This window comes from Amphiprion ocellaris, chromosome 7, assembly GCF_022539595.1.
Source record: "Amphiprion ocellaris isolate individual 3 ecotype Okinawa chromosome 7, ASM2253959v1, whole genome shotgun sequence".
In the NCBI taxonomy this organism is placed as follows: Eukaryota; Metazoa; Chordata; class Actinopteri; family Pomacentridae; genus Amphiprion; species Amphiprion ocellaris.
This window is the reverse complement of record NC_072772.1, coordinates 621,696-693,784: the sequence shown is the minus strand read 5'-3', so window position 1 is coordinate 693,784 and position 72,089 is coordinate 621,696. Positions and strand designations below refer to the sequence as shown.

At 39.4% G+C, this 72,089-nt stretch overlaps 2 protein-coding genes across 16 annotated transcripts in view; both read left to right on the top strand.

The window, feature by feature from the left end:
- Positions 1-11,628, top strand: part of hnf1ba (HNF1 homeobox Ba) — an 18,100-nt gene extending 6,472 nt beyond the window's left edge. For all 3 annotated transcript variants that reach the window (XM_035949295.2, XM_035949294.2, XM_023272688.3), the window contains exons 5-10: positions 2,972-3,126; positions 4,180-4,306; positions 4,392-4,574; positions 5,507-5,625; positions 5,965-6,009; positions 10,148-11,628. In XM_035949295.2, the coding sequence (XP_035805188.1) occupies positions 2,972-3,126; positions 4,180-4,306; positions 4,392-4,574; positions 5,507-5,625; positions 5,965-6,009; positions 10,148-10,168 (650 nt within the window). In that variant the 3' untranslated portion in view covers positions 10,169-11,628. The remainder of the gene's footprint in view (positions 1-2,971; positions 3,127-4,179; positions 4,307-4,391; positions 4,575-5,506; positions 5,626-5,964; positions 6,010-10,147) is intronic.
- Positions 11,629-24,228: 12,600 nt separating this feature from the next.
- Positions 24,229-67,040, top strand: synrg (synergin, gamma). 13 transcript variants are annotated; one of them, XM_055011903.1, is made up of 24 exons: positions 24,229-24,343; positions 29,202-29,242; positions 30,284-30,426; positions 30,871-30,998; positions 32,448-32,553; positions 32,664-32,775; positions 33,690-34,100; positions 35,977-36,060; positions 37,287-37,364; positions 37,514-37,710; positions 39,409-39,654; positions 39,737-39,876; positions 41,832-41,950; positions 43,189-43,251; positions 45,589-46,551; positions 51,047-51,598; positions 52,996-53,159; positions 53,303-53,356; positions 53,904-54,000; positions 55,437-55,585; positions 56,406-56,516; positions 56,631-56,669; positions 61,509-61,541; positions 65,964-67,040. In XM_055011903.1, exons 1-24 carry the CDS (start codon positions 24,309-24,311, stop codon positions 66,093-66,095), a joined length of 4,197 nt encoding a protein of 1,398 aa, XP_054867878.1. In that variant the 5' UTR covers positions 24,229-24,308; the 3' UTR covers positions 66,096-67,040. The 13 variants fall into 13 exon arrangements, with proteins under 13 accessions (XP_054867878.1, XP_035805181.1, XP_035805180.1 ...); XM_035949288.2 differs by having other exon boundaries at positions 37,284-37,364; XM_035949287.2 differs by having other exon boundaries at positions 35,782-36,060.
- Positions 67,041-72,089: the final 5,049 nt, after the last annotated feature.

The window sequence follows — 72,089 nt, the reverse complement described above, 5'->3', positions numbered from 1 at the left end:
TCCTTGCTACCACTCCCCTTCTGAGGTTCTCGCCCTCCCCCTGCTCTCAAAGAGATATTGTACCAACTTCCAAAACCAAATTCTGCTTTTACATAAACTCCAAGACAGGATTGGACAATACATGGAGGTCAACATGATTAGAAAGTCTGCTCTCAGTAACTTTCTAGAAACCTGGTGTCACTGATATTTACTCATGGAAGTCCTCCTGACGTTCCCTGCAGCTAGAATTACTGCTGATCCCAAAGAAACAAAACCGGCCTGAATAGCATCCTTTTCTCCCTCCGACACTTTAAGAGGTTGCCCAGCTCCGAGATAACTGACTTTTTATGAGTCCTCTTCTATTGTGTGGCAATGGGGGTCATGAGTCCAATGGAGTGCTTTATTGTTCTGTGGCAGTGTTTACAAGGCATGGCCGGGTGTTGTGGGGTTGATAGTATGCTGCAGGAGACAATATGAAGTCTGTTGGCTGTACAAAATGGAGGACAGGTACTTTAGAGGAAGAAATATGGCGCTGTGACTTTGTACTATCTGCATTTTAAGTATCTGTATTCAAAGCAATAGCTCAACATTATCAGAAATACGGTTGCTTGAATTATATTTGTCCTCTTGCTGATAGTTAAATGAAAGGATTGGTATCACTTTTATTCTGTCTATTAACCCCCTGAACACCAAGCGAGTTCTGGGTGTTTTTTTTCCTACTTTGTTACATTTTTGCTCACCGTGGGCTCATTTTTCACTGCAATATAAAGTCCTGCACATCTATGGAAACAGCACAACAATGGCTAGAATCTGAGACTCAGAACTTAGAAATGTCTTCTGTGCAGTAATACAAGGCTGTAGTAACATAAGTTAGAAAAAAGACAACAAAAGTCACATTTTTTTGGTTATGTATTTTACAACAATTTTAAAAAGTGCGGAATTGAGACGTCCAACATTTTTTCCAAGTGTCCACAGGTGTTAACATCGGGAATAAAACTGTACAGGCTATAGATATTTTACTATTCACATTTTTAGTTTGTTTCTATACTTGTCTGCAGTTCAACCGAAAAAGTTGAATCACTACAGTTGTGAGAGGAAGCATTGAATTTTTAGTTTTTTACAGAATCCAGTTACTGCAAATGGATAATTTTCAATTGAAATATATAGATTAAAGAAAGGGATTTTGATGAAATGTCGTGATATTGAGGTCAGATTTTGTTTAATTTCCTGATGGAACCATATGGAGAATATGAATAGTACAACAACTGTTGAAAGTTAGAAAATCTGCTGATTCTTTTTGTATTTACAATTTCTACCTCTGCTGAATGGTGCCATTATGGTGATTTTTTAGCAGGTCTTGGTGTTCAGAGGGTTGTATGGGAAGCAAGAGCCTAAAGAAAGCTAAGCTTTGTCTTAACAATACAACAAACAATAGCTTAGAGTGTAAAGACTGTGCAAAATCCATCTACTATCTGACAAATTATTGTTTGATCTGCACAAAAACAAATTAGTCAGTTCTGAAGGTGCCAGACAGAGCCAGACGAACTACTTCCCAGCAATTTGTCAAAATGTCAAACTTTATCTCGATGTGCAACCTATTATTCAGGCTATTATGATTATAAGTAGGATGTTTTTTTCTGGATTTCCCCAATGACACCTCTTTATTGAAAGCAAACTTATCATTCAGACCCTGCTCCAGTTTACAGCAGCATCAAGAGCTCAGTGTTTCCCCCTCCTCTCCTCATTTGTCACCTTCAGTATCAGCGCCTCTCCCTCTTTTATCTCAACACGGCTGTATATCAATACTTCCTCTCATGTCAGAGCGACTTGTGCAGACCGTTCAGGCTTTCACACTCAGGTCAGGGACGGAGGGAAGATGGGAGATCTGAGTGCAAACAGAGTCTGTCTCAACGCCGTCACTGCGGGAGGGACGCTCTCAGTGTCCGAGCGAGGCTGAGACCACAGGATAAGAATGTGTTTGACATTGCTTGTAGTTGTGTAATGTTTACTCTGGTGATATCAGAGGAGGCCTGCATCAGCAAACAGGCATTTGATTGTCGGTTGTGTGTGTGGGGGGTGAAGCATTCCTTTGGGCCTCCGGTGAAACACAAGAAGTTGTCTAGACATGGGATTTTAGTGATGGCACTACCTGTCGATTCATTGCTGCACTTAATCATTGAAAATATGGTGAAATGTGGCTCCAGTGTGACTTTAGGTGGGATTTTGAGGAAATATCGACACATTTTACCTCCACTCTGACCGCTTGAGTTACTAGTCCTAGTTCTCAAAAAGACTCGTTCCTCTCCCAATCATCATCTCACAATAATTCAACATTATCCACTGCTTTGGGAGCTGCAAGACTAAACAACTGAACTATATGAAGTTGAAAAAAAAAACTATTAAAGGGAACATTCTTGTGCAGAATAACAAATGTTATTGTCCAAAAGTTACACATTTTGCTGATGACGCTGTGCTTTCACTTAAACTACCTAATATATAAACTACCTGACTCTGTATAAAATTTTGAAAAATCAGGAAAAGGGAACTTTTTTGTGCATAATGGCTACTGTTACTGTCCACATTCTGCTGATGACACTGTGCTTTCACTTTGGTTTATATTTGAAGGACTTTTACTAACTGTAACTGTAACTGATTATTTTTACATTGTTGTTAGGGATCTGAGTGACCCTTCAAAGTGACGTAATTAGGAACATCATCAGTAGCGTTTGTGTGCTGATCAGAGAGTCTGATGGGAGTTTTGCCGTTGTGAGTGCGTGTACACAGTGAATGGCCTTGGCTGAGCTTTGGCAGATAGCAGCGGTGGACGGGTCAGTGTGTTTGTTTGCTTTGTCCTCTGCTGTCTGAGTCAAAGAGCAGGTGAGTGTTGTTGGTTGGTTGGTTGGTGGCGCTGCTCAGCTCAGAGTGAGGCCTGGGCTGCTATCTCTCTGCCCTATATACCTCAGTAACCTCTCTGGTTCTCTTTCTCCCTCAGTGCGTTACAGCCAAGGCCCCAGCGAGGTCACTTCCTCCTCCACCATCAGCCACCACAGCAGCAACGCGATGGCGACCAGCCAGTCGGTGCTGCAACAGGTGTCTCCAGGTGGATTGGACCACAGCCACAGTCTGCTGTCACCCGACACCAAGATGGTGAGTGGACACACCTGGGCCCTCATGGCCTCAGATTAGATAAGACGAGGTTTAGCATAAACGTACAAAGCAGGTTCCTGAACCTCCTCTCCCATGAACCCACTGGCAGGAGCCAACAATTAGCACATTGTGCTGCTGTGTTTGGAAGGTGGAGCCGCGGTGGCAGGCCACGGCTGGACCTACAGGCAGCCTTCACCAAAGTGCACTGGGCATGTTCACTGCTCAGCCAATAAACCCGACAAAGAAACATTCTGTTCTTATTGATTAAATGACTCGCAAAGAGGAGCCGAAGGTGGAGCCCTGCTTGTTCAGCCAGAGAAATGACGCCAACATTTGATTATGCCCGATTCTTTTTTTTTTCTCTGCTTCTACTTCTCCCCTCTGCCCTAGTCCAATATTTGATTAGTGACCAGGAAACTTGTGCATAGCATCTGAGTTGTGGTGTAAGAGTACTTTGATATATGATGTATAAACTACTGTCAAAATACAGCTTTCTTTAAGCATTCAGCATAATGTTAAACAGTTTATGCTGTTTGGAAACTCCAAAACCAACCCTGTCGGTTCACTTCTGCCTTTTGGAGCAGCATTATGAGTGCACTGTGCAGCCAGTCATAGCAGCTAGTTTTTTATCTGCAGATGTGAGTCTGGTGAGGCAGCTGGCCTAAGTCAAATAGCCACAGCCCCACTGAGGGGGAGGATCCGGGTTCACGTTACTGTATAATCACTGTCACAAACCAAAATGCAGGTACAGACATCCATAAATGTACAACCCAACTCAAGCCCAACTTTTTCTGTGACATCTTGGTGCTTTCTTTTTTCTTTGCATTTCTTTTCTTATCAGTGTTTGCTTGTGTGCTCGGTATGAGTGCAGTTACACAAGAGTGGTGTTGTACAAAAGAATATGAACTGAGTCAACATTTATGTCTGTCGTTTGTTTAGCAGCCAACATCTGTTTCACTTTGAACGTGAATTCACCAAGCTCTCATAACTCTGAGTGTTGTAGTCGGCTGAAAACAAATAAGTCAGCAATAAAACTGTAACTTTATTTCCCAGATTTCAGGTTCAGGCGGAGGACTTCCTCCAGTTAGCACGCTGACAAACATCCACAGTTCCCATCACAGCCACCAGCAGACACAGAACCTCATCATGCCTCTTTCCGGAGTCATGGCCATCGCACAGAGTGAGTCCAGCGTCCCTCCACACCACCAAATATCTCCTTTTGCTCCACCGTGACGTGACACTGATGTCTGACTGCGTCCCTCCAGGTTTAAACACATCACAGTCTCAGACGGTGCCGGTGATCAACAGCGTGGCTGGCAGCCTCGCAGCGCTGCAGCCGGTGCAGTTTTCCCAGCAGCTCCACAGTCCTCACCAGCAGAGCCTGATGCAGCAGTCGCCGAGCCACATGAGCCAGCAGCCGTTCATGGCGACGGTCACACACTCGCACAGTCAGTAACACTTTTCTACTGTCTGTATCTTCTGTTGAAACAAAAAACAGCCCATTTTTCTTCTATGACCTATCTTTGCCACCATGTAACACGTTTGCGTGAAGCCTGACTAGCAGCTAGTTTTGCCACACTTTCAAACAAACAACAAGCAGCTTCCTTGCATTGTTTCCCCCCTAAAACTGCTTGTACTTGGGGTGCATCCCTATACTTTAGAATTGTGGTAGTACCCAATGTTGCCTCGTTTTTGTCAGGTGAACTGACCAATAAGAGCCGACTGGACTTTTCAAGAGACCTTAAAGAGACTAAAACAGACAGAGAAAGTGTGAAAAATCCTGCAATAATAGACAAAATATGAAAATATGTGTGTTTTTTAACATGAAATCATGTAAACATATTCTGGTAGAACCCAAAGATAAACAGTAAACCTGTAAATGTGCACAATATGGGCACTTCAAATTGCTTAATTTGAATTATTTTTAGAGGCCAAATAGGTAAAGATTGTCGGCTATGTCACAGGAACAAGTTAAGGAATAGAAAACCAAGCTTTGTGTAGAAGAAACAGTATTTTATTCTCTTTGAAACCCCTAGCATGGAGCTGACCCATCAATGTCAGTGCAAGGGTAAACTCTAATATGTTACATAAAAAAAACAAAAAGCTGCTTGAACAACAACATGTCTACCCTAGTGTTATCTTTTAATTACGATTTTCTTTCCCAGAATTCGGGTTGAGAGGTTCCCGCACTTTCTACAAATATTAGAAGCAGAAAGTGAAAGCTGCACTTGCCAATATTAACTTTTCTTCCTCAGTATTTTTAGAAGAAGATTCTTGAGATCACATTCTGCTGTAGGCAGTGAAATTCAATATTCGACACTGTTATTTTCATTCAGTGAAGTTGCAGAAATGTAATAATCTGTCGTTTTCCGTTTTGCAGTGTATTCTCACAAGCAAGAGCCTCCACAATATTCCCACCCGTCACGTTTCCCCTCAGCCATGGTGGTCACGGATGCCAACAGCATCAGCACACTCAGCTCCATGTCCTCCAGCAAGACAGTGAGTTTTAAACCAACCTCAGTGCACATCTCAGCCACACCTTCTGACCTCTGTCTGCCAGCTGTTTTAGATTTTAGCTCATAAAATTGGGTATTTGCATGAGAATCAGCATTAAATTTGTGATGTTATTGCAGTCTTTGTGCTGTAATGCTGCTGCGGTTGCTTGTTTCAGTAGCATTTCCCACTGATACACAAAAATCATCCTCACACCTTCACCTTATTCTGAGAATAGCAGCACAATCAAAGCACACACTTACAGCAGGAAGTAGATCACGGCAGGGAGAAGTGTGTGTGTGTGTTATGATTGTGTCCTGACTTGTGTAATTCCTGTCACATTAGGACGCTCCTGTAAACAAGATGGTGCAACTTGGGGGTCTCTCCTGGGTAAATACAACTTTATCAGTTCAGTCACGTAGCTTGAATGAGTGAAATCACTAAAAGTCACACACAAATCTAATCTTTAACTCATTTTAGTCGTGCATGCTGATCTTTTTGCTCTGTTTTTGGGGGCTGCTGCTGATGGTTTAATTCGCCCAGACGGATGTATGGATAGGACACTCCTCCGAATTCCTATTTCCTCTTAAAGTAATCAATCACATGCTCCCTCATCCTGAACGCCTCTTGATTAATCTCTTCACTTTCCTCTCCCTGGTGAGAGTTAGCTCTACGATCAGGAAATGAGACTTGTTAATCAAAGTTCTTCGACCATCGTGTGCCACTGCGTTTCCTCCAGTGAGGCTGCAGATGAGATGAGCTGGATGGACGGGGGGTGGAGTTTTGTGGTTTTTTTTTTTTTTTTTTTTTTTTTTTTAGTAATTACAACTCTTCCTCTTTCCTACTTCTCCCTGCTCTCAGTGATCGCTCTAGCCTGAAATGTTGTCCACGGTGCTTTCACACGCTCAATTTCCCACGCTGAGGCAGAGTGCTCGTACCGTGAGCTGCTACTGCTGGACTCATGGTCTGCTGGATGATAGCTGAGAGTGTTGTGTATCTTATATGAAGAAAAATAACACAAAACTCTCAATTTCAGTGTTTATCTGCCACCTAAAGCCCCTTAAAACAACTAAATTATTTGTTTAAAATCTGTACCCAGTAGTGGAAATACTCACATCCTTTTCTTTGCTAAAAACACCAAAATGGCATTGTAAAAATATTTAATTACAAGTGATCTTCTATGTAAAAATCTATTAAATTTAGTTAGAAAATTGAACCTTCACATATTTAGATTTTTAATTGGATGCATCTGCCTCATAATAGTTTGTGTTGGGTCATTTTTATTGAACTAAAATCACATAAATTCGCTTTAATAAATATTTAAGAATCTTTGAGCGATTTTTATTTTCATGTTTTGAATCGCAGAATACACTCTTATTTCCATTTGTCTCTGAAATACTCCAGATAGTAAATTTAAATAAAAAATAATACCAAGGAAAACTCTAACAAATGGATACAGATATACTTTCAATTTACAGATTTAAAAAAGTAGACTTTATTTATGGTGACAAATCATTAGTCAAAAAAGCTAAGAATCACAGATTTCACTTAATTTGTAAAAATGCACTCTAAGGCGGCAAACTAGGATTGTTTTCAATTAGTTACTGTAATATGTGACTACATCAAATCTCTTGTCTGAAACACTAACATATTACACTTAATTTATAAAAAGGCACTGAATTTTTGTATTTGAGAGCTTGGAATTTTATTATTTCTATGATTTTGTGTCAGAAAAATGACTGATCATGAAAATAATTGCAGAGTAATGTTGCATGAGTCTATTAATTGACTAATAGTTGCAGCTCTATAAGCATATCTTTTGTTTTCTCGTAAAATGTTAACTGCTGTCAAATAAATGAAAGCAACACTTGGACATTTCTAAACTATATTGAAGTACAGTACTTGAGTAAATGCACTAGATAACGTTCCACTGCTGGACACAACATCAGCCTTTAGCATTTCACAAACGCTTTTATTTAGAGAGCAATTAGCTCAAAAGCTCTCCCAGGTATTTTCTTATCAGGATGTTATTTGGACGGTGCAGCCTCGTTCTAATGACGCGACCAGCGTGCTCAGGCTTTATAACACTCGCTGTTTACCCAGAACCGTCCATTATACCCGAGTCTGTTTAAGACTCACCTCTGCTCAGAGCCGCCGTCTAATGGCTCAGGTCTCTGCTGTGGGTCACCTTTATCAGGTGAGGCTGTTTGCTGGCCGCAGGGTCACGCCGGGGTCGGCTGACTCCACCCCTGGACAGGCAGGGGAAAAATAAATTCCACAAACAATCTAAAAAGAGGAGAGCATTTCAATGGGAAACAGGTCTTTTCAGCGTCAGGAGAAGAGGGATGAGGAATGTATTTGGTCAGGTGTGGCACATGAAGGTGGAAGGAGGGCTGGGAGAAGTATTCAGATCAGTTACTGAAGTCAAAGGAGAGAAACTGCACTCTTCAGGTTCACAGTTTTACTGGAGAATAGAAATATTAACAGTAAAATGGATTTTTCAAAGTTAGTATTGACATTTTTGGAAGAACATTATATTAAAGGAGCTGGTTATATTGAATAAGCTACAAAAGCCCACTACCTGTCCAGCACCAAATAAATGCAGGGAGTCAATGCCCAGACCCTCACTACATGTCATCCACCTTTCCCCACATTTCCTGCCTCTGTCTGCTGTAACTGTCTAGGAAAAGTGAAAATACAAAAGAATAAGCTCCTGAACATAGCAGCAGAGCCAAATATTTCCTTTAGCGGCTGGTGGACGCTAAAAACTGAGCTAACAGCTGGATTTATAAATAGTCTAGTTAGTTTGCTAACATATAAAAAGGTCCTGATATGTCAGTGTTGTTGTACAACTTGTTTCCTCATGTGGCCAAAAAAAAAACCACATTTTAAAACATCAGCTATTGCGTGTTTAAGACATCAGATAGACTCCTGCACACTGTTCGAAATGTAAAAATACATTTATTAATTAAGTTTTCATGGTTTGGTCCAAAGAGAAGCCATCTTAAATAGGAAATGGCTGCAATTAATCAACATTCTCCATGTACTAAAGAAAGCTGCTGTGAATTACAAAACGTCATTCAACAACATAAAGAATTGGAATCCTGAATATATCCCATAATTGTTTACAAAAAATAGGTAATGCACTAGGATCTAAATGCTTGAAGTTCTCAAAATGTCTAATGTCTCAAAAAGAAACATGGATTTCCAGGTTGCATATGTAGATAAACCTGCATTTGCAATGAAGAAATGACACTTAAATGCACAAATTAAGGAGATAACATTTAACATAGCAAAGGGGATGCCAATACTAAATCACCTCAGTAATAAATCTGCTCAAGAACAATATATATGAAGCCTCCAGAATCCATACTGCTGTAATGTTTAAATATATAAATTAACACAATCTCAGACTTTCTAACTGGAGAAGTAACACCAGCAGCTAAATGTTTAGTAAAAAGATCAGCATGCAGATAAAAATATACCAAATTCATATATGCTGCCTCACCCTGCCTCATATAGCATAAGGTTTGCTGCAGTTCTACTCTTCAAACATTGCCTCTGAATGATTTCTTCTTATTTCTCACACTGAATATTTCCTGTATATAAAAACATATGGAAATTTCCAACATACCTGTTTCATAAAGCAGATGTGCAAAGAGTTGCTTTGTCTTAACTTCAGGCTTACGGTATTGTAAGTAGTCATTCATTTAAATAGATTCATGTATTTTTACCACATATATAATAGCTGTGTAAAATTTCCACATTCAGAGGAATCTGTGCAATATCTAGTTTTTCTGTCTATATAAAAATCTGCAATGTGAACAGCACTTACGTATATTTATGGTTTCTTTTTATTGATTTTTTACTAATATCTTTACGTTTTTGCGCTATCCCCTTTGCTGCTGTAGCAAATATCCCCACTGTGGGATTAATGAGGGATTATCTTAACTTTTCCTTATTAATTGCACTCTAACGTTGTAGTTGGTCACAGTGGAGCTAATTGTGCTTGAAAACTCTGCTTGTAATGATTCATATTTCAGAAATTAACACATTTTGCTCTTGCATCTGTAAAATAACAAGTGGAGAACAGTATTTTGCACTGAAAACACAGTTGAATAGTTGTATGAGAGAGTATAAAGTTTCATGTTTTTATCCTATTAACATACCAAAATATTCTGAACACTTTTAAATATGATGCAGTCCAGTGCACCACTATCACCTTTTATAAACTCAATAATATATATAAAATAATCCTGTCATGTTTCTGACAACAAGAAGAAAAACTGATAATGTAGAAGCTTCGTAAAAGTATAATTTATGGCAGAGCTGTTACATCAGGTAGCCCAGGTGTCCCTGTTAAAGCTCTGTATATTATATATATTGTATATATTTATATATGTGTGTGTGTGTGTGTGTGTGTGTGTGTGTGTGTGTGTGTGTGTGTGTGTCACAGGACAGATTGTTTTTATTGTTTTGTGCAACGCAGACCTACTTTGTCTGACTTTTCCTTCTTTCTCCTCCTCAGTGTCCTCTTCAAGCTTGGTGAGAGCATCCACCTGACTTCCTCGGTGCCCGGCAACCCGAGCACATTTTTCCACCCTCTCACCGCGGTAACCATGACAACTCTTAATAACTCGCAACGGCGTGCTGGATGATGAGTCAGTCAACAAACACAGAGGAGTGACGACAGTCGGTGAGCAAGGCGGGGAAAAGAGAAAATGGGGACAGACCTGAAAGTGAGGAGCCTGGATCGGACCCCCCTCTGTGGCACACAAATGATCAACAAGGATGTATGATTTTAACACAATCTTTGAGGACAGTATTCAGTCTTTCACGCCCCCTTTTTTCGGTACAGTCATCCTCTGTTGTGACATTACAAAGGAACAAAAACCAAGCACCAAAACCTGCTCATGTGGACCTGAACTGAAGGCTCAGGGACGATTTAAACTGTGGCGGAAACATGAAACAGTGGCCTGCAGCTGTGGAGGCTGAAGGGACGCCTGGGCTGAAAGTGTCGCGTTTGCACGTGAGCAGACCGTGTGACAATCACAATAACCTTTATTGATCTTGTGCATGCATTTTGACATTCTTACTGGGCTTTAAAAGGAGTCTTCCATGTTATGTTCTTTCACTCTCAGTTTACTGTACTAGCAGAAGAGCGAATGATGAATGCCCGCTGGTTTGTGAGTTGTTCAATGTGTATACTGTGATTGAAAAGACTTTTGACAATCTTGAAAGGACTATGCAATGTTTCGTATAACTGGATTCTGCACAAAACTCCACACACATGAGGCTGAAAATGAATTTGCGCTATCAGTGCTATTATATTCTGTTGATAGAGCTGCCTGTAAATGTAAGTTTTGACTGCAGCTGCGTGTCTCACAAGCTGCCATATCTTAAAAACCTGATGTCACCTTATTCATCAGTTGTTTGCACACAGCTTCAGGTGAAATTTCAGGAATGGGACGCTCCCACGTCCTGCCACAATGTGAAATAAAGCAAATATTATTCATAAAAACTCCTCATCGTCACAAAATCAAGGCACAGGATTCCCCTCTGCTGGGTAGAATGAAAATATTCAGAGTATTCAGAGACAAAACAGACATGAAAGAGGCCGATGTTGTGACAGCAGGACTCTAATCATACAGGAATCCAGAAAAGGCTGAGAAACGTCGAGGAGAGAAGCAGCTGCTGTGGACGCCCACGCTGACAGTATTAAGGTGTGACCAAAGTTTAGCATCAACTCTAAGGTTTTTCCTTCTCGATAACCACCAAAAAGGCAACAGAAAGGCCCGTAGTGAGTAAGTATGGCAGATCCAGTCTCCTGTTCAATATTAGGTCATTACATTGTTATTATTATGTCTTTGGTTTGTGACTGTTATAGGCATATCTACTGCCATCTGATCAGAGGGCACTCATACTTGTGTGAAAGGACATGATTTTTTTTCTCCTCCTAATGTATTATTTTTGTATAAAATTGAAATCAATCATAAATCATTATTTATACTTTCTGAAGAAATATTGGTATTTGAAGTAAAATGCTTTTTTTTTTCCCAAAATGAAAATGTGTTTGTCATTATTTTGTATGTGATTTGTCTAGTAGATAGAGCTCATCTGAATCATTTACCTTACAGTTGGGATGCTTAATGACAAATTTATCATTTTTACTCATGTTTTAAATCCTCTTTTATATATTTGTAATAATAATAATAACAACAACAACAACAACAACAACAACAACAACAACAACAACAATAATAATAATTTATATAGCACCTTTGAAAAACAGAGTTTACAAAGTGCAAAAGAAGAACAGAAGGACACTCAGGAAGAAGACCGAATAACAAAAGGGCATGAATAATGAAAACAAATTCAAATAATTATGATCCTAATATGACGAGATGAAACGTTAAGTCAAGATGTTTTTTAATCATTTATGTAAAAAGCAAAACCTCTAAGATATATGTAGAGTAGTAAACACTACAGTATTTACACCTGAGTGCATTAAGAGTTTAAAGTACTACAAAACATAAACCTAACAGATGTTCTGTAGAACTTAAAGGAGGTTCAATGTCTGTTTATAACCTCGACTAAGATGTTTCGATACTGCACTGCGATAAAAAACCAGCAGCTTTCAAGTTCATAGAGCTAAAGTGCACCTTTCAGTTCGTGTAACAAGTTCACTGAACCCAGCATGTTGACATCACTGTTCGTTTGAGCTTTTATCTGCTACTAACACTGAGGACACTGTAAAGAAATGTTTGTAATGACACGAAACACAGCTAATTGGTATTTTCGGTCATGACAAGGTTCATTTTTAAGTTAGTGTAGCTTTTGTATGCATTTAGCTTATTGCATACACCACTGTATATACAAACAGGTGACAAATTAAAGGAAAACCCAGTAATAAAAAGTCTTAGTAAGATTTTGGACCACAGCAGCTTCAACAAGCGTTCTCCAAGTCTCTGCAGAATAAAGGAGGTCACTAAAACAACTTTTTACTGATGTGCAGTTACTTTTCCCTCTAAGAGAACAAATGGAGCCAAACCATGCCAGCAAAATGCCCCCTATAGCATAAGAAAGCCACCAGATCCCTTCAGGGTTTTTCAATTTACTCTGCAAATGCAGATTTTGTGAGCCACTTGGCGGCAACAAAATCCAACACAAGATTCCCATATTATTTCCATTTAAGCTAACAAAAAGTTCATTTTTACACATCTTACTGCACAGAGCAACATTCAATTGGAGTCATGTTTCTAACCCATTGTAACGCCATGCTAGCTCTCCTTTTAGCTCTGTTTTTGGTCTTCACCAGCTGCTTAGGAACATGTCGCGTCCACTATGTTCCAGTGCTATTTGCTCGCTGTGTCTGTTGTGTGCCTGGCAGTTTGTGTACAGCAAGTGTTTCAGCAATATTAAGAACAACAAATATGAACCAGAAATGTACATTTGCAGCCACAAAACCGAAACAATGAGCTGAAAGGTGATAAAGCTCCATAAAACTGCAAAATCAGAAGATAATTCTCCATGGCTTCATCAGATTTCACATACAACAAGTCAAATAATCCCTCACAACATGACAAAGTTTCAGTTTAATAAGAATTTTAGCCACTTTTTTTCTTTTTAATGATGACAAGAAACTCAAAAAATCTCAAAACATTGACAGCAAAACATTCCAACTTTCAAATTACAGTTTGCATCATATGTAAAAATCACCACAAGTGAGCCACTTACTAAAAACTTACCAGAGTTGTGATTGATCTGACTAACCTTCTTTCTATCCCTGTGTTGACCTGCTGCCTCCATGGAGTCCTGCTGGGAAAAGCCTTGTAATCCACCGATGTTGCTCTATTTGGTTTTCAGTAAGGCCTTTGATTCTGAGACCCAGGAAGCCCCTAAAGATCTGACCAAGTCTCTTTTAGTGTTTTCTCCTAAAGAAACTGAAATACTAGGAGGCTCATTTGCATCTGTTAGAGTTTGAAATACAACACTAAAATCTCTAAACATCACATTTAATTCAACATTAGTGTCTGAATACAAACTCAATTCATTTGCAGGAACTCGAATAATTGTTTGAAATGCATCAAAGAATTTTCTGGCAACATTCACAGTTTATATTTGCTCACCGATTAGAGGCAATAATATACATATGTTATTGTATTTATCCTCCCAAGTAGTTTATTATGTATTTTGCTATTTTAGATATATAGATTTTTTTCTGATTTTGCCCATCACTGATGAGTTTCTCTGAAATAATCAACAGTTTATTTGGTCATTTCAGCCTTCTGTTTTCATTGCATGCAGTACACATTACACATTACATACACATAATCATTTTAGAGAGTGATGTGTTAGGAAACTGTAATGTCATTCAGAAAACCGGTGTTCGATTAGTAATGTTTTCACCACACTGTGGGGAAAAAAGTAATATTCTAGCACTAAGGGCATCAGAAATTACAGTAAAACAATGAAAAGTAAGCATCTCATAATAAATACAGTCATTTTCCATAATTAAAATACATTGCATAGCCCCAGTTTTACATTAAATCATGTATTATTTGGGGCTTTTTAATGTTTAGAGATAGAGAGGCAATTTTTAAAAATTATTTTAAAAGGAAATATTTCTGACAATATGACAAGTGTTTTTAGCTATCTTTGTATGGCAAAATATATAAAAAAATCAAATAAATTATTTCAGATTTTGTAATTTTATAGTTATCAATATCAGCAATGCAAATCCACAGTCTACTTCTTATTTAATTGATATTATTATTTTTTTTGATTGTTAAATAAATAAAAATTACAGTGTATTATAAACTACCTACAGAGTAATGGGCTGTATGTATTTCAATATGAGGCCCCATGTCACAGTTAAGAAGTCCCAATAACAGTAATTATTGTACATATTTAAATGCTAAAAGTTGGCAAATCAAAGTCCTGAGAGTAACAGCAGTAGTTAGAAAGCTGGTGACAGCGACACTTGCACTGGTAGCAGCAGTATCAGTAATAGTGGCTGTATTTATGGTTTTATTGCAGCAAGTATTCCAGTTCACGTTCCAATGGTCTTAATGCAGATTAGGAGGAAACATAAAAAGATGACAAACTAGCTGGAACTGTGTTAACACTCTGTTGAGACCTACGTGTCCAAACTCTCCTCAGTTATGACTGTTTTTTCGTTCCTCAGAGGAGGTGAAGGGACAGTCTGTGAAGGACGTTTTGTGCCAATAGATTCAACACTGAACAAACAAAGTCCTGCCAGGAAAACTGGTTCAAGTTCTACTGCAGTTACAAGAAGTTGCGCTGCTACTTCCTGAAGGATGATAGAAGACTTTAACACTAAAGCGGCTCCTTACAGCCGAACATGTTGGTCAAATATCCGCTAGTTTTTTAGAAAACATTTAGAATTGTGTGAAGAGACAGAAGGGCTGAAGATTTTGTTTTAATTCGAACAAGAGAATAGTTTTAGCTTCAGTTTAATTGTCAAAATATTTCATACCTCAAATCTACAACCATCTTAGACATATTGAACATATAAATAATGAAATCATGCTGAGCAAAATTGTAAAATTATTGAACAAATGTGTACAATATGTAAAGCAAAGTTACAGTGATCCAAAAAATAACATGATGCCTTTATATTTGTATACAACACTCAATATATCAATCTGTTTTACATTGTTTCCTGATGTTGTGCCTTTTAATTTACATATTAACAAAAATATTGAGTAATATGAAAGTGATAGTCATTTAAAACTAATAAGTCCGATACATTTAAAAATATTTGGCTTAACATACTTTCTTTTTTAAGGAAACTGTTTCATATAAAAGAAGAAACACAGTAATGGAAACAGAGAAAGTCTGGAAATTATTAAAACAATAAGGAAGGTACAACCTCGGGGATAGAAATTACATTTTTTGAAGAGACCAGTTGAAAGTATGAAAGATACAAGACGAACAAAACTGTTTTTAGTTCAGTTCAATTCAGTTTATTGTCATTCAGGCATGAGGCAACACAATTTGTACCCAAAATAAATAATATTTTGAAGTAAAATGTAAGATAAACCTATGATATTAAATAAATAACCTAAAAACACATAGTTAAGGAGCTCCTTTAGTGAGTATAGCTATTTATCTGCTCTGTGACAGAAGTTTAGCAGCAGATTCGGTGGCCGAGGACTCCAGAGGTCAACACAAGCATCGAGCTGCACATGAGGAACAGAAGATGGGGACAAAGAGACAGAAAGTGGAAGCTGCAGGGTGAATGTGGCCGTGTGTTTAGCAGCGCCACAAGAAAGGACACTACATCAACTCCAGCTGAGGCCCAAAGGCTTAATGGATAAGACTTCCCAGCAGGGGTGAAGGGTCAGGAGGCCACTCTCTGTCCAGGCTAATTGGTCACTGTGACCAGAGTTTACGCCAACCTTTCTGCAGAGAAATACATACACATGCATGGAGCTGATGAAGCTGCCACGGGAGTCTTCCATCAAAAGCCCGGATCAAGAAGAAGGCCTCTGTTGTGCTGCTGCACAGTCATGGAGATCAGTGGGCAACAATCAGCAGCCTTTAGCGTACATTGACACCACGCCACCTACAGAGACAGCAGAGCCGGACCCAGGAAAGATAGGTGGCTTTAGCTCATTTCATTTATCAGCTCAACATTCACTGATGGGTTCATTGTTTTATTTCATGTCCATCAAGTATTAGGAAATCAATGCCTCAGTATAATATGTACATCAGACTGTTAAACTGTAACTTTCCAAAAGAGAATAATGCAGAAATAAACACGAAGACGTAAAAACACAATTAAAAACAAGAAGGCAGAGAACAACCTTACTTTAAAGTAAATTAGAGGAATTAGTGATTTTCTGCTGACATTATTTCATGCATAATAAGCATTATGAATGTGAATAATGGAATAAAGTGCATGATTCTGTAACTATGGTGCATATGGATACCACAAATGGATACCACAAATATACTTTATCCAGATTCAGAATGCAAACAGTAGCCGTAAAATAAAAAAGATTTCAATATATTTCACAATAAAATTTCCAGATGCTCGTGTTTACAAGAGCTTTCAGGAATCATTGACAGAAACATGTACATTATAAAACTGGAGAATTCAGAACAAATAAATTTAACTGCCTTTACACTTTTTTTTATTACCTGCCACCTTCAATAATGAGAGGAGAAATAAACTGTGCAGCTAAAGATTTTTTACTTTCGCTTTTGTTTACTGTGCAGGTATGTCCTCAGTTACGTATTTAGGAAGAAAAAGATCAAGTGAGGAAATGAAAACACACAAATATATCAAATTAGTGGCAGAAAAAATGTTCAAATCCTCTACTTAAATCCCAGTATAAATACTGGAGCGCAGAAATGGTCTAAGCTTAACTGTATTAACAGCAAAATGTACTTAAAGTATTTAAAAGTAAAGTGTGTAAAAGTATTCACTCTATAGAAACACCCAGTAATGTATTCATATTACACAACACAATAGCACATCACTGCAGTGGATCCCAGTATGTGATGTATCTCCACAGAGCTACTCATTTTAAACAGATTTCACTGAACATTGAATTACATAAAAGTGGATATTGTTCAAATATATCATTGTCTAGTTAAAATGTGAGTCTAGTCTAAGTTAAAGCCTCTAATTGAACATTTTTAACAGCTTTCGTGTGTTTTATCCATTTATCTGCACTTTTAGCTGCAAGTTTCACCTGCTGGTCATATTTTCAGCTATTAGTTTCCTCCTGTTTATTCCAAATTTTCACCTGTTTGTCTGTAGTGTTTAGATTTTCTTTGCTTTTTCTACTGTTAGCCGGTAATTTCAGCTATTTTTCCATATATTTATTTCTACCATTTATTCACTTTTTAAGCACTATTTAACTATTTTAGTGATATATGCATCCCTTGTTTGCTGCTTATGCATCACTTTTAGTGAACTGTTAGGTTTTCTGTTCAGCCTGTTTGGGTCAGTTTTTTAATTAAATAGTAATTAGTTGACAAAATCTTGCCACATCAACCCTGGTGGGTAATCACTGCTTTACTGGATATTACTAATATTTATGCTGCAATTTGTTAAAGCATAATCACCTTTAAGTACTTAATATACTGCTAGTTTACCAGTTCCAGTACACACAGTATCATATTATCAGATCCTCATACGCTGAAAAAAGAGTTGTTGGTTCAACTTAAATGGATTGCTTCAACTGGTAGCACACAACTGAATTAAGTTCATCCAAATTAAGTTAAGAAGTAAATTTGATTTAAGTTAGATTCTCTTAAATCAGTTCCTCTTAAACAAACATAATTTTTAAGCACTGTCAACTCAAAGTTTCTAGTTTCCACCCTACGTATTTGCTTTACACAAACATAAAATGTGATTTCATTACTTGACCTACTGTTCTTTTATTGTCTATACTCTGTAATCCTACCCAAAGAAAATGATTTTTAAGTTGCAGCAAAAAATTACGAAGAAATATAGCCAACTGATGCACGAGCAGCAACTGTAATTTTTTTTAACTTTAATTGAAATTAGAATAGTAGTTTAAAGGGACACAGCAAAAATTCTAATTAATAGAATACACCAAAGTAAGCTGCAGTTACCGAAGCAGAAAGACAACAGTACTTTACTTCTACTACAGCTCAAATAGAGAATGTTGGCTGTTAAATATCCTTATTTGAACAATTACCAGAAACCAAAGCTGTCAAATTATGTCACAACGTAAAAAGTGTGATTCTCAGGTATCTCAAAATTGTATTTAAGTGCAAAACTAAATGTATTTACTGATACTTCACCGTGGAACACTGGAAAAAATACATGAAGAAGAGAATATTAGTTAAACTTTATTTTTTCAGGACAAATTAAAGAGACTTCAATAACTAACAAAAAAACATGCTTGATGTCTAATCCAACTATCCATTAAAGACCCTGTTTAATATTTAAATGTTTAGAGGAACCTTAGTCGCTGTGCAAGACAAAGTGACAGAAGGAAGCATCTGAAAACAGAATATTAAAGCCACGTGCTGGAAAATCCAAATTTTTACTTTCCAGAGTCTCATGCATTGACTGTATTTGCATCTGAAGCTGAGAATCTGTAAAAGTCTCTGGTTCAGAGGAATCCTGACAGATTGATGTTGTCATGCTGATGCTTTCACCGGCCCGATGCTGGACGGTTAATGATTTATGGGGAGTAGTAGGATGCCCAGAATGGAACGTGGGTTAATGTTCACCTCTTCCCGCTGGACCACCTCTCTGGGGGGCTGCCCACATCCACATCCAGGGGACTGACTGACTGACTGACTGACTGACTGACTGACTGACTGACTGACTGACTGGGCTGGCCTCCAGCTAAACCCAGACAACCCAGCAGGGAGGAGGCCAGAGAAGAGGAGGAGACAAGAGACTGACGAGGCCTAATCGTCTTTTTAATGGGTCTCAATAGATGCAATAAAAGCAGCAGAAAATAATTAAAACCGTTATAATGAGCTTACATAAACCAAAATCTTAATTATTATTGCTAATTCTCTTGGATGTTTGAGCAACACTGTGCAGAATGATGTACATGTGTGCAGATTTGCTCATTTTAAGTAACTGTGTGCTTGAATCTCAATTTAAAACAAGCACATATGAGTAGAAAAGTTTTAATTTTAATCACTTTTTCCAAGCTAGTTATTACTATTTATTGCAGAAGGCACAAACTAATTTTTAATTGAGCTGAGTATGTCCTAAACATGTCTGGAGGGCATCTACAACTAAATTTAAAGCTCCAACAGGGACATGAACAGAAGTTAGAAGAAATAAAGGATTTTGCAAATGTTTCATTTATGAGTCAAAGTCATTGAATGCATTTATTGTTATGTTGATGTTTTATGTTTTATTCACTCAGACAATGGTTAAGTTGTATTTTCTATAAATACTATAAAACAACATAAATGTCCAAACTTTGTTTCAAAATCTTCACTTTCAGGAATAAAATCCCGTTGGAGCCATTTTGAGTATTCAAAGCAGGTATTTAATGTTTATTAATATTCTTGCTGACTGAGTATGATGTTTTCTTTAAGCCATTTTAAGTTTTAGATAAGCTTTAGATGACATTTTATCAAGACAAAACCTTTTTTTTCTTAGATTATTAAAGCTCATGTCATTGTATGCACTCATTGTTTCAGGTTTTGACATTTTCTGGTTTAACTTTTGTCTAAGTTCACTTTTTTCTTTTAGTGGACAGTTTTATTTCCTGTAAGGTTTACATTGCTGGCTAAACAGCTCATGAGCAAAAAGTGATTTTATTGCTGTTAAATTTTAAAACAGTCAATTCTAGAAATGAGAGAGTCTTGAATATAACAATATATATATTGTGTAGAGCTTTTTAAACTGCTCTATAAAACTCTCAAATTTAAAAGCAAATACAGGAAATAACCTTATTTATTTATGCACTTTTTGTTGGCCTAAGAGCAGAAAAAAAAGGAGCCATAGTGAGTCTGAACTAGTTGAAAAAGCCTGTAAAATATCTTTATGTGTACGTTTTGTAATTGCAGAATATAAACATCAAACAGGATAGATAGATAGATAGATAGATAGATAGATAGATAGATAGATAGATAGATAGATAGATAGATAGATAGATAGATAGATAGATAGATGATAGATAGATAGATAGATGATAGATAGATAGATAGATAGATAGATAGATAGATAGATAGATAGATAGATAGATAGATAGATAGATAGATAGATAGATAGATAGATGATAGATAGATAGATAGATGATAGATAGATAGATAGATAGATAGATAGATAGATAGATAGATAGATAGATAGATAGATAGATAGATAGATAGATAGATAGATGATAGATAGATAGATGATAGATAGATAGATAGATAGATAGATAGATAGATAGATAGATAGATAGATAGATAGATAGATAGATAGATAGATAGATAGATAGATAGATAGATAGATAGATAGATAGATAGATAGATAGATAGATAGATAATGTACAATACATACTACAGCAAAGGGTGCCTACAATGTTGCGTTTTACAGAAATGTGCGAAAAAATGTTCAAAAAACTAAAAAGATGAATGAATGCATTTGCCTCACTGATAGTGTATAACATAACTGAAAAACTAGTTTCCTTCTGTGTTTCTTAAACAGATTTCTCTCAGTTGTTTGTCGCTCTGAGGCCTAAACGGCTCCTCTGTCATGTATATGGACTCTGAATCATTGGCGCTGAATAGAGCTGAGGTAGGAAAGGTTGAGGGCAGCCCAGGTGATGGATAGCAGCGGGGCTTGTCATCCACTGCCTTACACTATGCTCATTAAGCTGTAAATCTTTCACAACAACACCCACCAGGACAATGCCGCAGAGGCTTTTCCTTCTTGCTCCACCTTGTCATTGGTGCAACAATGAAACTGAATCACTTTGTCAGGTCACACAATGGCCTCGGTACTTCAAGCAGCCAGTAAAAATGTTGGACAAGACATTAGTGGATGGATGCAGGTGTTGAGGTGAAATATAGTGAACGATATCGATTCCAAAACAGACTTTTAATGATGCAAATCAGAGATAGATGTCTAATGACGCACTTGAAAAATAGCGAAGAGGATAAAAATGCATTCAAGAAATTAATGAGCTTAAATTTGGGGTCCTACACTACATGAATAACAGTTATGATAACAAATGTATTACTGTCTTGTTTTTACCAAAGAATATTTAGAATATTTATCATTATAAAGCATATAAGTAATGCCAGTTTGTAAAAGTTTGGGCGACTGACACAAAAATACTGAATGTATCAAAGTAAATGAAAGAGAAATATGTTTAAAAACACATTTGATACAGTGCACAACAATACATTTTTGGTATATTGGGGTTTAAAATGAGCACATAAGCCTCATATTTTCAATAATACACACACAACTGTAATTTTTTAAAAAAGTTAGACATTTAGTTAAAAAAAACATACATTACTTGGTGATTGTCTTCTTATATAAGATGATCTGTCCATCAGCTCCTATTATGGTTCCTCTAGGAGTCATTCATGTATTAGCAGTAAAACTCTGAAGAACACTCAAGATAAAGAATAAGATGTAGGTGGACGCCTGGTTAATTCCTCCACAAAGCTCATATTTCTCCTTATTGTTAATGAGATAAGTTTGGATGGGACACCTCAGCGCAAAATGCAAAATAAAGCCTGGTATCCTTAATCGCTGTTGGTGGTCTGGCCACAAAATTACAAATTTTACTTGAAGATATAACATTAATATGAAAAAAAAAATTGGATTCTGTGCTCAGAGTGAGCCCGTATCTAAGAAAACCAGACACATTTATCAGTTGTGAAGACTAACACCTTCTTAACTGTTAAGCACAGAGAGAAACTCTTTCATATTCTGTCCTTCTGTGCAAGAAAATGTGTCCTACTGACTGGACCACAGATACAGAAGCATGTCTAGCTAAGAAGCACAGGAGACATGTCCGTCCACTGCTTTATCCTCCTACTACACTCATAAAACATGTCACCTGTTTTTAATCTCTGGAGGAATAGATATTGTTTAAATCTGGTTGGAACCTGATGTAATCGGAGACTATTTATTTTATTTTACCTTCTGCTTTTTTCTTTATATTGTTGAGTCTACTTGTTCATTTGTGTACAATCTGCTGCTTTCAAGTCTTTAAGCTTTCATTATTTTCACACTGCGTCCAGCTAACCGCTTATGATATATCAATAATGCGGCCTTTTGTTTCTTACATTACTATTTTGTGTTCACGTTTATTGCAAAACGCTGTAATTTTCCATTTAATGTATTGTAGGAAAATCTGCAAAAATAAAACTACTTCAAATGAACCAGCTGGATATGATATTTTAAGGAGGGAATCTGTGACATTTTCCTTTAACATTTAACTTACTGACTTATTGAATAACAAATCTCTCAAATACTCATGTAGTTCCTATAAGACAAACTACATGATCCCTGTCTAAATGCATAAAAGTTTTGTTGAAGTCCCCAGGCAGTGTTTAAGTTTCTGAATGAACAAAACCTCAACAAAGACAAACACTCACATCTGCTGGTAGAAACGTTTACTGCAGCAAGCAGGAAGCTGGTGCTTGGAATTTGCTGCCCTCTCAGGTTGACCTTTCTTTTGTTCTTATTCTTCTTGTTTTTCTCCTGGTTTATCTTGTCCTTCTTGTTCTTGTCTTGTTCTTTTTCTTGTTCTTGTCTTGTTCTTCTTCTTGTTCTTCTTCTTCTAATTGTGCTTAGGACTAAAACTGCAAAAGCACGGGCTGAAGAATTTTTACCAGCAACTAATCTCTGGTCTAAATAATTCAGGGGGGTTTTCAACACAGACAAAGCAGTCAGTCCATGTGAACATTTAATAGTAATCAATACAATCTTATATTGCATTCTGTGGCCCCTGAGGAGTGTAATTCAGCCATTACTGGAATCATGTGTTTCCCGTGTTGAGTGTTTGATTTGTGCGTAATCTTGTGAGTAAATTGGCAGTTGCTGCATTGTTTAGTCAAGGGAATAATGAGTTGCAGATGTCCAGGTGGGATAATAAAAGGCTGTGGATAATTCAACTATTTTTTGAGGTGCACATTAGTTGACAAGGATTCAGAGTTCTTTATTGTCATGCCAATGCACATATTCATGTGAGGTGGCAGAAAATTAGTACTCCGGTCCCAGTTGTAAGTGAAATAAATAAATAAATAAACTAAGGGAAATCACAAGCAATACTGTCGAAACAATGCATGTGTACTAAAACTGTGCTATGAGATAGATATCTGTTTGGCCAAATGGCCTGTGTTGAACATGTTTTTAAAAAGTGGTAACACCAGCAACACTTCTGATTCTCAGGTAAGAGGGTTGAGCAGAAATCTTAACTGAAATTAAGTTTTGATCAAAAACGGCTCCCAGGTTTTGTCCTGAATACTTTGGATTGATTGTCAGCGATCCGAGGTCGGATGTCACACTGCTAGAAATATGATCAGAACCAGTACCTTCAGTCTTACCTGTGTTCAGTCAGTAAGACTGTAGTGCACAAAATCCAGATTGTGGTGATTTGCAGGACTGAATGAGATACACAACCAGGAGATAGTGGAAGGTAATATGCACCATAGAAAGAGATGGGAATAAATGGGGCTACATATATGTGTATATATATATATATATATATATATATATATATATATATATATATATATATATATATATATATATATATATGAAAAGAATATATAAACACGGCTGTGCAAAAATGATAATTGCTACAGTGATAATGCAGTGCAAAAAGCAGAGATTGAGGATTAAATGGTATATAGATAATGGATTGCTGGACATACCACGTGGTGTAAACAATTTTCTGGTATGAAAACAGTTAATGAAAAAATATTTTATTTTATTTATTATTTTATTCTGGACATTCCTGGAAAATCTCCCAATATGTTTCTACTGCTGCAACTAGATGAGCCATTGTACATGAGGATTTCATATGAATTAGTAAGATACAAATTGAAGAGGAAGGAACGAGAGAAACTCCTTACTTTAACCCAAATAAAGTCCTCTGTCCAGAGGTGCACAGCTGTCTGCTCCTGACAGTCTGAACCCAGGGCTCCACCCCTCCTCCACCGTCACTGCTGACGTCATCCTCCTACTAGTGACTGCTGTTATCAAGATGGCGCTGCGGCCGGGATCTGGGGGAGGTAGCAGGTATTTCAGCCTTTTAAAATTCACTCTGTCGGCACACAGTGATTTGTTCCTGAAACATTCGCCTCTGACAGCCGCTCTGCCTCGCATTTAGCCGCCGGCAGCACCTCGAACATCGCGGTAGAGGCTGGTTTTGTTGTGGAGGCAGGCTGATGAGATGGCTGTCAGGCTAACGTTAGTTACTGGGGAAGATAAGGCTTGCTAGCCACTTCTGCTCTGTCTTCCCAGGCTCAGAGACAAGCAAAAATTACAACACAGTGGTCACATTTGAACTAATATCACATGGCATGTCTTTTGTAGCCGTTATTGTGCCTGGTGTTTACAATATAAAGCGATACAACGCGCTATTTATTGAAGAAATGGTCATTACTTTCTTGTAGCATCGGTAGCTAAATAGCTAGCCCCTGTGTAGACAGGCCTGGCTGATTGTGTATGTGGCCTTATCAGCTGTGTTTTTCTCGACATTATGCTATCTACCATTCATTGCGTTAAAATTCTGTCGAATATTTATAAAGAGAAAGCAGACTTGATATTCATTTATGCCAAAGAGCTGCTAAATTAGTTCAAATCTTCTCCTCTAATACACCAGCTGCAAAAACTTGGGTATGTTTCAGCCCCTCTTCAGGAGTCAGATTGCTCTGCCTTATATTTAATACATAATTCTTTCCTGAGTCACATAATCAGGTCTGTCACACATGCATACTCCAGTAAGTAGTTGTAACTGTTCAAGAGATGTCCAGGTATCTTATTTTGGCAGTATAATGATCTGCAGGTCTGCAGAGGAGATGAAAAGGCCAGCCTCATGATTTTTTCATTAGACGAGCTGGAGCAGCTTGAATAATAAATATGATCCTGGCTACAAGTATCTCGACTAGCCAGGTGATACTGATCTGACAGGTGAAACCAAAACCCTCAAGACTGTAAATGAGTGTGGGCAGTAGGAAAAAACACTGCCAGTACTACTTTGTCACTGCACTTAATACGGCATCACTGTTATTCATTGGTATACATTTGCAATGTAAATTAATTAGTGCTATTGGATTGCATTGCATTTGGTATTATCATTCAAAGATTTTCAAGAAAACGTATTACTTGTAACAGAATAAGCTTTACTTTAACTTTGGGTGTGATCTCTGTTAAAATTTGGTTGCGTATTTGTATCTGTTTGCTGTCCCATTTCTCCCACAGCAGTCCCACTCGGAAAAGTGTTAGATAGTCTCAGTGCGTGTTTGTGTGTGTTGTGTGTGTGTGTGTGTGTGTGTGTGTGTGTGTGTGTGTGTGTGTGTGTGTGTGTGTGTGTGTGTGTGTGTGTGTGTGTGTGGCTGGCTGGCTGCCAAACATAATAATTCAGCAATAGTAAAGGAAACTGCACCTGTACACCAGAGTGCAAAACCAGGAGGTGGAGCAGTAGTACAGCATACACAACCTACTTGAGAGTCACAGTAAACTCTGCAGTTGTTTTAGTTCTTACAGAAATCGTATGAGATAGTGAATACATGGTCAACGTGTCGGTGATTGGATTTTTGAATGGAGATGTGACAGAGATGCATGAAATTTAGGCGATGATGGCTCCGTGCAGATTCTTTGTCCTCAACAGGTCATGTGATTACAACTTTGGTCAGACTTTTGACCTCATCAGTGGTCAAAAGTACTTGCCGCGAGCGCAGTTATAAGTGTGGGTGTGTTTTATCAGAGGTGTGTTTGCTAGTTGAAACTATAAGTGCAAATATAATCTGCTTTGTCAACCTTTTTCAAGACTTGGGGACTGTCTGGGAAAGCTTTGTTGATTTTTATATCCACAGTCATGTTCACTGATGAACATGCTGATATTTGCTGGCAGAACAGGAGTGTTTTGGTTCACTGGCTGTGGGTTTCTTTTACAGTAAATGCCCAAATTGATAAATAGGTTAAAATAACTCTGCTGGTTACTGGATAGACTTTGATGCATCAGAAGCCAAATAAGTTATTGTATGGTGTTTAAAACTCCATGTTAATTTTGTTCCTAATAAATTTGAACCTCACAGGTATTCTTTGGTTGTTTGTTCAATCATGTGTGTTTAAATTGCTTGTTTCGTTCAACAAACAGTCCAAAACCCAAAGACACACACTGTTGTCAATGATAAACCAGCAAATGTTCTGACATTCTGCTTGAAAAAAAGAGCTTGAAAATGACTTTCTTGTGATCGACTAATCAATTAAGTTGCTCATTAGGTGCAAAAATAGTAATGACAGCTTCCCCCTACATGTTTTTTTTTTCTGGCTCGATAAAGATGTTCAGTTTAGAGTTAATTAAAACTGAGAAAAGTAAATAATTCCTGAATTAATTTAAATAATTGTATTTAGAAAGCTTGAATCAGAGAATCTTTGGCTTGTTTTGCTTGATAAATGCCTCAAACAAGAAATAAGTAATCAATCTGGATATCCATTGTGTCTTAAATCAGTTGTAAACTTGTCATTTAATCACCTGATCGTTTCAGCTCTAAATGTAATGCCCTGTTAAACTGTACTGCACAGAAATAGCAGCTTTACTGAAAGTATTTCCTCTTAGTGTCAATGGTGATGACACTGACTGAATCCCTGCCTTCAGTCTCCCAGCGGTTCAAAACAGTTTGACGATAGCTGCTGGATGATTACAGGCTTTTTACAAGGCACTCGCCTGTCTGGTGTCTGCAGCTGCTATTGCTGCTTATCTCCAGTGTTAATCTGCTTGGCCATGACCTGTTATTTGCTGCAGGACGGTGGGCAGCAGTCCCGTGGCACTCCTATAAAAGCCTTTTAAGCTGCAAATCTTGCAGAGAGCAGATGCAAGAGTCAGCCCCCCCCCCCCCCCCCCCCCCCAAGTCAATCTTCATCACTGACGCTTATGCCAGTCGTATTATATCAGCACTGTGTGAGGGGTAACCTTGGCTTCTTGCTTGTAGGTTGAATGATTTTAGATTATGACGTGCCCCGACAATTTCATCAATATTTCCCTCTATTACTCTCCAGGCATCTTTTATTAGAAATCTTAATCTATTCTCCACCAGCAGTGCTCATAAGTTATTGTCAGTATGATGTACACATGCCACATTTTGCTAAATGGCTAGTTTTTATCAGCAAACCCAAGGCAAGTGACATGACAATGAAGGACAGGGCAATAGTGCATCAAAGCCTTATTTTGTGATGGAATTGCTGCACTGTCTTTTGAAGTGTACCCCTCTTCTTACTGTATTTATCCCTGCACTGGCTTGTTTTTGGCCATTTGGGGACAGGGGAAACAATCTATAAACAAAAAATTGCCACTTATCAACTTGTAAAATTAAACTTTTGAAAAAAAATAGTTGCTTAATTGCACGTCCTGCAAGCATGCAGGAACAAATTTTGAATTTTGTGTGCATGTGATGAAACGTATGTTTGCCTGTCTTTTAGTTTTGTTTCCTCTCAGCCTGCTCCTGAGGAAAAAATGTTCTTCATTTAGGGGCTGACTGTGTCAAATATAATGTAATGTGTGGACTTGCTGCTTTTTGGTTTTGTACTGTTTGTTAGACAGAAAGAGCAAATGGAGATATTGGAAATTGTAACGTTCACTTTTGGTGACATTGACTGAACAATTAGTTGATATTGAATGGTTGTCATTTGCAGTCATCTTATATTCAATACAAGCCAAAAAACTTCCTTTTTTGTCGCAGGGACTGGATCATTGTATTAGCAAATGCCTGGGCTGTCTGACATTGAGCTCCCTGAAGCCATTCTGTTAGAGCAGTCAGATTTGGTTCTGAAGTTATCATAGTGTAGCTCACCTGTTGCATTTATGATGATCACATTCAACCAGGAGACTGGCTCTGCCTTCTGTTTGTCTCTGTGTCATCACTGCCAGCCTGAAGAACTGAGTTGTAATAACTTATTTGACAAATAGCTGTAGGCCTGTGTGGGTTGGCTCAGGCGAGGGAGAGACTTGGCCGACTTGCAGAGACTTTTTCTGATTATTTCTTAAAGGCCTGTTTCTCCGTGCAGACCCAGTGACAGAGTCCAAGTCGCCTGCGGGAACTGAACTACAGCATGGCCGACTACAGTGTTTTCTCACCCTCCTGTTCATCCGTTGCAAATGTTGCTTCAGTGTTTGTTAATTTCAGAGGATCAGTATCCAAAAATTCACCTTGAGCCTGGTGTTACAAATAAACCTCAACTTCTGCGAGTTTGTAGAACAAAGCTTGTCTTGTTTGTTGATCTCACCAACAACAAACTTATATTGAATCTGTTTTTGCTTTTACTTGACAGCTTTCAGTAAAATCTTGTATTAAGTCTTTGAAATCAGCACATGACAGCGTGCGATGCAGATACAATGTAGTCAGACTCAGCTACTCAAGAGAAGACTAGCAAGTCATTTTCAAGTGGTTGAAAAGGCATAATTATGAATAGCAAGCAAGACTTTTATTTTTAATTCAGCTGTGTCATCTCAGATTAATGCACTTAATACAAGATGTAATAAAATCTAACTGAAGAACCATTTGAAGTTGTAAAAGCTGGGCTGATTTTCTATCAAGGGAACCTCTAAAAATCATTTGTAGGCAGACAAACTCAGATTCACATCTAATTTTTACTTTTTCACTTTGTACATTTGTGTTTTACTGATGGATGTTAAAAGCCTTGCTTTTCGAGGCATGATTACAGCTAAATAACAACAAGAGCAACAATCATCTGACACTATTTCATGTGCAGTAGCAGTACAAAAAGCAAAATTATTAAAGTAGTGATGACTCCATTGATGTGTGCTGGAGCAGACATGATGGTATTTCTCTACTGTATTTCACACCGTGAGTTTCTTTGCTTTAGCCATAGTTTGAATCTCATTATCTGTGGTTTTCTTCTTTTTCTCTTTTAGTTTTATGTATCCTGTTGGAGGGGGTTTGGGACCGCCACAAGGTGAGTAACTCTGTAGTCAATACTACCAGTTTATTCTTCAACACAGTTTCTTTCTAAATATATTTAACTGGGTTTGCTTTCAGAAGATAACAAAAAAACATTTTTTTTCTGAATTTCAGTGTGATCTGTGATATAGAATATTGTATTTTGGAGCATGCTGTCAGAATATTGAGAATAAAAACTGTTTTTGTTAGAGAAATGTCGCTGAAAATCTGAAAAACTTTCAATTTAAATGAAACTACATTTTCTAAATTGGGTTTCCTATTAAAATGTTTGGGTGCACAACATGCACTTTAACTGCAGATAATGTGTCAATGTCTGTGTTTCTGCTGTGCTCCTTGTTAGTCCTTCCTCTTGCTGTTTAAGATCACCACAAGCCATTAGACATGTCAGGTAGCAATGAGGATTCAGTTCATACCTTTGTTACTCGTGCCCAGCACTGTGCACTGCAGGCCTCACATGTACAATCATTTAGCTGTGCATGCTCTTCACATTAAAGCTGTTGACTTTGCAGTAACACTACTGATAAACCATTCACGCACCACTGGGACAGTCATCTCTTAGGGGTCATTACATGCTCCCGTTAGCAGTGTCATCTTAGTCAGACAAATTAGAATGTGAGCAGCCTCCTAAACAAGCTATTTATTCAGCCCAGTTGAGCCCTAACATGGTGAATCATCTGGAGGCTCCAGTAGGAGCTGGCTGCTCAGCTCTGGTTGTCAGCTTACACAGCATCTGTGAAAATAAACACACTTTTCCAGTTTTTTTTCCCCTCACTCCTCTTGCTTTGCTCCAAGCTGTCACAGTTGTCACCAGGAAAACAGATTTGGTTGTTGCTGAGCTTGTGTCTTTTTGCGGCTGTCCAGGAAATTGATTTGCAGTACTGAATCATGTCCAGACTCTGGAGCCTTTTTTCCTCAACTCTAGACTTTTATTAACTTTGCTTCAGTGACCTACTGTTATGCTTCAGATAATAATTGTATACACTATTCTTTGCCATGTCTGCTGCATATCATATCATGTTGGTGTGTGTTTCTGCAGGCATGGTCCCCATGCAGCAGCAGCAGCAGCAACAACAACAGCAGCAGGGCTTCCCTATGGTTCCAGTCATGCAGCCCAATATGCAGGGCATGATGGGAATGAACTTTGGAGGGCAGATGCCCCCGGGTGCCATTCCTATGCAGGTGAACATGTTTATCTATATTGAGTTTGATGCTCTGCCTAATTCTGGATTTGCATGTGTTTTGTGAAGTGAAATTAATAGTTCCCTCAGGGGGGGTTTGTCATCTGCATTTGTAGTGTTTTTAACAAAATTGCTAATGTGGCTTCCACTGAACACTGCTGTATTGATTTAACCGATTTCATTCACGTGGAAACCTGGATTTAGAGCTCCTCTTTACCCTATTTGCTTCCACATTAATCTCTTCACAAACAGTTTTAAACATTAGCACATTGCCGGAAGTTTATTGCAGCTCGGTGATCTTTAACAATACTTCAATCCATTAATGTCATTGTGCCTTCCTTCGGTGATGGCATTTAATATCAAGCAACAGGAGTGTGACAGTTGGAATGTGGATAAGATTTCTGAGCTTCTCGTCTTTTTGTGTTTTATTTGGGGGGGGTTTCAGGGCGGCTTGGCGATTGGCATGCAGACCCCTGGGATGCAGTTCCTGGGTCAGCCACAGTTCATGGGTATGAGACCTGCTGGACCCCAGTACACTGCTGACATACAGAAACAAATGGCCGAGGAGCACCAGTAAGACATTTTTACACGAATGCCATAGTTTGTATTTGTGTGTGTGGATTGTGTTTGTGTAAGCATGAATGCTCATATCTTCGTATGTCTGGACTGAAAACAACACAATTCTAGAACCAAAAGGCTGTGCTTTGTTCATGCTGGCATCATGGCTCTAGGGGCGGCAGCATTGGCCGGCTGGCTCGCTGCTTTGGTCCAAACTGAAATTTCTCAGCAGTTACTGGATGGGTTGATGTTTACATACAGTACTCTGCAAAAATTGTAGGCACAATCTGATTCTTATCCATGACATTGTCCCGTCAGGTGGTGTCTGATTATACCAAGATTTATTCTGCAGTATTTGGAACCCAAACCCAAACTTCATCAACAAGAGTATATAGTCCTGTAACAGATAATTTGGTCTCCATGGGAAGAATTTGTGCCTGATTCTCATAGATGAAAGCACTGAGGTAGTGTAAATCCACAGAGCAATGATGGCAGTTTCTCCAGGATGCTAGATCTGGCCTGCACACAGGCATAGCTAGAACCACTTATGCTGTTTAAAGGCAAATTGTGGTGACACCAAATGTCAATTTGACTATGTTTGTGTGTCTTATATGAAATTCATTGATAAACAAAAGCTATTCATGGCATAATTTTTAAAATCCACACATTAGATTTAGCACCTCAAACTTTTGCAGCATTTTACGTGTATTTGTATTCCCATCAGGATTCATTGAAATCAATTTGATTAACTTTGAATCATCAGGTCATAGGGTTGTTTTGTCCAATGCTTTGTGGCCAGACATCTGGAAAACTAATGATGTTCCCTGCAGACTCAGCTCTGCGGTATTTAGTGTTAATAAGTAAATTTGAACATGCTAATTTGAGGTGGTAAACATGACCCATCATTTACCTCCAAGCACCGCTGTGCCTCAGTACAGCCTCCCAGGCCTTCTAATATTACTTTAGGTCATGTGAAATAATTTCCAGGACAAAAATTTTACCAAGACGTTAAATCACTTTGAGTTCTGGGGCTGTTGCTCTTAGGTTACTGCTGATTTGATAACTTGATCGTCCTTTTCTAATCCTTGGATTTTATAGTTTCTCCGTCTCACTTTTAAAATTTTTTTTAAGAGACTTTGCCAGTCGTCTTATTTTTTCCTTTTCATTGCATTTATATAAAATTGCAATAAATAGCTGGAAAAACATCCATATAGGATTTTAGTCATATGTATTTAGTTATGTTAATCAAGAGATAACTAGCAGGATTCTATTTTTAAAGTCTGGCAAAAAGAGATGATTTATCAAATTAATGTATGCAATAATTAGTTTGTGCCTTCACCTGTTAGTTATTTTATGAAGTAATCCATGCAGCATGTTCTTCCTTACCCTCTAGAAAGAATAGAGAAACTATATTATATACTATACTGGCTCTCCATGTGATTCTGTACTCTTCTTGCCCTTTAGAAAACGCCTGGAGCAGCAGCAGAAGATGCTGGAGGAGGACAGAAAAAGAAGACAATTTGAGGAGCAGAAACAGAAGCTGAGGCTGCTCAGCAGTGTCAAACCCAAGGTGAGTCTCTCTGCTCATCTTGTTTATTTTGCTGTTTTTCTGGCATGCCCACTGCTCATCCTTGTTACCCTCTGGGCTCTTGATACTTTGTTCTATTGCTCTGCACTCAGACAGGGGAGAAGAGCCGTGACGAAGCCTTGGAGGCAATCAGAGGCAACCTGGACGGCTTCAGCAGAGATGCAAAGATGCACCCGACTCCATCATCACAAACCAAGAAGCCAGGTACTTTCACATTAAAGCTTTAGTTGTAATTGCTGCCATTTTACCTGTTGAGCTTCTCTGTAGTTGATAGATATCCATCTAAGAATAATAACTGGATTAAAGGCAGGTCAGTGTGATAACTGCCCAGCTGGCAGCCAGACAAGCCAAAATTGAGATTTTCTGTTGGAGTATATAATATGCAACACAGATCTTTTATCACATTGTTTTTGTGGTCTCTGTCTTCATCTGTAAATCATTATCACTTTTTAATTTTTATTCTTTTATTTATTGTGTTCATTACATTGTTTGTGAACCTCAGTATTCACTTTCTTAACTTTATGGCGTCTTAAATGTTTAGATTTCTTCACTTACCTTATTCCTGTGTGTTTCAGAAAGTTGTAGGGATGGATTTAACAAACATACACTGACATAATGACATAGAGCAGGCAGTGGTTCCCAGTCGATGTCTTTTGTAAAACTTTATTTTGAAGCAGTATTAAGTTACAATTTCAGATTTGGTTTTGAGGAATTATAGCAAATTCTGATTTTTTACTTTCAAACCTTTTAAATTGTTTAGTTTTGGTTTCAATTTTATAACTTCTGTGTCTTTCCTGTCTCATCTCAAGACCCCTCAGATTCATTATTTTATCCAGTTTGGAAACCTCTGCCTTCGAGCCTTTATTATAGCACTGATGTTTGTACAGATGTTGCAGTTTTGAAAATTGATAAACAGCATTACAGTTAAATACCATTTTAGTCAATCTGAATGGTACACACTGTTTGTCAGGGTTTTACTCAAAATTGCAGCTCCATAATTTCTAGTCTTGCACAAAACAGTTGTTATCTCACTCTTGCAATGTGCAGCCCTTAATTCATTCTCCGTTGTAGTGTGTGTCATGTGTTGTGCCATCATCATTATTTCTTCATTGTTGCAGACTCATCGCCATCACACCCGTCTGTCACCACTCACTCCCTCCCCCCAGCTTTGTCCGAGGATAATGATGAGTTTAGTGACTTTCAGGGGCCTGTAGATGCCCCTGCCTCCTTCCCTCCACCCTCTTCCTCCACTTCTTCCACCTTCGGCCTCTCCTCTCAGGCCCACGCCCAGCCTTCATCTTCTTCCCCCAAGACAGGTTTCTCTGCGGACGATGACGAGTTTAGTGACTTTGTTCAAGGGCCTGTAAATGCTTTCAGTTCCTCCAGCTTTCACCTGTCCTCTCAAGCACAAGTCCAACCGTCACCCCCTTCGTCACATTCCCTCCCCGAGTCCCTCCCTGCCTTTGTGTCCATTCCCACTGCCACCCAACACTCTGCTGTCAACACCAGCTCCCAATCTACATTTCAAGGTAACTCTTCTCTTGCTTTGTTGACACCTCCCCTCCCATCCCCATAATTTATACTCAGCTGTTTCCCTTTATTCCCTTTAGTCTGGAGGATTTTTCACATATAGTGCAGCTTTTTTAATTTTTTTTTTCTGATCCTGAATGTTTTTTAGCTGTTACCACCAGATGTTGGGTTGGTTTTGGCCTGCATTACAGTGTGAGAGCATGTAGCCAGCACAGCATATGGCCTCATTACAGTTAAAACTATCACACACTACGAACTAGACAAAATGGATGCACAGTAAACAACCCAACTTGCTTAAAATAGAGAATGCTTCACAGTAGGTTTTGCTCTTGTAGTAGCTGAATTCCACCGTCGGTAATGAACCCATTTGTGGTTTGTGCACTGATAGAGAACTGTCACTGTCATGTGTCATTTGCTGTGTTATCTCTGGGATGAGCAGCTGCTCTGTGACAGCTCTCGGTCTCTAGACTGAGTGACAAGATAGAGAGATCACCTTCTGTCCAGAGGAATGCAACAGCTAGCCCTCTGTCTAGTACCATCCCCAATCCTCTGAGACATTTCTGACCTAGTTGTTTAACATCTGGAATAAGCAGATTAAATGGCTGATGGATGAATTGCCTCTGATAGAAGAGAGACCTGAGCAATTATTGTGGCAATTTTTGTTTTTTTCTTTTTTTGTTCTGATACTGTAGAATCAAAAAAGCAAGTTGCATAGGAAATTTGGTATGGTTAATTGGTATATGTGCAGGCAACAGTGTAAAAAGACATCACATATAGTGTGGAAAATACATACTTTGTGACATTAAACCTAAATATAAACAGCAGACAGAATACAAACACGGTAATGGAGAAATTCTCTAAGGCTGTTGCAAGTTTTATGAGTTTAGGGGAATATTTACTGAGACTACAAATGAGATTTTCATAAAATAACCCTCAGCTGCTTAAGCCAGAACTAAAGAAAGTTTGACCAAAGGAGGCCATGTATTAGCACCACAGGGGGAATACTCTAGATGAAGAAATATTAGGTCCATTGCCTGGTGTTGTCAGTTCAACAGAAAGGTATGTGACTGAGTCGGTCAGTGCGTGTGGGAGCTTTTTGGTTAAACTCCTAATCTAGTTCAAGCCACTTAAACAACCCCTGTGGAGTTCTCTTGTAAATAAACAAAAGGTCCATCTCGATTCAATGTTACTCACCAAAATTTGTTGTGTGTGTCCTTAAAACTCTAACAAAGTGCATCTTCCTCTTTAAACATTTGCTAAACCATTTTTTAATACTTTAGAGCCAGTATTGTTTATATCCACGTTTACTAGCTTGCAGTCTTTTTGTCCCCTACCTTTGTTCGAGTGTTGCAAGATGCCTTAGCATGTTACTGCACACTGTTGTTAGGTGGAATAGTGTATTTCCCAATGTGCATGTGCATCCTCATCCTTGACATAAAACAGGCAGGAACTTTTTCACAGAAATACCGCTCCATAAGGTTACTAGAGGTAAATCATCACTGGAAGCCTTAAAAAACTCCTACCATCTACTTTAATCATGTCACACATCATATCTCACCCTTATAAACTTACTCAAATTTGATCTGACACATTCCACTTTATTGCACGTAATGTCCAGGTGCGTTACGTCTGGACCGTAGCTAGTATGTGTTAAAGCTTGTTCCTCGTTCACCCCTCTAGGCCCGACCCTGGAAGAGAAGCTGTTCTCCTCATGCGATCTTACTGCTGATAAGACGGCCCAAGTTAGCTTTAAATCCAAGCAGAGTTTGGCTGAAATGACTCCCAGACTTAAAGTTTCAGCCCAGTTTCAACCCAGCACAAAAGCGAGGAACTGGGCTGCTGCCCCTGACGACTTGAGTTCTGCCTTCACCACAGAAAATCTACCTGAGGCCTCGGTGTCAGCACCCACCCACCCCTCACCGGCTACTGGCTCGTCTCCTCAGACCAGTAGTGAAAGTGGTGAGAGAAGTGCCTGTTCACTGGACTTCATCGCTTCTTCTCTCCCTCGCTTTGCTGCAGCATTAACACACAATCAAAGTCGTAGTTTTCTGTCCTCAAGAAATATTTTCATTCTTTTTAATCCTGACAAAATAATTCTGTACATCCTGCAGAAGCTTCATCTACTCTTTCTTATTGCGTCCTAATTGATTTACACCAGATTGTGGACTGGGAATCTTAGTATTCAAGCTGACATTTTCTTCACTGCTGAGATAATTAAGGAGTTGTGGCGCCTTTGAGGTGCCCTTCTTGGTTTCTTTCCATTTTTTCTTAAGTCTGCTCTTATTTCTGCCTGCTTTATACCTCTGTCCTGTTAGAGGGGCCTTCTCATGTTCTTGCTCTCTGCACACATTGTGGAAATGGACTGTGTCTGTCAAGGTCCTTGGGTAATACCTGCTGGCTAAATAAGCTGCCGTCTGTTCCCTCACTGTGTAACACCCTCTCAGAGAATGACCTCTGGCGCATGCTGACTGCTTTGGTTTAACAGGGATGCGCATGGATTGGCAGGTGCCACTGGGGCCCAACATAATCCAAGGCTGTTTGTGCATGCTACTCTGCCCCTCCTTTGTGCTGTTATTTGCTTGTCTGTGTCCGTGTCCTCGATGCCATCGAGGGAAACATAGTGGCTCGTCATGGAGACCAGGGAGATTTGTAATAAGATTCATTTAACTGCCCAAGACTGATGGGAGTATTATGTGCAAAGTGGTTGCCTGAGTAAACTCATGCCTGAGTGTTAGCAGCTCAAAATGAGCCATACCATTTTACTGAAATGTTTTCTACTCTCTTTTCAGAAAATAATAATTAGGTCAGTGTCAGTAGTGAAATTAGATTTTCAGATATTTTTTCTTACAAGGCAGTCTCCTCTCTCCCATCTCCTTGAAGCTGGAAAAGACTCACAGACTGATTTATAGATGTCTGATGTGGCAGGCGCTTGTGATTCAGCGCAGTGGAGCATTACATCTGCACCGAGCCTTCCAGACATCAGGGGTATGATTTTGTGGAGTTCGATACAAGCAGGGCTCAGCTGCCAAGAGACTTGGCAAATCATATGCCTGGACAAGACTTTTGCTCTAACAGCTAACTCTGTGTGTGTGTGTGTGTGTGTGTGTGTGCGTGCGTGCGTGCGTGCGTGCGTGCGTGTGTGTGCGCGCGTGTGCGTGCATGTGCGTGTGCGCTTGTGACAGCAGGTGTTGGCGTGTACCCACAACAAGAGCACATCCAGTCCATGCTGCCAGCATGGGTTTACAATGACAGCCTCGTCCCAGGTAAACATTTACTCATGAATACAACTCATGTAACATTTCTGATTATCATATTTGACATTCCTGCATATTTTGTTTAATGAAAATGACACTACACTATTGGTTTTTAGTTCAACAGCATCCACAAATGTTTTCTGTTTTTCTTTCCACAGAAATGTTCAAGAAGGTTCTTGAATTCACCATGACACCGGCAGGGATAGACACAGCCAAGCTCTACCCAATATTAATGTCATCAGGTCTTCCCAGGGAAGCACTGGGGCAAATCTGGGCATCAGCCAACCGCACAACACCTGGCATGCTGACCAAGGAGGAGCTTTACACTGTACTTGCACTAATTGGTGTGGCGCAGGTAAACACTGGAGTCAAAACAAATTATCTACTTAGAACGACTTCACTAATCATCCCCGATGGCTTCCTCAGAGCCTCACCGTAAACTCCACACTGAAATTAGACGAGCTTAGCTAGAAACAGGGAGAAAGAAGCAGCGCTGTGAATCAGCCCACGGCTTGTGAAGCCCAATATATGGCTGAGTCCCCATCAGCCTAGTTTGGCAGGAGGCTTCTTATCATCCTCAGCCTGAGCCTGTCACCACCACCCCTGGGAGGATGCAAATCTGCAGGCAGCTCACGAAACACTGCATGCTGCTGCTTCCACGCGAGGAATAATAAGACACCTTTGGAGATGTAAATCTTCAAGAGCCTTAAAACACAAGCAAAACAAGGTGCATTCTCTTGTGAGGGGAAAAAAGTTTCAGTCTGCTGGTGACATCTGTTCAAAAAGAACTTGACTGTGTTGAATAATTCATGTGTAAACATCAGTCTCTTTTTCCAGTTCAGTGAATGCATAATGGCATCAAATTAAATCGGTTCAGAGTGGCCACCATGCCCACGACGCCTCTCATGATTTAACTGATCAACCCAAACACAATGTAAGAACTTCATTTTAGTTGCTACATTGTGGCAGAATAAAATTACAAAACATTAAAGGTACTTCTTCAAGTATAGACTGTTGTTATTCTATATTTTCTCATTGTCAACAAAAAAACCTTGATAAGACCCAAACTGATGGCATGTTATTCTCTCCCTCGGTGCTTGTTAACTTCTTCACCTTGTCCGTGCCTTTTAGCCCAGAGCTAATTTTTTTTCCCTGCTAAGATCTTAAATCTTTAAAATCCAGATCTGTAGCTTAATTTTTTGAATTCTATGTAACAGCTGTGCACTGTAGTTGTTGACAAACACCACTCATAAAGCAGCTGTTGAGGGCAGTTTTGAATACATTTGTTGATGATGTATTGATTATTTCCAGCAGAAGGACATGTACTGTGGCTTATTAATTTGTTTTCAGTTTTGGTAGGACATTTTAGGTTTTAGTAGGTTATTTTGACTTTTTGTTTTTTTGTTTGTTTTGTTTTTTTTTCCACTTCATTTTAATATAAAATAATAATTGCCATTAGATGGATCTTTTAACCCTCTGAACCCCAAGCATCTTATGGTCTTGTTTTGCTCTTGTTACATTTGTACTTACTGAGGGTTAACTTTTCACTGCAATATAAAATCCCGTACCTCTATGGAAACAGCACAACCATGACTGAAAGTATAACACATTATAATACTATAGCTCATAAAATAAGACAAAAAAAAGTTTTTTGTTGTACAAAAATTTTAAAAACTTGTGAGCAGCGTGTTCAACATTTGTCCAAGTTCTACAAATATCTACATGTTACAGATATTTTACGACTTGTATATTCAATTTATTTCCATACTTGTCCCCTATCTGCTCTGAGTAAACAGCCTGCAGTTCAGGTGAATAGTCCTTGAATTTTGTCGCGTGTCATCTGAGTCTGTAATGGTTTCTCAGTTATGCTGGGAAGCTTAGAAACTGAAATACATGATAAGTTGAACTGTCGGAAAGCTGAAAATCTTGTGTTTTTTTTTTCTTCTTGTTTTTGTAGTTTCTGGCACTAATAAAAGATGCAGTTTGAAAGATTTCTTTTTTCTTTTGATTTTGGAGTTCAGAGACTTCAAACTGTTCCCTTCCTTCCTTTCAGAGTGGCCTCCCAGCAATGAATGTGGAAATCCTCGGTCAGTTTCCGTCTCCACCAGTGCCCAACCTGCCCGCCCTGGCTATGGCCATGGCCCCCGTCATGCCCCAGCACCAGCAGCCCATGATGACCCAGCCACCAGTCTCCATGGCCATGCCCACACCAGCACCACCAGTCATGGCCATGGCACCCGCAGCACCGGCTCCACCACCTACAAACACAAATTTCATTGCCAGTTTCCCTCCTGCACAGGTAACAACCAAGACCTCGGTTCTCTTATTTCCTGTGGCTGATGATATCGCACATTTTGCTCACTAACATGATGCTTATGTAGGCGACCAAAGCTGATGACGACGACTTCCAGGACTTCCAGGAGGCTCCAAAGCCAGGAGCAGGAGACCAGGCCTTCGCTGAGTTCCAGGGGGAGTCAGGAGGAAGTTTCCCCACCACCATTGCACCTCAGAAACAAAACAGGTAGGGAATTAGCAGTGTCTCAAAAAGCAGATATGACCCTGATGCTGAGTTAACCTTTTCTATTTTCTGTTTTCAGTGTTCTCATTATTTCTGTCTCCTTTTGAACTCTGGCTACATCTAGTTTTCTAAAGACTTGATGTAAATGTTTGCAGAGATCACTGTCTAATATTCAGTCGTGGATGGTTATTTATAGCCGAGTTAGTCTGCATAATCCTTGTCTGTCTTACAGTCATGCACACTGTCTTAATATCTTGTAATAACCTCCTCAGAATAGCATTGAGTTTGGGTCATCTCTTAATGAATTCATTTCAGTGGACAGTAGATAAGCTCATTTCTTTATATTACTTTCCAAGCCCTTGTGGTGTGACTGCACTTTCAGTGAGAGGAGGCTGAAAGGCAATTATCTGCTGAAAGATAAAGAGAAAGCAGAACCAAAGTATCTCACATCTAAGCAGCATAGGCGTTTTATAATTCTCTCCTATTTCTGTCCTGAAAACATGCACTCCTGACTGTTTCAGCTATGTAACAAGAATTCCCCATAGTCTGAGATTGCTGTCTAATTAAATGAGAGGCTGAAAAGCTCATTCTGGGATGCCAGCTCAAATTGGCAGCCATAACTTACTGTCAGATGTTTTGAAGAAGAAGGGCTTTGAGGAGACGAATATTTGCAAACAGTTTTAACAATTTCCTTCAGTGTGTGCTTCTAGTATGCTGTCAGATGGAGGTGTGTTATGGTCATCGTATTACATTTACTTTAGCCTTATAATAAAACCACCTTCACTTTAAAAGGAGGACTGATGTAAAGACTGATATCTGAGGGGTAAATAAATAGGGGGACCAATGAGCCTTGCTTAGCACAAACACTCCAAATGTGGATAAACTGCTAGCCATGCTAGCTGTCCATAGTTATCAAAATATGCCTACTGCATCTCTAAAGCTAACTAATTAACGAGTTGGTTCAGAAAACCAAAGGGTAGTAACATTTTTTTGAGTTGAGTTGACCTTTTTCTAGGCTGGGACCATCGACTGTCTAGAGTCTTAAGTGGTTGCCAGGCAACATAACCCACGTAAAATGGTGGGTTTTTTTACACACTGAACAAATGAGATATAACGAGTTGATAAGTGAGTGTTATAGGTGCTGAAAGTTACATTTGTTAAAACTCTTGTTTTCGTTTTTTTTTGTTAAGCTACACTGGGTGATATTGACTTTATCGCCATATTTAACAGACTGCTATGAAATTAGTGTCTTTCTTCATAACTACCCCTTTTACAAAGTAAATAGATGTTTCTCAAAATATCAAACAGTTCCTTGAAATTCATCTAATTTTGAGGCAAAACACAGGTTGCACCTAAGATAAATTAAAAGCTTTATATAAAGGACAGTTCCAAATCCTGCAACAGAGCTGTTTGTTATTGAACTGAATACCACAAATTTTTTGGTAGCAGCTGAAATTCAAAGGTGTAAGGTGGTGAGAATTTACATTTCTAGCATATGAAAGTAAAATCTACGTGTCATTTGGAATTTGCATAAATGAACTATAGTGATAAGTCAGTTTGTATATTAATTAACCCATTAATTGCTGTTTTAAAAACTGAACCGTTTCATGGCTGTGACCATTAACTTCCTGCAGCCTGTGAGCAACTCCCTGCTAACAAATTTTCTAATTCATGATGTCTTGTATGGCATTTTATATGAGTTAAACAAGATATTAAATTAGGGAGCTTTAGTTGTGCAAGTGGGTGGATTTTTTTCACTATTGGACAGATCCAGACTAGCTATATTCTTAATGGGGGGGAAAGGACACTGAAAGCTTTTAACAGCAACAAAAAAAGCTCTCCAAACTTCCTGAGCCCAGGGCAAATGTTCAGTGAGCTCAGGCAGCTTATGGGGATTAAACTCTACTATTGAACTTCCCTCTTCATGATGTCTGACTGTAGCTTTTGTGTCCCCGCAGCACGCCTGCCATGCTGACTCCAGTTTCTGGTTCCTCCTCTGCTACGTCCTCTGATAAGTACGCTGTGTTCAAACAGCTGTCTGTGGATCAGCCTGCAGAGCCGACACCCCCTGCCTCAGGTACTGTCTATACAACATGTAAGGTGTAGAATCAGGTACATTTTCTGCCCTCTATGAAATGCTCCATCCAGGTACATCCTGAAATTAAAACATAAAGCCATTTAGAAAATACTGTCTTCATATGTTTAAAGCAGCTAATCGAACGACACATCTCCTACTTCTTATTAGATAGAGAGCTGGCAGAGATTGATTGAAAGCAATTAATCACCTCATGTCTCGTCACTTGTACACGTTTCCTCTCATTTGACCATGACTCAGCTGAGGAATGGTATGATCAGTTTCTAATGTTGTCATAAAACAGAGCTTCTGTAACATCTAAAAGATACAATTGTTCCTCTCAAGTTATGATGCAGAAGAAATGAATTACAAAGCAGCTTAACCCTCTGAACCACAAACAATTTTGGCCATATTTTGCTTCCATCACATTTTAATTCACTGTCATCTCATTTTTCACGGCAATATGAAGTTCTGCACCTCTATGGAAACAGCACAACCATGGCTAGAAGTAGAGAGAGCTAAAACATGTCTTCTGTGCAGTATGACAGAGTTGTAATGCCATTATTCATAAAAAAGAAAGTTGAATTTCTTTCAATATTTATTTTACAAAAAATTGTAAAAACCTGGTATCAACATGTACGACACTCTTCAAAGTGCCCACAAGAGTTACCACTACTTTTCCGACTTACGTTTTCAATTTATGTCCATACTTGTCTCCTCTCTGCTTTTTGTAAATACAGCCTGCAGTTCATCTGAAAAGTCCCTGATTTTTCCTGTGTCACTGTTTGCAGCAGCTGGTTTCACAGTTGCACCGAGGAGCACAAAATATTTATATATTTACCTACTTACGTACTTACTTACATAATCTGGTTATTGGAAATGGTTTATTTTTGGCAAATTTTTAAATGAGACAAGTAGAAAAAGTGATTTTAATGAAATGTCACAATTTCACGCTTAAACTTGGTTCGAGGACCTCCAGAAAGTAGAAAATTTGACAACTTTGCTCTGTTTTTATAGTTTCTGGCTCTGATAAATCATATAATTTTGGTGATTTTTAGATAGATAGCATTACTTTCAAACCCACCAGTGGGTTTTGGGTTGCAGAGGGTTAAGTGACTTTAATAAAATTGTTTTTAGAAAAAGAATGTATCTTGAATAATATACTGAGTGCTTTAAGGCAACACTTGCCTGTTAAATGTGCTGTATTTTCTGTTCTCGCTTTTCTATTTGTTCTGATGCAGATATTGGAGATAAATACAGTGTGTTCAGACAACTTGAACAACCGGCTGACAAGAAACCAGTTGGTAAGAAACTTATCCACCCTTTCTTACACATTTAGATCCTGGGTTGGAACACATTTGCACTTACATATTAGCATATCTTTTTTTTTTTTTTACTAGAAATATGTTTCTGGTTGTTCCTGAGTCAAAGCCTCCCCGCTGGCTGACTCTCGGAATAACAGAGAGGACATTAAAACTTTGAGATGGTCCCTCTTATTATCACTCCTCCTCAGGAAACAAAACAGTGTTGTTTTTGTTGGAATTAGTGATTCCCTCTAATTAAACATTGTATTATAATTGTTTAGAAGCTGTCAGGTCACCACAATGCCATTGTTCCATGTTTACACTGTGTCTTGTTTTGCAAGTCTGCAGTGTTGATACCAGTGTTTTTCCCATCCCTGTTTCATTAGAACAGTTTCCAATGGGGACAGCTCTTACAACTCCAGTAAGTCATGCTTTGCAGTGACCTTTCTTTGGCATTGTCAGGCTCCATCTCCTTAATGAGCCCATTAGTTACCTCTCTTCCACCGTACACCAGTGGTGTGAACAGATTCTCTATTTTGGTCCAAGCATATATTATAACACAGTGGATTAACAACTGCTGAAACTCAAGGATGTAGTCTGACTTTTTTCTGTCTGGCTTAAATCGGCATCATGTTGCATAACTTTGCACCAAAAGATGCAGAATTTTTTAAAGCATACTGTATGTTTTGTCATTGCAATAAATACTCGTCTTAACTAGTTATTTTAGTTACTGGTTAGTTACTAAAAATCTTATTTTTATTGACTCCCTTTACTCCCTTTTAGCTGTTTTTTAAAAAGCTTTTTATCTTTCTATCAGATAAATCTGTATTTAGCATCTGTATTATTCTCAAGTGTCTTTGTGTCCTAATGAGAAGACAGATCTTTTCCAGCTTTTTCCGAACCACTTTGTCATATCAGTAATTGGTGTTTATGTGTCTCTAAAGAAAACTTATATTTACACACAGCAAATATTCAATGTTCATAACAATTCTATTCTTTGCTGAATGCTAGGGCTGGGCGATAAATCAATTTTATCGATTAATTCGACTTTGTAGTTAATGTCGATTTGTTTTAATGAAAATTGATTTTCTCATCAACATCCGCCACCAACGCCTTCCCGCTGGGCTCCCGTAGTTCAGAGTGCACCTCCCTCCCCCCCACCCTTGATACACAAACAACATGGCGGCGAGCGGTGCAGATCTAAAGGCACCTGTCCACTAGATGCGATTTTCCCGCACGGCAACACACCGCATCTGATAATCGCACGGACGGCGGGCGGTCACTAGCGGACCACAACATGGTCACATGACAGCGCTGAGCAACAGCAGGCCGCTACGTGGTCACATGACCGAGCTTTCAGCTGGACAGTCCTGCAGACAAGTTGGATAAACACAGCGGCTCGGCCGCAAACTTTCCCTTTTATTTCAAAAAACACGTCACCGAAAAGTATTTCTGAAAGTATTTGAAGCGAGAAATAATCTGTGCAGCAGCTGAATCTGTCCTCGTTTTATGTCACCGACGTCTAGTTTAGAAGTTTGAGGACAGTTTCACGATGTGTGGAATCTCCGCACGCAGCATCCAATTTGCATAAAGTATAAGTCCAGTCTACTTTATGCAAATGAGCTGCGGTCCTGTCCAGGTAAACACACCGGATCGCAGTGGGAAACGCACCGCAACCGGACCAGCATGCCACATGCAGCGCATTTCCAGCTGCGATCCGGTGTGTTTACCTGGAGAGGGCTGCAGCTTATTTGCATTAAGTAGACTGGACTCTGGCGTGATGAGATTAGGTAGGGGGTAAAAAAAAAATCGGATAAATCGTGAATCGAGATTTTTTGTGAAAAAATCTGAGACTTTTTTTTTTAGGCCATATCGCCCAGCCCTACTGAATGATAATTAACACTTTAAAAAACAAAAAATGCAGAATATCACCAGAAACCAGTTGGCCACTATGGCTTTACTGGGAAACATTTTTGCTGTGGAGACATGAAGAGACAAAATATCCAGTTAAGATGGACATTTTTGCAGAATGGCTTTATCAACAGTGCCTTGCATGGTAGTGTGGTTGTATGTTTCTTGAGATGACAGACAGTTTTTTGTGCAGTGACGTGTGCTGTTCTTCGGACAGTCTGCAGCCCACAGCTCATCAGAACACTGGAAGTTTACCACGAGTGTTCACAGTGGAGCAGAGGCATAACTAATCCTCCAGCTTCCTCTCTTGTAGGATTGTGAAATAACAGAATCATGACTGTTGCTGCCGAGAATTTCTCCTCTCATGCCACTATGTCTCAGTGCTATGTCTATTGCTAATCTTAAATTCTTGTTGTTGGTTCGCAGGGGAAGGATTTGCAGATTTCAAATCTGTCAGCGCTGATGATGGCTTCACAGACTTTAAAACCGCCGACAGCGTCTCTCCACTAGACCCTTCAGATCAGGCCAAGATCTTTCAGCCTTCCTTCCCCTCTGCTTTCCCAAACTCTCAGTCTCTACAGCAACTTCCACAGCAGCAGCAGCCGCAAGTAGTGTCTCCTTCTCAGCCCAAAAATCCTCTCAACATGGCCGACCTGGACCTTTTTTCTTCTATAGCTCCCTCTGTTCCCGCCACCACTGAGACAAAACCCAGTACATTCCCCTCTGTCTCTGTGCCCCCCTCCTTAGTGCTCCTGCCAGGTGGGGCTAAGCCTCCAGGGGGAGGAGCAGATGATTTTGGTGACTTTGCCCTTTTTGGCTCTTCCTCTGACGCCACTCAAGCTTCGGCGGCAGGAGGAGCTGCAGCAGCGCCTCAGGATGACTTTGCAGACTTCATGGCATTTGGCAGTTCTGGTGGGGAGCCCAAAGGCGAAAGCAGCGCAGGGGTCCAGGCGGAGTTGTCCATACAGCAGCGGCCTCAGCAGAGCTCAGACAAGTATGACGTGTTCAAGCAGCTGTCTCTGGAGGGAGGCCTCGCCTACGACGACACCAAGGAAAGTGGCGGCGGCTCCTTTTCCTCTCTCAAGAGCGACACAGACGACTTTGCCGACTTCCAATCCTCGAAGTTCTGCACAGCGCTCGGGGCTTCGGAAAAGACTCTGGTGGACAAGGTGGCCGCTTTCAAACAGGCCAAGGAAGACTCTGCCTCTGTCAAATCCCTTGACCTACCGTCCATCAGCGGGAGCAGCGTGGGAAAAGACGACTCCGAGGACGCCCTCTCAGTGCAGCTGGACATGAAGCTGTCAGACATGGGTGGAGACCTGAAGCACGTGATGTCAGACAGCTCTCTGGATTTGCCGGGTCTCTCGGCCCACCAGCCCCCCGCTACAGGTGAGGAACTAGTGCGTTTGCTCTGGTGAGGCTCCGTACAGTCACACACAGTATAAATTCCAAGGCCAGCCAGCCAGCCTCTCCTCCTCAGTGGCCAGTTGCAACCACCAAACATGGGGTCAAAGGGCAAATAATGAGGTCCTCTCTGAATTAAACATGCTCATATCCTGAAGATAGATGTAACAGTACACGAACAACACATCAGATTAGACGCATCATCTGTCATTCTACATTTCTTCATCCATCTCAACAAACCTTATTTATTTATTTATTCATATATTTATTTAAATGCTCAGTCTCTTCCTCCCTTCGTTTTTTATTCCCACATCCCCCTCCCTGGCTCGCGTATATTGTTATTGTAATGACAGAAAGGTCCGGGCCCATATCTCTTATTTATTTACAAATGGTGAGTGCCTGGTTTTGATGCGTTGGCAGTCACAGTCCAGAGACGAGGTCCCCGGCTGCTGTCTGTGCGACTCGGATAAGCCTCCTGTTTGTTGTGTCCACGCTGCAGCAGCAGACGTCGCACTTCCTTTCAGTGTACCTTCAGTATGTGTGTTGTTGACGTGTCAAGCAGTGCAGACAGAAGGTCCAGTTGAATACAGATGAGTACAGGAGGAAGTTATGGTGACGATCTTGTTTCGAATCACAGGTTTTCGCACAGTAGGCCAACAGGTTACCAAAGGCATTATCTGTAAGCCATCATTCATGTTTTTAACGGCTGTGTGCTCGAAGCGTAAGAGATAATGTCATTTTGATGAGCTGGAAATGAAATGCTGCCATTAATAGGAAATTTTGCATGCAAGAACTGGAAACAAGCTATTTTGAAATGGAGCAAAAGTGAATTGTGTCACAATTAGGCACATTATAGTTGAATGCAATACAAATTTCAGAGCTGAGTGCTTGAATGTGAATGCATGCTTTTGCCTCTTTATGTCTGACAGTTATTGTGTTACCCTGCAGTATTTTCAGACTAGCCATGCGGTATTATTTGGTTTGAATGACCCTCTAATTATGAGATGTTTTTGATAATAGCGTGTCAGCTTTGTCTCCCCTACCTCACATCCATGAAAGTGGAGTTACAGTTTACCTAAAACTTGTTGGGTCATTTATTTAAAGGAAAATAACGCAGTTTCCTTAATAGTCAGGTAGTGTCCATGTCAGCACTCTTTCTCCTCCTTCTCTCTCCACTGCTCATCATTTATTCATCGAGCATCTCACCTTCCACGTCATGGCTCATGTTTCATGGAAACCATTCCAGACCGTTATTCGGTGTTGCATGACATGGCTTGTAATCATTGTCAGGTGAAGGCTTTTCAGTTCAGACATTTCAGATGTTTATGTTTTTTTAAAGCTCAAAATATTTTCTGCAGGTTGAGAAAGTTCTACAAGTTCATCCGACAACAGCCATGTAGTCGTTATTTCCACATACCAGTTAATTATGGACATATATACCAGATCATTTCATCCAAAGAACTGATCATTATTTCTGCTTGACCAGAGAAAAACAGAAACGTAAACATCCCCATTGCCTTGTTTCAGTTTCATGTGCAGCGGTCAGATTTTGGTTAAACCCAAACAGGCCCCTCTGTCCTGAGAGCAAACAAACGGTTCACGGAGCTGCAGCAAAACAGTTAGACTTCTGACTGGGCGGAGACGCGCCTGCTTTAACATCAATACATTCCTGAGAAGCTTTTATGCTACTGTAACAGCGGTTTCCATCTCAATCTTATTATTCTGCTGTTCTTGTTCTTGGAGAGCTTTGGGACTGACCTGTTGTTAAAGTGTAGCAGGCCGAGCAGTTCGAGCACCTCACCTTGCTTTGCACTGTGTTTCTGGAAATGTGTGTAATCTTAAAGAGACAGTATTTCTTTTGTGAGGTTCCTTTTAAGTCACAAAAGGAATCCGAGTTTCTTTCTTTTTTTTTTTTTTAACCGTTATCTGTGATATCGCAGCATGAATTTTTCACGTGTGGCTCTACGGTCTGGCTCTCTGAGAACATAAAGACGTTAGTATTACCCTTCCTGCCGTGCTTTTTGCTGCAGTGTGCCTGCCTTTTCAATTTGTGAAATTGACAAGAACATAATACAAAATTACCATTTTATGCATAACAGTATTGCAAGTTGTTTTTATCGAAGGAAAAATGTATACATACAGATTTAATAGTGTATTTTTCTTACAGGAATATGAACTCTTGTTTTGAGACTAGAAAGACTCCTTGATCTTGTCGTGATTTGCCAACTATGTAAATTAAATGTAGCCTACAGTATTTAGTAAGATTAAAGTATTTTAGGTTAACGTGGATCTAAACATCGATGTCTTTAGTAAATAATGACGTGTTATTATTTAAGGGATCGTAGGGGTTTGTGCACATTAGCCTGCTTTTACAAACAATCACTGTAGCAAGAGAAAAAGGATACTGTCTCTTTAAACCTGTACCTGCATCTGCGATTGGATGTAATTAAGGCCCTTTGTGGGATGTCAGGTGTAAGGATGGCCCTCTTTGTTTTCTGTAACCCTTTGAGTGCTTGGACAAAATGACTTTACATGTTTATGAGCAGATTAACGCAGACATCATGGTTGCTTCCCCTTATTTATGTATGATTTTAGGTCACAATTGACTAAATGTATAAAAACGGCAGTCTGCTCTCTGCTCCTTAAGTCACATTGACACTTTTCCTAAACAAGCATCGATTATTGGGATGCTCTTGACAGTTTTTCCCCTCAGGTCCTCAAAGGGTTAAAGCTTCCTGCCTTGTTCTTTCAATTATCTTTTCAACCTGGCTTTCCAAATGTTCTGTATTGAAATCTTTTCCCCCCAAAAAACACCTGTTGCTTTACGTCATAATAGTATAAACAAAGTTTGTCATCTCCCCAGAATTACTGATTCTAGTCTGTGAATGTGCCTTCTCATTCTGGTTTCTGCTTCTATATCCTCGGATTATCTTTGTTTTACCTTCTCGCTGTTTGTTTTCTTTCTTTTCTCCTGACTCTGCATGCCCTTGTATTCTAAATGACTGAAATCTACTTTTACAAGTGTTAGTTTGACAAACCTCTTGTAATGATAGACCTCTTTCACAGTACTTTGTGACCTTTCTCTCTTTCTCTCTACTCATGTTGTCGTAATAAATATTACTGTTGGTATTGCTGAAACGGGTACCGTCTTATTTTCTCCTCTCCTTTCTCGAGCGGCGCAGCATGGCCTAATGACACGAAGGCTCACAGCACTAGACCCTTGTCAATTTCACAAATTGCTTTTTGTATCTGAAGGTTCTGTCATGCAAAATAGGAAGGTGGATTTATGTGTTTGTGAGCGTGTGAGGGAGACCTGAATGCTAAAATGTTGACAAATGAGCGCCAGCTGTATAGCTGTCAGTTAGTATTAGTCATTAAGAAAGCCATCAAACCACAGAGTAAGAAACGGAGCAGATGCAGTGACAGGAGAGATCTTTTGCTGATGTTGTTAGAGTCTCCATCTTGGGACAAAATCCTTCAGGTTGCATTTAGTATAAAGAGATCAACTCCGATTATTGTTAGCAAAGCTGTTTGTCACTAGTGTGAACAGCAGGTGTTATCATACAGCCAGAGAAGAGGAATTGTCCACAGAGGGAAAGCAGCATTAGTGTTTCAGTATGATGAAGGCAGCAGCATAAACATGACTCACCTCAGACATAAAAACACGAAGAGATGATTTATTTAACAGAAGCGTGGCAGGGAAGATGTCTTACTTCCACATAGTGGGTAGGTATTGCTGTCAGACTTATAAATGTGCTCAAATCCAACGTGTTGCCAGTGTATTGCAGAATTTGTTTCCACATCTTTAAAGGGAAATTTATGGGGAGGAGGAGGATCATTTTACTTTACATATGGTCTCATTCTCAGTCTGCAGGATAATTATTTGTAAAGTTACATTAATTGGTTTACCCCGAACACCCCAAAAAACTAAATCTCACTTGCCGTTAAGTGGTATTTAGGCAAGTTGTGAGATATTTGTAGTATTGTGGCAATGGCAGTGAATAGAATTTCGTTTGTGGTGTTTATAAGATTGAAAAATAGCAGAAATGTCTCTTCCCCAAAACTGTAGTTCCACAAATAAAATGCTCAGAACAGGACTGTTTCTTTGGTTCCAAGTATTTTCAGTGAAAATTGTCCAATGGGAGGTGTGTGTGGATTAAGTTGCTGTTTTTGTCTGTGTATTTTATTTTTTAATCTTGTAAGCACCATGAAAACAAAAAGCTATCTGCGTCACTAGCGGCAAGTCAGTAAATATATTTAAGAATGTGGGTGAACTGGCTTTTTAAGATTCCCCAAAGCCCTCTTAAGACTTAACTACCTTTAGAAGAAAAAAAGATGTCACTGGAACTGCAGATAAGCGATACAGTGATGATCCAACAGAGATCTTAGTCCTCCGTCTAGACTCATTAATCTTCCTCGCATCATGACAGCATCTGTGCTATTCCTAGGAACCACTGGTATGTCTGTGTTGTCATTACAGAAGGAGACGACATGAAATTTGACCCCTTTGGGACGTCGGCCCTCAGCACCTTGGCCAGCTATGACTGGTCAGACCGGGAGGAAAGTTTGTCCGGTGAGGTCAGAAAGCCACAGGGCTTGGAAGGAGCTTCCCTTCCATCTTTAGTCCCAACACAGAGGAAGGAACTGACCTTTGGCAGCACTGAAAACATCACAAGCGTCTCCGTAGCAAAGATCACCACCTCCTTCCCCGCAGAGGACGGCTCATCTGCAGATGACAAGTTCGAAGCCTTTGCTGATTTTGGCCCCGGTGAGCACGGCGGTGTCGATGACGGAGACGACTTTGGAGACTTTGCAAGTACTGTTTCTGAAAAGTCAGACTCGCTCGCCGCCACTGGTGAGGCGGGCTCAGAGGGAAACCAAAGCGAGGCCTCGGACGACTTTGGCGCCTTCCAGGGGGACAAGCCCAAGTTTGGGAAGTCTGACTTTCTCAAAGCCAGCGCTCAGGCCAAAGTCAAATCCAGTGAGGAGATGATCAAGAATGAGCTGGCAACCTTTGACTTGTCTGTTCAAGGTGAGTCACTGTATTGATTCTACAACATGTGAGCGCAAATATCAGATTAGTCGATAGATCCATTATTCAAAAGTACTCAGTACCTATTTCGACATGGAACCGCTGCAGTTCCAGCTTTTTAGATGTGGGGCTTTTTGACTTTTCTCTGTTTAACTGATCATCTTTTGGGTTTTTGAACATTTGAAGACATCGAATTTGAATTCTCTGAACATTTAGTTGTAATTTTTCACTATTGTGTGACGTCAATTAACAAGATAATTGGATTATTCATTCTGTAAGTATATATTAGCTGTGTATCGAATATATAAATTGAAAAAGACCTGTGATACTGGTTTATTTTATCTAATAAACTGCCCAAATCCTCATGAATTCAACGTACACTGATATTAGACAGTGAAAAGGAAACAAAATTTAATATTCACCCTTGAGGAGATGGAATAATGGAATATTTGCAGATTTGCTTGTCAAATGATTTGTCAAGTTGTCAAAATTGTTGTCAACTAATTCTCTGTATAATGATTTTACTGAAGAATAGTTTCAGCACAAAAATGTGATGTTGATATGTATTTTGACCAAACATATTGTGTCATTTAGAACTCTTCTTGCCAGCTATAAGGCCTTGGCCCTAAACGGTCACACCACCACTCTCCTCCAGCGTCTTCTCCCACCCCACCCCCACATGCAGAGTCCACCAGATCTGTAATAAAGCTGTCAGACATTAGATGGTAGTGTTGAGATGCCCCGCTCTAATGGCACTGACTGCTGAGATGGATTAGCAGAGGCCAACAAATCCATGGGCAGAAATTAACTGCATCCACTCAACGGCTGTTCATTTTTTAACCACCGTTTGCTGGTGTTATGTTGCACAAATAATTCATTACAGTTTGCTGCACCGTGATAAAAGCTCCGTAGCATCATCTCGACGCGCTGGATTTAATTTGTGTGAAGAAGAGGGCTTCGCTAACTCCTCTTCGCCTTGTGGAACAGTAATCTGATCATCTTGGGGCTTTGGGGTGGTGTGACGCATGTCTCAGTGGGTGGTGGAGGAGTAGGGGGTGGATTACCTGCGTCTGGACACTCATGCATTAACTGGCAGCCCTACAGGAACAGTCTGAGCTTAGCACGTGTTCGTTTGTCCCTGTCAGAGTCCTTATGAATAATTCACACTTACATATTTATGTCTCTGTTTTGAACTTAGTTATTGTTTGTCACAAATTAAATATTTGCTCATGCCGTCTTTGTTTGGGCGGAATTAGTAACAACAGAATGGAAATGTAATGATTGCAAACAAACAGGTGCATATCTCAAAATGAGATGAGCACCTACACTTGATAACGAAATAAACATATGTGTTTGTGGTTCTCTGTAATATTAATCGTCTCTTGTGTTCGCTTCAGGCTCCCACAAACGCAGCCACAGTTTGGGTGACAAGGAGATCGGGCGTTCGCCTCCGTCTCCGGCTCCAGAGCAGTCTTTCAGAGACCGATCCAATACCCTGAACGAGAAGTCCGCCCTGCCAGTCATCAGGGACAAGTACAAGGACCTGACTGGGGAGGTGGAGGTGAGGACATCCGCCACACATTCGAATTCAGCACAATACCCAGGACTGCTAAAGGCTGCGAAATACAAAAAAAATGCCCCTTTGTTCTTTTTCTGTTTTGCCTTTGTGTTCATTTGAGATAATTTTGTGCTACGTTTGTGCAGGAGAGCGAGCGCTACGCATATGAGTGGCAGAGGTGTCTGGAAAGTGCTCTAGAGGTTTGTATTTGTTTGTGTCCTGTATCTGACCTCGTCCCATGGCCAGATGTAATTGTGAGAGTGACTCTGCAAATGTAGAATAATTAAGATAACCAAAAGGCACTGAAATGTTTTTCCAAACAGGACTTTTCTTATCTTGTATGTCTTGGGACAAATTATTTTCTTTCCCGCTGCATATGTAACTTAAGGATTTAGTGCATATACATTTTTAAAGTGTCCTCAAAAAAGGGAGAGTCTGTACACTGTATAGCTTGAATAAGCAGTCTTGCTTAAGTTGGAATATTTTTAGTTTGTGTTCAACATTTAATAATCCAAGATGTGTATGTTCCAGCAGAAGGTGAGACTGTGCAAGAGTTTTCTCATTAAAAAACACTTCATGATGTATCAGTGCCAAATAAATTTGAGCAGACATTAAGAAATACAGACAGATGCTCCTTGGTGTACCTTATAATTCTATGTGAAAATGGTGGTAGACTAATGATGATGATTATGATAAGTAAAAGCAGTATGTAAGTCATAACACTGGCTTCTGTCTTTCCACATTAAGGTCATCACCAAAGCAAACAACACCCTGAACAGCATCAGCAGCTCCTCCGTCTGCACTGAGGTTATCCAGTCTGCTCAGGGCATGGAGTACCTGCTGGGTGAGGAACATATAAGCACACACACACCACCATAAACACACCCGAGGCCTCATTAATCAAGCCGTGCATAGAAAGAGCCCTAAATTGGGCGTCAATACTGGCAGAGAAAATCAGTGTTTATCATGTGTGCAGAACTGTGCACAGTCTGCACCGATAGATTCCAAGCGAACAGCCGCATTTACATGAGCACACATCAAATCAACCGCATATGCTGAACCACTTCACTTTGAAAGGCTCTGATTGCGCACTTGTTGTTACATGAACAAGGGCAAATTAAAGAAAAACAAAAGAGGGGGAGGGGATCCCGATTAACCAAGCGATATTACATAGATTCATTTATTTTGCGCATTTTTTGGACAGTCAGTTGTATGTGGCGGGTGATAAGCACCTGCAGAGGTCAGAACGAAGTTCAGAAGTGAAACACTAAATCAGGACTGATGCACACAAAAAAGAAATAACTGCCACAGGAGTAGGACAATCCACTTCATCAGTATTGCCTGTGGATGAAAAAAATTGCTTCAATAATTGGTGAGACAGTCCTGACAGAAATCATCCCTGAAGGTGATACATGCCACTGTTAATCTCCACAAAGCACAGAGGAGGCAAGAATATCACAAAGTGACTGTTTTATTTTATTGTCTGCTGATTGTTTTGGGGTTGTATAGTCTGCGAGTCACACTGAAAAACACAAATATTTCATTCACCTCCAGCCAAGGGTACTGAAAACCCAGAACAAACAAAGCTTGTGAGTGCACTGTGATGGACTTTGTGCATGTAGTTGGTGGCACAGGTCATTTACAATTGGTTGCAACAAATGAAATCTGCTGATAACTCACCATTTTTTGCAAAATGTCACAGCAATCACTAAAAATATTCTGTGCATTTCAATCAGTCTGTAGGTGAGCCTTTTATCTGTTTTTTTTTTTTTTTTAAATGAAATGATCCAAAATCATCTCTAATTGGTGGATTTTATTGTATTAGCACCTTTGTTGCTTGATGAACAATTCTGCTGAGAGGACTTCTAATTACCTTCTCTATGAGGGGAATCTACATATTCAGGGTTCAGGAGTGTCTCTAAATTTTAGCACACAGTCACATAATATTGATAATTAATATTGTATGCATGGAGACACTGATAAATGAGACCTCAGGGTTGCTTTAAAGAGGAAACAAGTCTGCTTCAGAACCCCTTGTGTGGCCTTACATCCTGTGAATGACATAAAGGACAAGATTAAGATGAGCTCCAGTATGATGGCTTATCTCTGCCTGGTCTGACAAGGTCCTGCTCCCTTATTGTGTTTCTCTGCTTTTAATGAGCTGTGAGGGACAAACATGTCACAGCAAGGGACTGGACACAGCGTGCCTCTCAAAAAATGAAGCAAAAAGAGCAACAAAGTCTGTTTTTGTGATGCGTGTGCTTCTCTGCTGTGGTTCAGGTGTGGTGGAAGTGTATCGCGTCACCAGGCGTGTGGAGCTCGGCATCAAAGCGACGGCAGTGTGCTCTGAAAAGCTGCAGCAGCTGCTGAAGGACATCAGCCGCATGTGGAACAACCTCATAGGCTTCATGTCGCTGGCAAAGCTTGCGGTAAGATGCTCCAAAACATTCATCTAAACATGTCAGAGCAGAGGAGAGAGATAAAAATATCCAGATTTATGTACACAGCTGCCTTCTGTTGTTACCCAGACATGTTGGAGCAAAAGTACACAAATACTCATGATAATAAAGCACTGAAGGTCAATTCACAATACAAATTCTGCTAATAAAATGATGAAGTATAAGTGAATAAGTGAATCGGGTATTGTCAGTCCATTAGGTTAAAATCAATGAATCATTGATTTGGATGTGATGTAGCAGGAGTCTTGTGGTAGGCCAGTGTTCAGATAAACACGGTTGACAAAGACTGTATAGATTTATTTACTCAGCTGTCTAGTGTCTGTAAATCAGAAACTGAGAGGAGGAGGCTGGTCCTCGTCCACAGGGCCTACTGAAGACAAATGTTTCAAATGGTAGAAGATAAAACAGTATGTCGAGGAGGGAGGCAAAAACAAAATGCAACAAATGTTTAATTAAAGCTTGTAGGAGCTTTTTATTTCTTAAAGGGAAAAAGATGTAAACGCAGGCATTGCTTATTTTCATTCCACACAGTCGAAGTCATGCAAAGACTTTATAAAAAGTTGATGATGCTCGGAGGTGTTTACTGTAAGCAGACTTGTTCCCTCTGCTGTTATTATAAGAATAGAAATGACTACATTTTTCCCTGCAGCAGGAAGTAAAATGTGTGTGTGTGTGTGTGTGTGTGTGTGTGTGTGTGTGTGTGTGTGTGTGTGTGTGTGTGTGTGTGTGTGTGTGTGTGTGTGTGTGCGTGTGCGTGTGCGCGTGTGCGCGTGTGTGTGCGTGTGCACAGCCTGATGAAAGCTCCCTAGATTTCTCCTCCTGTATTCTGAGGCACGGCATCAAGAATGCCAAGGAGGTGGCTTGTGGGGTTTGTCTGCTCAACGTCGACGCTCGCAGCAAGGTTTGTGCGCACACGCAGGATCACCGTTAGCAGCTACAGTTTTACATAAACGTTGTTGTGCTCATCCACAGCGGATAACAACTGGCATTTCTTTGACTTTGAAACTTTTTGCAGAACAAAGAAGAAAGCGCTATTGGACGTCTGTTTAAACGAGTATGAGACAGTCAGCTGTCATCCAAATCTCATTCCACTCTTTCCCACTGGGGGCCTCGGGGGGCCTATCCTCCTCTTTCCGACAAACCCTGCAGGGGGCCGAAGTGACAGGATTCTCTTCTCTCCGCTGCTCTCCTCTCTTAAAGCCCAACATCAGTTTTTCTTCTCACACACATAATTTATTATGAAACATGCAGAAAGCATCAGTAAAACTCAAAGCTCAGCCATCACTTCATTACTGTTGCCTGTCAAGCTTTTTCTTCTCACAGGACACGTAATGCAGCTAACAATGATAACGGGTCGATTTAGTGGTTAAAATTCAAAGGAAGGAATAAAACAGAAGCAGACAAAACTTAATAGCTAAACCATTGTAGTCAGCTAGTTCCCTCCAAAAGGACGTCATTTCACTGTAGTGTTGACAGACTTGTGCCTCGGCTATAATGAACACAACCATTCACAAAGCGCCTGCTGCAACTCTTACTCACATGACGCAAACTCGGTAAAATAACGTGATATTTCACAGTGCAATACTGTATTCAGAAAGGCACAACAATTCCAAAAAGAAAGTTTACCATCTTGTTTTGTCACAGCACTACGTGACACATCTGCCCTACAAATGATCCCATATGTTTAACCCCTTGACGCCTGAGTTTATTTACAATTATATTAAAAAAATTTAAGTATTTGTCTTTTTGCTTTCAAGCTGATTGTTAATTTGTCATATAGAATAGATATATAATAATAATAACAGACTTATAAAAATATAAGTCTTACTCTGACCGGTCCTATGAGAAACTAGTGCTTGCAAAAGGTTCTGAGGTACGTATTAAATATACACAAACCGGCATTGAGGAAATGCAGTCGCTGTCTCACTGCAGTCTGAATGCAAGTGGTATGATGCGAATTAGCGATCATCAGCGTTAAAAGGTTAAATCATGCTATTAGCACCTGAATAAATTTATCCTTGACCGAAGTCCATGAGAATTCACACAAACCCCCTTTTTTTGAACGTCCACCTGCAGCCTAAAAGTTGTAACCACATGGACATGACACACAGTAAGCACACCGACTGCAGAAGTGTCAGGAAAACAAATAGTTAATAAAGATTTCAAAGAGAGGCTGTGCAGAAAGTTCTTGGTCATCCACATCTTTATCACTCATCATTAAAAGAGATGTCGGATCATGCAGTAAGGCAGCCATGCTAGTTTTTTTTTGGTAGATTATCCATTTTAATCACAGTGCTCATGTTCATGCATGCAAATGTTCCACCAAAATAATTCCACCCGTCGCCATTTTAAGGAAACACAGAAACTACATCCTTCGCTTAACTCTGCTTCACTCTGCCCAAGAAGACTGTGATTGGTTTAAAGAGATATGCACGTCCACTGTCCACTTCCAAATCCCAAATCGGTCATGTAGATACCACATATTAGCTTTAACTTGTTCAGTGTAGCCCTAGCATCAGGCTAATGTAGATAAAGTTACAGAAGAGCTGTTGGATTGCTGTTTGCAGCTACTTGTATGAGAAGGAAAAATGAAGGATCTGAACATTATGGTGCTTGTTTGTATTTTCAAACAGCACGTTTTTTGTTTTTTATTGTTGCGTGAGGATGAGAACTAACAAGTGTTGACTGGTTGTTGAATGTTCCAAATCCAATAAAAAGCACGACAGACCTGCTAACATTACCCTAAACCCTGATAGCATTAAGGTCATCTTACACACAGTAGGGAAACACGACACTGAGCTTTCTTTGAATGCAGCTTCACAATCAGGGCAGTCAGGTGATAGTAGTGGAAGTAACGCTCGGTTACCACTGTGGGTTAGTGACTCAAACAGGTTCATGACTGCAGCTTACTGTACAGCAGTGTTCAGTCAGTTCCTTACCCTCTCAGATAACACTCTCCACACTGTTTAAATGCCAGGTGTCTCTCGTGTGAAGAAAGTCAAAGCTTGACAGGCCCGCCGTGTCTAGTTACGGTTGCTAAGGTGTGATTGGACAGTCTCTGTAGGTTGCTGTTGTCTTCCAACTTTTACACTTCATAAGACTGAAAAGTGTCCAAGGATAACAACGTGAATTAAGTGTGAGAGAGGAGAGTTGTTACTTTGGCACCTCAGGGAGGGGGTTTCACTCTGGGATTGGTTCTTCAAGGTCACAGGGGTCGTTACTTTGTCTTGGAAGGGTTTCATTTTCTATTCTGTCACCTCCATGTCGAGGTAGCTGCTCACCTCGCCACTGTCATCTAACAACTGTCGGTGTTTCTAATAACTGGTCAGCGGCCGGGGCACAATTGCTGTGCGTCTACCTCCTTGCCTACGGTGAATGTGATTTTCATCGACGTGGGCCATTAATGGCATTCTCGGACCGTGCGGTTTAGAGGGCGGCATGGTGGCGTTGATTGTTTCTTGTGATCCCTCTGCTGCTCAGCCAGAGCCAGATGGATGGTCCAGGCAAGATATGGCTGACTGAGAGGCATCTATGCTGCGAGCAGATGTGGCTTACACATTAGTCATAAGCAGGGAGGAAGGCAGATAACAGACCTGCACACTCTCTCTCACCTCTCACATTTGTGTGCATGCAGGCACGCTGAAATCAATGCAGTTTTATTTTGTCTGTGTGCCACTAGCATGAGATTAATATCCCATCTTTTAATTACATTTTTGGCACAGCCACACTGGCAAGAATGCATAAAAGCCAAGTGGAGAATAGAATCCCTCTGAGGATAATGAAGTGAAAGAACAGCTTTGGCTACAGCAGACGGCACTGATTGTTGCATTGTCCTTTAGTGAAGAGGTACTGATTTGTTTTTCAACCAGAACTACAGGAGGGTGGAGATGTTGACGTGGCTTCAAAGAAATGTGAGAAAGGCTTGACAGCAGATGAGCTCAATGGCTACTGTTTAAGTCAGGTTTTGGAATGTCTCATAATGTGTATTTGGAAAATTTGTCATCAAAAACAATGGTTATGCAATCAAGTACTAACTCCTGTGTGGATCATGTGACTAAAACAGACAGAAAAGGAAAACATGGAATCCTAAAAGCTGTTTTTGGCAGAAAAATGCCATAGCTACTGATGGAAGAACTGAAGGGATTTTGGTTATTATCAAGAAAACCATGGAAAATGTCTGATATCAGCTCTTAAATCAAACTCTTATGAGCTGTTTTTGTTGTTATCATTATCTTTGTCCAAACAAATGAACCATTAGTTTTACCAGGCATTAAAATGAACAAAATGAACAGCAAAACAAGGGTGGTCTAATATTTTTTTCCATGCCTGTATATATACATACACACTACCAGTTTGAACACACCTTATCATTCAATGGTTTTTATTAAATTATTTTTACATTGTAGATTAATACTGAAGACATCAAAACTATAAAAGAATACATGTGGATGTAAACAAAGAAGCATTAATCTTCAGTATTAATCTATAATGTGGAAAATAATAAATGTGAATGATGATGTGTCTAAACTTTTGACTGATAGTGTGTGTATATATATATATATATATATATATATATATATATATATATATATATATATATATATATATATATATATATATATATATATATATATGCCCATCTCTGTCACAGAATGCTTTAATGTGGTTAGCAGGGCTCCTACACACAGAAAGTCTCATAGAATCTGCCTCTATAAAAAGCTTCAAAGGTAGAGAACAAGAAACATGAATCTGAATTTCTTTGTCTGTTTTTTCCTGTGAAGAAGTTTTTTTTTTTAGCTATAGACCAATATGGTGCCTGCCATTACTGTGGTAGCAGAGAGCTGAATACATTTATGCTGATATTGAAAGCAGAGACGTTTTGGCTTAATCATTCAGCCAACAGATGAAGGCAGTCTGAGTAAATGTGGAACTATTAGACTAATCTGAAATGACAAAAAATAACATTAAGTTCTGTCATGATGAGGTGTTGTGTGGAATAACATTAGTAGTACGAATTACTTTCTGGCATACGATATAAATCACTGAACTCCATGATTTCTTGCACAGCAAACAGAAGTAAATTAATTAAAAATGAGACAGGGATGCAACTAATTATTTTTATCATAGATTAATCTGAGTGTCTTTTCAATTAACTAAAAATGGTCAGAAAATCCTTTGTTTTCTCAGAATCCAAGATGATGTCTTTGATTGGGTTATTTTTTTTAAGCAAACATCTACATTTGAAGCCAAAACTGAAGCTTTAGCAAGTGACTTTTTCACTTTCTGCCTAAAAAAATGGCAAACAACTAATTATCAAAACAGTAACAAATTAATTTCCAGTTGATTGACTAATCATTTTGGCTCAACACATGATACTGTAGAGCTAAGCTGGCCAGAGATCTAAAGCCCAAAAGAGTTTCAAAAAGCAAAATTGATCTCATGGAGTTTTTACTCTCTTTTTTCTCCCCAAGGTCTTAGCTTGTTGTTGAAGCAGCAACAATCTGGTAAAAATGAGCTAGATTAGTTGTAAAGATTTCAAATTCTAGCATTTATTTAGCGCCATTTGATGACACAGCATCGCAGTAAAGGTGGCGATGCTGCCCAGATTCATCTATAAACTCCAGGAGTGGACAGACTGCCCTGATGTGTTACTGTGAGCATACCAAACACTGGCTGAAATGTCTAATCAATACTGAAGATCAATCAGGGCAAAATCTCTTGAATTATGAGACAGAAAATGTGTAGGAGCCTGGAGGGTAACCACTTGGACTCTTTCATGTTTTCACCGATGAATATACTGTGAAAAGTGGTTTGAATGTCTGCTTGCTGCTTTTATTTTGCTCTTGATGGTGCATGAGTATGCCTCACCTTCTGACTGCTCTTATGCTTGCAGGCAATGACTAAAGACAGTGACAGGAGGTTGAGGGTAATTATGATAATTTATTTTTGATTCTTGTGGAAATACAGGATAGTATAGAAAAGCATAGTTTGTATTTAAGGTAGATTTTCATATTATCCAAACAGATAGTTTCCCAGTTTGAAAGCCCAACCTTTACATGCAGCCACAAAGGTCAGGTGAATTAGTAGAGTTGCTGTTTTATCTGACAGCTACAGCTTGAAAGCATGAATGCCGTCATTGTTGTCTCAGAGTAGTTACCTGCAGCCACCTGTCTAAAAGGCTCTATCTAGTTAAAACAGGGAAATTGGCCTCCATGTGCTGCCATGCAGGTGAAGTCTTCAGAGACGAAGGAGAGTTTGTGAAGGAAAGGCTCGACAGTGAAAGGAGGCGGCACTGCAGTGTGTCTTAGTGTGACCACCCTTTCATTTGGCGCCCTCTCACTCCCAACATTTCCAGCTTTGGCAGTCCTAAGTGCAGGTTTGTGGAAACAAGTAGGCCAGGGCACAAAAGAGCTCTGAGAGGAAATCGCTCTGCCTGTGAAATGCGAATATGTGAGAATTAGCGCAGAGTGGAAATGTGTCATTCAGCTTCTTTAAGAAAGCCCTTCATCCAGCAGAGCATCTGTGCTGCAGACTGCATCTGGGCAGGTGGAGATGTATGTGACTTAATGGGGTGTTGTGGCGGTTGTGTTTTGTTGTGTGTGCAGTCGTTGCCTTCTGCATGCGTCTCCCCTCTGCTTCTGTGTGGGAGGCTGTGATTCACTGCACATGACTCATTCCTTTCTCTGGCTTCAGCTCCGTTATTTCACCAGGGATGCAAACTCCTAAACTGCACATCACACACATTAGCGTCTCCTGATTGCACGCACACTGCTACAGCTGGGCTCAGTGAAAATCTGAACTTGCATCACAGCCCTCAAGTGGGGGTCAGGTTGACACGATGTTTGTGTAGTTTCTCATTCATCCAGGTCATGGTTATCCAAAGTTGTTTAAATCAATCCAACTGGACTTTAAGAAGGTTCCTTGAAGACGTTTCATCTCTCATCCAAGAGGCTTCTTCAGTTGATGAAGAAAATGAAACGTGTCGGGTTGACACGTTTCATTTTCTGAACAGCTACAGTTCAGAAAATGTTTTTTTCCAGGCACAAAATTAAATCAGATTGTGACGCAAAAGGTCTGGCTATGGGGAGTTTTACCTTATTCATCTCAAAATTAACTGACGTGATCCGTGTTTGCTACGGAGCTCAGACAGTGGAAACCTGTCAAACTGTGCAACCTTTAAGGATCAATAGCATGGCAGCATGTGGTTTAAACTTCTCACAGAACTTCAGTCGTAGCTGGTTCTATGATGTACGGTGTTCAGATTTTAAACTCTGTCGTGGTGGATGAGGTCAGACTAGATTATCTGGAAAAACAGACAACCTCACTTTTTTCAGAATTGTTTTGCTGTTGTAGAAGCACCTTGCAGATATTTTCAGGTCATTTGACAATTTTCTTTTTTTGCTTTCATGTTTAAACCTGCAGGCAAAGCTTGCTCTCTGATCTTGGTTGTGTTTTTTGTTAGAATGTTTTTTTTCCCTAATAACTGCTTCATCTGATTAGACACACAGCCTCAAAGCAGAGCTTGTCTTCATGCTTTGATGCTTGTCTGTCTTGATTGAGATAAATCAGCATGCATGAAGATGGTTTTTTTAGAGTTTTGAGATGTATCATTTAAAATTAAAACAGTGTCATCTTGTTGCATGAACTAAATCCCTTTTTTTCTTTATGGTTCATAAGGAAATACTACACTAATGCAAGTCTGTGCAGCTGCATCCATGCTGTTTCAACGCAGCTGTGAAAACTGGATCTGGAATTTATATTTAGTATCTAAAGAGAGCACAATAACTTTGCAACATCATAGGTGTCTTTAAACTTCATGTGGTGTAGATTTATGTATTCCATCACAGTCAGTAAAGCCAGGAGACTGTCATGCCTCCATAAGTTTGTATGTATAAAGCAGCGTACATGTGTCACAGCATGAAGCGTCCCTTGAGTCAAACACGACAGTATCCTTCAAACCCATCGCTGACAATCTTTAAATTTATTTCCACTTTTTGTACACAATCTTTCAGATTTGAATGTGATGAGTGAGATGCACACAGCATGTGGCTCACACAACACTTTATACTTTTAAGTATTATTTACCTGCAGTGTATGTTTTTACCCTTCTTTCCCTGAACTTGTAATTTTATGTAGGCCATTTTAAACAACTTCAGCTTGTCCCAGTAGGTGTTGCATGCCTCCAGAGCCATGTGTACTGAAATCCTTTTCTTGCCCGAGGCAGCTTTTCTCCTGCATATCTTGGCTGGAGTTTACTACAGGGTCACCTACATTAAAGTTGAACTGTTTACTACAGTGTTGCTCTAAAAAATGACGTGACTCGTGCTCTAAATGAACATCGGTGTCAATACTTATTATTTACACATATGTTTTGAGAGGCTGATCAGTACAGCTGCATGTTAGGAGTGATTCTTTAACTAGCTGCTGTATTTTTTATTTATGTGGCGGCTCTAGCTCTATGTGTCATGCTAATTTTGCTCACTCCACCTCTGTTGTAGAGATTCTGGTGTAGCGAGGAGTTGCACAAAACTTTGAGCAAAAATTGTGAGCTTGCTGCAGCCACTGTTGCCTGCTTTCAGTGAAAAGTAATTAACGCCTGCTCAGAAAGTCACTAAATGTCGGTCTGTGTGAATGAGCGGATTCATGAAATCATCATTTGCACTGAACCCAGTGTCAGTCCTTAACATCTGTCTGCTTCTCTCCTACTCTCTGTGCTCATATTGTGCTGTATTTTACAGCTGAATTCCCCATAAAGCAGATACACAACTGTATCTGTGAGCAGAAACCATCCGTATTTCTGCTCAAAGTGTAAAAGTGCAGTCCTGCAAACACAGGTCTTAACTGTCCCTACTCGCTCTGCATACTGAGATCAAATGCTCCCTTCTACATGGGCCTGGTTTTTAAGTGCACAGAATTTGGAAAAAAACAAAACTACATCCTGGCATGTGAAGTTGTCATTTTTCACTTTACCTTGAAGCAGTTAACTTCTGATACTCCAGTCAACTGTGGTGGCCAACAGTGGTCTTCCATGTTGGACGGACCGTAACAAAACAACAAACAGAGCAGCTGTAAAAACCAATCAGAACAACTCATATAACCAGTCAAAGGAACAGAGACATCAACCGCTGTCCTCGCCTTCACCTTGACCAAGGAACAAGTGTTGAGCAGTTGCGACTACCCATGATTGCAGGGCTATATTTGTGTACATGAGAGCAGATACGCTCCTTGGCAGTGATGGTTGTCTTCTCATAGATACTGTTCTACATGCTCGTGTCACATGCACAAGCCTGTTTTATGTGCATGGGTTTTAAGAATAGTTCAGTGCTATACATTCACATCTCTGGCAGCTGCTGGACTCCTCTGACACTCATTAAACAGAGTACATTGGCAGAAAAAAACACCCCATGCCAGCTGGCAGAAGCCTACTGGTGACTATCTTCTCTGGAAAGTAGCTAAGGTTTGTCCAAAATGTTGCTCGGTTCATCGCTAGATGCAACCTGAAACGTCAAGAAAAAGCTGCTAAATGGACAACAATGCCTGCAGCTTTCCAAAAGCTCCATCCTTCATTTAAACAATGATCAATAAAGCCTTGTTAGGTCTGACTGAAAGTAAACAAAGAAATATCACTCCGCTAACTGCATTAGAGATATCTGTCTTTTAACGCAACATTTTGTGCAACTCCTCGTCTGCATTTGGTTGAAATAAACCAAAACTTCCCTTTTAGCTGTAGAAAAAGAACATCCTGATACCACTAGTGCTGTAGAGACAGTAGACTGAAGACTTGTAGCTGCATTTCTGTGACTCAGGACTGTACAATTATGGGCAAAATGATCAGCACGATAATTCTGGTCAATACTGAGATTATTAATCACGATTATAAACTGATTCCACATTTAGATAAATCACTTCTATGTAGTACTACATCCTGCTAAAGTACAAATATATGCATAAAAACAAGACCGAAAACAAGGTTCTCTTTCATCAGCATTTAGCACATCTGTTAGAGGCAAAATAAACACAATAGTACCCAAAGTCACTTGATGATCATCAGCTTAGCGATAATCACTACAATTTACTGATGTTCCGTAAACGCCTTGCATGCAGGTTGCGGTAGACGGTAGAGAAGCTTCTATTCTCCATTCAGTTACTGCAACTCAGACAGATGTGTTTTAAAGGTCATTATTGCAAATCATCATTATTCATTTAATTGTGAAAAGCCAAAATCAAGATTTATATTAATTTCCAATAATTGTGCAGCCCTGCTGTGACTCTTCCTCTTGTATGCACAGTTTATTTATTTCTTGTGTCTGGATCAGGTGTCTAATATTTCACCCCTTCACTGGGACAGGCATTCAACTCGGAGACAGACAACTTCAAGCTGCTGTATGGGGGCCACCAGTACCACGCCAGCTGTGCCAATTTCTGGATTAACTGTGTGGAGCCCAAACCCCCGGGCCTCATCCTGCCTGACCTGCTCTGAGTTGCCATGGTAACGGGCTACGGGCTAATTAACATCAGATAGGCGGAGCGGCCGGTCGCCTCACGACGACAGAAGGACGTTTAAAGTCACTGGATCGTCTCTATTTATTTTTTGTATCCTGAAATCTCAGTTTTGTTGAACTCGGCTGACAGATTTAGATCTTTTCTCTAAATATTCACGGTATTTTTGTTAGCCTTTGGTTCATCCATACAGATCACCTAAAGCGTATAGGTCAGCTGTGTAGGTCATATTTAAATCTATTACTAAAGCTGCTTTGGACAAATGATTTCTACTGATTTCCACTGCAGAATTAAGTCAATATTAATAAATAATCACTCATCAGTGAGTCTTATTTAAATTATTAGGTGTGCAATATCATTAAAAACACTGGCAGAGGATGTGTGTAAAAACCTTGAGTTTTTCAATGTTGTTTTGCTTCTGTTTGAATTTTATTCATGACTCTCTTTGTTCCCAGTGAACCAGACGTGTGGAATCATAAGTCTGCTATTGTACTTGAATTATATTTGTGCGTCGGGTCTGTCTAATGAAAATCTGTGGCTGTTATGGTTTTAATATCTTTTTTGAAAATCTACCATTCAAACCATCACTGCTCTGCTAGAAGGCAGGCGTCTCTCTTTTTATGCTTTGTGTTGAATTAACTGCTTTGAATGTCTTTTGCACTGTTGAGAGGAACCCTCAGCGCCTCTTGGGGTATTTAAATCGTATTTTATAGGTATTTGGGGGCAGGGTGTACATGTTTGTTACTAGAAGGGAACCGTATTGTGATTTTCTGTATTGGTGTTTGTGTGCAGAGTGGAAAGAAGTTGACTGATTATGAAGGAAAACTACAGCAGCATTTTCTGTATATTACAGTGTCATGCTGTAGCATTGTAATTATCACCAACTCTAATGTGAATGTGATGCAAATAAATGAGCATGCTTACAGTTGAAAGCGTCACACATTATTATATAATTAACTTTAAAGGATTCACATTTGTCAATGTTTAAATCCACACTCACATGTCTGTATATACATTAAAAGTGGTTTTGATCTCTGTAATTGAGTATTTGCTAAACCAATCATCCAATCAGAGCTCAGCAGACCTATTAAAACGTGGCAAAAAAAGATGAACATGTTTTTAGTCTTTTCAAAATTAACAAAAGCAAAAGATTAAAGAATAGAATAAATTGTGTGTACATGTTCTATGCCAATACTACCACTCTACCTGAAATAGTAGTATTAAAGCTGGAGTTACAAATCCACACAGGGCTGTTTAGACCAAATAAATCTCTGTATTTTGCAGTACACTGGGATTTTAAATCAGGTTTCTGTGCCACCATTTCCACTCTGGAGTGCCATTTGCAATGCGCTTTATTCTCTGCTCAAAAAATTCAAGGGACCATTTCATTCTCATGTCATTTTGTTCTCGATAAATTACACAGCGTACATTAATGATAGGACAGTGGAAAACTAAGCTATTAACCCACAGAGGGGAGGATTCACAAGCATTTACACTTCCTAACTGGATAGATATCCCAGAAGTTTAGTTGATCTGATGTTATACTTTAATGATTAAGTGTTCCTTTAATTTTTTTGGAGCAATATATTAACCAGCAACAACTTAGCAAGAGCTAACAGAGAAAATACACAGCCAATAGGAGAATGGTGGAAAAACCTAGAAAGCGTTGAAACATTTGTGACGCTCTACATCAGAGGTGTCAAACTCATTTTAGTTCAGGGGCCACATACTGCTAAATTTGATCTGAAGTGGGCTGGACCAGTAAAATCACAGCATAACTACTTAGAAATAACCACAACTAGAAATGTTTCCCTTTATTTTAGTGCAAAAAAAGTGCATTCTGAAAATGTTTGTTTAATGAACTATCTTTTTAAAATTATTATACACAGTGTACAGTGAAACTCCAGACGACTTTCTCCCTTTTAAACATACAACATAGATAAGAATAAAAAATAACTAAATAGTGGAGTAAAAGACGTTGATAGAAATCTTTTTTTTAAAAAATGTACAAAAAATAGATCTAGAAAATATTTAAAATGTACAGTTTTGGAATTTTACAATTTGCAGTTCATGTCTTCTCATTAATTTTGGCCCATGGGCCGTATGTTTGACACCCCTGCTCTAGATAAAAAAGAAACTCTGCATTTGGAGGAAGGTTTACAGAAAGCGATTGGTCTCAAACATACGTCATAAGCGTGTGCTGACAGTGTTTTTGTAATTTCTCTCACTGCTAAAAGGGGAGACAAAAATTCTGCACTGTAGATTCAAGTTTGCTCAAAAGGCTGCTACAGTTTTACATGAAATTAAAGATTATATCAAATAAATGTGCCCAATTTCAGCCACATTTGATAATAATTTTGCCGTTTTGTCATTGGTTGTTACTCATCTTTAATCTGTTTCTGTTGTCAGATTAAACAGTTTGAAAAGTGAGCATTAGCCTTAAGATTTACTACTGCTGACAAACAGCTGGTGAAAACTGAGGCAGGAACCACATTTTTTAATAATTAGTGCATCATAGAAATGTATATTCTGTGGCCTGGTAGTGAAATAGACTGAGCTCAACCTAATTCTCCATGGAAATGAAAAGGTAATTTTCATGCTCCAACGGTTTAAAGGACAGAGTTTGTTATTCCACATGAGCAAACAGTTGTTAAATCTTAATTTTTAATGGTGAAAAATAACTAATATCACATACTTTAATACATTTAATGCAAAAACAGTTAAACCAATAAAAAGATTAGCTTCGAGTACAATATAGAGTAAATCTGATTTGACTATAAACCCAAAGTTCAAACAAGAATCAGACTTTTTGACAGCATAATTTTTTATCTGTATCATGGAAATGTTATTTTTTTAGAGAAGCACTAGTATGAAAAAATGAGATAAACTGGAAAAATAGCAGATATGCCTTCAGGTAGATAAGACTAGCTTGTGAAACTGACTGATATAAACCTAATTTTCTATAGAAACAAACTTATTTTAACCGATTCCTCCGTCAACAGAAGTAAAAAACATTTTGATGCTCCAGCATCTTAATGATTGACTTGTTTATTGACATATTTTGTCCCCTACAAAGCTAAACTAACCAGCGTCTGAGGTTTAATTAATGTAAACTACGATTACTTTCATTGTTGATTAATCCTTTGATTATTTTCTCAATAAATCAATTAGTTGTTTGATCAGTAAAATGTCCAAAAAAATGCTGAAAAGTGTTGATCCCTGTTTCCAAAAGCCCAAAACAACACTGATGATCAGGATAGCGGGCGACTGATTTAATGGTTGACAGGAATAATTCTTTATTTCAGCTCCAGTTGTGTTTGTTTTAAAACTGACCATATTGAGAGCCGGATTGATTTTCTCATCCACCTTTCAGCAAGAAAGCAAATACACAACTAAATATTCATTCACACATCTGAAACACAGTTGTGTTTTTGGGGTAAAATTAACAGTATTTGCAGCAATTTTCTGGATTGATTCATCCTGACTTTGTGTTCAGTGCGAGCACACGAGAAATGAGATGGTCAGTTAATTCATGTGGCTTTCTGATCTTATTCTGCTGCTTTTTCCTGCGACGCTTCTTCTTCCAAATGCATGAATGTTGCTGCACATTTTCTCCCCTCTGTCATTTTACTCAGTAATGTACTTTCTCTCAGGCCAGAGAGGCCTCATCTCCATCACTTTGCGACAAAATGGAATAAATTCTCCTCCGACAAGCCTGCCAGGCCATCGCTGGTGGTTGAGCTTAGCCAATCAAATGAGATGTCTGGGGGCTCCGTGAAACCAGTCTCATTATCGTCCTCACACTCTTCAGGTGTGTTCTCCAACATCCATTTTACCTCTCGCCATTGCCTAATTTATTTCCTGCGGAAAATAAATTCCTCTCTTCTCATGGTGAACACCAGGATTACGTGCCATATGATGTAATAATGTAAAGGAGGTCGTGAAAAACACTCCAGCAAGGTTTTCTTTGAAAAAAAATCATCATGAATTTTGGCGCAAAAAAAAAGGTCATAGTATACTATGTCGTCCAAAATATCACCAAAAATGTCATAGTATAGCATGTCGCTCTAAAAACGTCACAGTATAGCCTTTATTCCACAGCTGTCAGTAGGTGAGGAGCAACACAAAAACAGTCCAAACGCTGGTTTCCAGAGGGTTAGACGAGTATTTATTTGAAAGAGTAAGTTTACAACAACACAACATGTGAGGGGTTAAAAACAAATGGGTGTTAGTAAAATAAAAATAAATCAACAGAACTAAAAGTGAACTTCACGTTGACATTGATGGGCATTCCAACCAAGAACAAAGTAAAAGATAATCAATACAAAAAAAAACTCTTCCTGTTCACCTCTTAAAACCCAAAAACACACTGCAGTAGCACCCTAAACTAAAACTACCAATGAGTTCCCTGTTTTCCTTTGTGAACAATTCAAAGGTCCCTCTGTATCTCCCCACACATCCACCAACCACTGGAACACATCTCCAAAGTTCTGCTGGACCAGCTCAGCTTCCCCTCAGAAGAAGTGCTGCCACCTGCCAGATGAAGGAGCCTTTTGAGAGGCAGCTGGCATCGTGATTGGACTGTACTTTGGTCTGTTCCAATCCAGCTTCAGCTCCAGAGACGGCAGGCGGGACGAGTCAACGGAGGCCTGGTGGACGAAGACATGCAGCTGAGTACAATCCAGAAAACAACAGAGGAGGAGTGCAGGGGTCCAGAGCCAGAACAACCAGAGTAGCATCGTATGTCTCTTAGAAAATATCATAGTATAGCCTTTGGTATGAAAAAACGACATAACATACATCGTGTATTGTACAAATAACAAGTCAAAGGAAAGAGACATACATTGTAGAATTGTAGTAATTGTGGGCTGACTGATTTACTGATTATCAGTATTTTATTTTTTACTGATTTACGGTAATAAATAGATTTAAAAATGGCACTACTTTGGCTCTGAACCTTTATCTGCCTGTGGTCGCTCTGTCTTCTGGAGTGATTTGATTGGTTAGACGTCACGAATAAAACTCCTTTAACTTAACATCTGTAAACAAAACAAAAACGTATCAACAAAGTTTTCTGTTAGAGTTTGTGTTCTTGTAAGTTTAACTCCAAGGTTTTAAATACTTTGATTTACTGCAAATGAATATCTACTCCAAATGTCTCACTAATAATCATTATCAGCCTTAAAAACCCACAAAACACCCCTCTATACTCGACCACACTTAGTACAGTCCGGTTCCCCCTTCTATAACTCTGCTTGGAATCTTCCACTTCCTGTTTGTCAAAGTGGCCTTCTACCTGGACAGGTTTTGTTGGAGCTCATGCAACAAACATTTTGGGTAAGATTTAATTGCTTTTTTAAATGTAGTTTATTTCTTTAATCTTTTTTTTTCTGTCAAGATTTTAACCCCAACCTTAAAAATGAAACAAACCCTTAAATCACAATGAAAATACTTCTGTTGTCACAATCATGAGTTAGTCAATTATTCAGTTTATCAATTCAACTTTATTTGTTTAACACCTTTCACACAGATGACAAAACTAAACAAGCAAAGAGAAAAAACTACTAAAACTATGATTAAAACTCAAAAACATATCAAAAAAAAAAAAAGATTTAACATGGTAATAAAATGTGTTGTGTCCAGGGGATGGAGGGAGTTTACTGAAGTCTTCTTGGGCTCACATGATAAATCATTTAAAATATAAACTTGATATTCAGTCTAAGGAAACTGCATAGCGACAGAAGAAGCAACAATATCTCCTGTTTTCTCCTTTAATGAGTCGACTCTTCTTGTGCTTTCAGACCAAAGAACTACAGACTCTTCACAACCTGCTCAAACTCTTGGTACAGGACCTCACCACACAGGTCAAGAAGGTTTCCGTCTCATTTCTACTCTGAAGCTCACCTTCTCCTGCTCAAACTGCTGACAAATGTTTCTGCTGCTCTAAAGTCTGCTCTCCAGAACTTCCTAAAAA

Coding starts and splice junctions, on each gene's coding strand:
- synrg (XM_035949286.2), top strand. CDS start 24,309: ATGGCGCTGCGGCCGGGATCTGGGGGAGGTAGCAG. Junction 34,101..35,781: donor CTCCCAATCTACATTTCAAG/GTAACTCTTCTC, acceptor TCACCCCTCTAG/GCCCGACCCTGGAAGAGAAG. Junction 56,670..61,508: donor TTGGACGTCTGTTTAAACGA/GTATGAGACAGT, acceptor TTATGCTTGCAG/GCAATGACTAAAGACAGTGA.